Source organism: Trachemys scripta, chromosome 6, assembly GCF_013100865.1.
Source record: "Trachemys scripta elegans isolate TJP31775 chromosome 6, CAS_Tse_1.0, whole genome shotgun sequence".
In the NCBI taxonomy this organism is placed as follows: Eukaryota; Metazoa; Chordata; order Testudines; family Emydidae; genus Trachemys; species Trachemys scripta.
Window position 1 is genome coordinate 85,722,582 of NC_048303.1, and position 53,111 is coordinate 85,775,692.

Genomic DNA, 53,111 nt, shown 5'->3' on the forward strand with positions numbered 1-53,111 from the left:
ATCTTTGTGTGGAATATTGGTGTAGAGGGCTTCTACGTCCATAGTGGCCAGGATGGTGTTTTCTGGAAGATCACCGATGGATTGTGCTGGTAGCGTAGGGTCTGAGGAGAGAGTCTACATAACCAGACAAGCCTGATGTTAGGGTGCCAATGCCTGAGATGATGGGGCGTCCAGGATATCCAGGTTTATGGATCTTGGGTAGCAAATAGAATACCCCTGGTTGGGGTTCTAGGCATGTGTCTGTACAGATTTGTTCCTGTGCTTTGTCAGGGAGTTTTTTTAGCAGATGGTGTAGTTTCTTTAGGTAATCCTCAGTGGGATCACAGGATAATGGCCTGTAGAATGTGGTGTTAGAGAGCTGTCTAGCAGCCTCTTGGTCATATTCCAATTTATTCATGATGATGACAGCACCTCCTTTGTCAGCCTTTTTGATTATGATGTCAGGGTTGTTTCTGAGGCTGTAGATGGCGTTGTGTTCAGCATGGCTGAGGTTATATGGCAAGTGATGTTGCTTTTCCACAATTTCAGCCTTTGCATGGTGACGGAAGCAATCTATGTAGAAATCCAGTCTGTTGTTTCGACCGTCTGGAGCAGTCCACGCAGAATCCTTTTTTTTTGTAGTGCTGGTAGGGAGGATTCTGTGGGTTAGTATGCTGTTCAGAGGTATGTTGGAAATATTCTTTGAGTCGGAGACGTCGAAAGTAGGATAAAGTAGGAAAGTCCTAGGAAATGCTCCAGTTAGTCTGAAGACAGAGCGCCTTTGGAAGTTACAATTTCAATGACCCTCTAGCATCTTGTCTACACTCCAATGTTTACACTGATTAGTGGCACAGTAGGCTCTAAGCATGGTCCATGTCTGCACATCATATAGTTAATATTCGATTTGTAACCCTAGCAGTGTTTCCCCTTTGGCAATGGGAGAAACACTACATGGTTTATTTTCTGTAACTGGTTCGGCACTTTGTTTGCAATGTAGAGAGAACTGTGCCTGTGTAATACATTTGGCAGGATACTCCAGAATGCATTGCTCCTCGAGCTGCAGTGTCATTCCTTGTGCATGCCCTCTATGTATTCTGTCACCTACTGAGGTAGTATGGGCCAGCTACCCAAACTTTCCCAGAATACATTAATACAAACATGGTGAGGCAATGTGGTGGGTGTGGATGTACAAACACAGGTCAGCCAAGATTGTGAGGAAGATAGGCTATTGTGTGGATGCCACTCAAACCATGTTTGATGTAACTGTTATGCACTGGTTACAAAAATATTATTGTATTTGTAACGTGAACAGGGCTTGAAAGTGTGTGAACCATTTACTCCCTTAAATTCACCTGCACATCAGGAGTTTAAAAAAAAAGTTGCTGAAACCTAAGAGGACTCAGAATTAAGTCACCCAGAGTATAGACAGAAGCCTTAATGGGGAGCCAGATGAGCCTTTAGTGGTGTTTACTGACCAGTTAAATATTTTTCTGCTGACAATTAATCCTTCATGAAATGAAAGGGCATCTTAGTTCTAAAAGTTGAAAAATAGTTACATTGAGTTGTTACTGCTTTGTAGCATCTAATCTCCTTAACCATCAGTGTAATATTCTTTCACTTGTGCATCAAAATAACTTTCAGATTAAACCAGTACATTCAGTGAAAATTTGAGACAGCAGCCGGCAGTACACTTGTAGCTAATTAAGGGAACCTGGACGTAGCCCAGATGTGGATTATGAAAAGTGATTGTTCTTTAATAGCTGGTAATTTTGAAAGCATTTCCTTGTTTGTTCTCTTTTCCCACCATACCAGGAAAAATTAGCTTCTGAGATGACGAAAACTGGCTGCCAGGAAGCAAAACTGTCAATAGCAGTTATTCCCATCAGCTCAATCTGACAGGTAAGGTAGTTAACAGAGTGTGTGAGCGCCATCCTTTAAATCAATACTTGCCATTTAACCATAATCCAAAAGAGGTACAGCAAATAGTTGTCCACTATGGAATGAAATTAGAAGTTAGAAAACACAGCCCATTATGACTACAATGTGAATAATCTGTAAAATAGTGCTAGTTCATTTTTGCTGGCGGGGTGAGGAGTGGAATATACAGAGTGATGACAGTTAATTGTTAAGGGCCAGGTTATGCTACTTTTACTCTGCTTGAGTAGCCTCAAACTCTGTAAGTAGCCCCATTAAAGTCAATGGGGCTACTTATGGAGTCAGGTGCTACTCACAATGAGAAAGGGAGGTAGAATAAGACGTAGTAGTACAGTGCCAACAGTGTTCTAGGAACTTTGATACAAATTAATATTCAATAAAAGATCGGTCTCCTACATGAAAATTTATTTGCTAATCCCCTTTTTAAACATAACATGTTGACAATGAGGCTCAAGATTGTTTGGTATCATATCAAATTATGAATGGAACATTAATGAGAAACTGCCAACCCTTATTTTTTTATTTTTATTTAGGAATGAAATGGTGCTTAAGGAGATACTTATGCTGATTTTGCAGTGGGAAACATGCCCATATGTTTGACTTTACAAAGCTGAGAAGCTGTGGTTTGGGAGAACAGTAGATTCAACTCAATTCTTTTCTCTCTCACTCTTTTTTTTTTTTTTTTTTTTTTTTTTTGTAGAACAAGTAATCTCATTGTTAAACACTAGCAATTCAACATAAGTGCAGGCTCAGACATAGCTAGGGAACATTTTAAACAAAAAGGTTGACATTTTTGTGCTGCCCTCATTACAAATAAGTATGCTTTCCCCAAAATAATACACCCTCATGTGTTTTCTTTAAAAAAAAAATCACTTTTTGAATTGATCTTCTCTATTTGTTATAATTATGTTGATAAACCTTGCAAGATAAGCGAAGAAAAGTTTTTGGGATGAAGCAGAACAGATGTTCCACTTCCTCTCTGCTTACGTGAACTTAATTTGATACTTTCATATTTTCCATTTCTGCTAGTAAAGATAACTACACTGACCAAATTAATCTGAATTAAGGGGAATTTTCATTCCCTGCTGCTTTTGAAGGCCCCAATTAAGTAAGGTACTTTAAAGCATATGGACGTGCTTAAAGTTAGGCAATGTGCTTTAAAGTACCTTGCTGAATCAGGGCTTAAAAGATGTGATGTTTTACGCAGTGGGGGAAAAAATAATCATGATCGGTTTGTATTACCATTGCACTTCAGAGCCCTAGTCAAAGCCCAGGACCTTACTGTACAAATGCAGAACAAAAAGACTGTCCCTGCCCCCAAAGAACTTACAATCTAAGTTTAAGACAGATGCAGGCAGACAGGGAAGTACAAAGAAACAATATTGGTCAGCATGACAGGTGGTGGTCTCGGCACACTACCAATCTAACCATGGTCAAGTTTTTTGTAGGCATCACAGCAAAGGAGAGTTGTAAGGACAGTTTTGAAGGAGGATAATGAGGTAGCTTTGCGGACATTAATGGAGAGCTCCCCTCAAGCACGAGGGATACCATGGGAGAAAGCACAAAGGTGCTTGTTTGAAATGTTCTAAGGGAAGTGATACAAGTCCCATCAGCTGGGGAATTTACAATTAGACAGGACAAGGTATGTAAATGTGCTGTGGGGTTTGATCTTACAGAAGCAGGATAATAGATGGCTCTAGTTGGTCCCTTTCTTTTCTAATTTATTTGATTCTATGAAAGTAATAATAGGTATGAATTATGCATAGTAGGCATTTGTTAGCATTTGGAGCAAAATCATGTTGGATTAAACTTTTGTAAGCAAAAGACATGTTGTTTAAAGCCACAAACTGAAGGTTGGGAAGAAAAACAGTGGGAGGTGAGCAAACAGGGGGCAGAATCCTGCAAACATTCCACGTGCAGAACTGTTATTTAGGATCTCATACCTAATCAAAGTGAATCAAGGGTGGAGAATCAGAGCTTTGGAGGGATTAGCTGCCAAACGTGGCCATAACTGGTGCAACTGAAAACATGCATTGCACAACAAAATAGGGAAGTTGTATATGCCATTGGGTAGTTTGATATGTAGTTATCCAATTTACACTCACATAAGTATGCCAGTGTGCCCATGCACATTGGGCATATTTGCTCTGTTCTTCACTGAAATTTTGGCCCAATCTGAATAGAAGTGTTTTCATGGTGGTTGTTGTTGTTTTTTTACTTCAGTAAAAACAGCTTTTCACATTTCAGTATTCCCCAAACATTGCAGTATTGTGCCAGAGTAGGAGGAATAGAAATTGCACCAGGTTGTAAAGAGAATACTATATTCTGTTTACATTATTATAACCACAATTGTAAATGGGCTCACCAATTTTCATTGCTCGTGATGTGTGAAATGTTAAAAGCAAGCAAAAAGTATAGATTGTTAAAAGTAAGGTTGATTTTAAAACCTTTCAGTTTAAATAATCTGAAGTATTAAAAACATAATTAAGACACAGGGACAAATTGTACTGAATTACACCCAGACAACACCAGAATTTAGCCCATAATTTTTATCTTGACATCATCCCTATAGCTTTAGTTTTAGATCATGGAGTCTAAATAATAGTACCAATAATTGGCTTCTCTGTCTCTATTACATCTAAAAAAGTTTGCAAAATGTAATGATGTTTTCAAGTGTATTCCCTGTGTTATTGCTCAGAACTCCACCAGGACACACTGAAGCAGACATCCTGACTAATAATTAAATTTTTCAAACATTTTTGTTTGTATATTTTCATCAGAAGGAGTCTCTGACTACTCAGACATTTCCAGTATAACCTTTATGACTTTTCAGTTCTTAATCAGACAAAAACTTAAGTAAAATAAGGTTATTTTAACAAGAGGCTCCCTAAAAATATGCTACTTCATTTAGCAGGTGAAATGTGTGACGTTCCCTGAGTAAACTACTATTTCACTCCACCCCAAGAAAACCATCAATTCTATACTCATTCTCACTACTCAAAAATCCAACAATTTCATACTCTTTCTCACCTTCTGCCCAACAATCCTTCCACACTCCCACTTGTCCCCTCAACCCACCATACTTCCTTCCCCCTACCACCTCATGGAAACTTCTCTAGATGGTCCTGTGGCACCTTTAAGACTAACAGAAGTATTGGGAGCATAAGCTTTCGTGGGTAAGAACCTCACTTCTTCAGATGCACAGCTTATGCTCCCAATACTTCTGTTAGTCTTAAAGGTGCCACAGGACCCTCTGTTGCTTTTTACAGATTCAGACTAACACGGCTACCCCTCTGATACTTCTCTACATGGGTTTCTTCTATGACAGCTGTTCTTCACAGAAACAGCAATGGAGCAAGCGGATGTCCTGCTTCCCCTGTTACTAGCTATGGTAACAGGTCAATTTTCCTGTTGATGAGAAGGAGGTCCCCTTTTATGGTGGGCTGGGAGGTCGTGATGGGGTGTGCATATCCCGCACTGGACAAGAGAGGGTTAACCTCACACTATGGGCAGCGGCAGTCCCGCCCCTCAGACCATGCTGGGCATGCTCCAACTATTGCCTCAGTATAAAAGGGAGAAGCCCAGCTCATTCTAGGCTGATCACTGTAGGGGAAGGACCTTGGGTGGAGGTTCCAGCTGAAGAGCCATCATAGCCTTTGCCTGCAGGAACTGGAGACCCTGAGAGCTGGACTAGAGGGCTGGAGCCGATGGAGCCACAGGGAATCACCCACACTGATGAGCCTGGAAACCCTGATGCTCAACGGACTACAGCATCTGGAAGCATGGTAGGAAGTGACCCAGGGAGGGTGTGCGAGTGGTACCTCCCACCCGAGTGAGGTCAGTGTGTTTTGGTGGGAGTCCCCGATGACCCAGTGGTGGACCACTCTGCCACTGTCAGGGCCCTGGATTGAGGCCCAGTGGAGTTGGGTGGGCCTGGGCCTCCCTACCTGGGCTACCATCCCCCTAGTGGCGGCCCCTTCCTCCTCCCCGGGTACTAGACATTGGGCCACACTGCCCTGCGTCTAGGGGCTGTGATATTGAGTTTGGCCATTAGGCAGCAGTACCGTGTACCAAATGGCTGTTATATGGACCCTGGCCACTATGCCATATTGCCCTACACCTGAGGATGGTTATATTGACTCTGGCAGCTAGGCTGCGCTGTCCTGAACATGAGGGCTGCTGTAATTGACTCTGGCCATTGGGCTGCACTACCCTGACCCCAGTGGCTGCTATACTGTCTCCAGCCTCTGGGTTGCACTGCTTTTGGCCTAAAGACTGTCAGGGAGACTGTAATGGCAGTGGTATCACAACCCTGCCCCACCCTAAAAGGGGGATGGGGTGTACATATCCTATAACAGAGGTCAATTGGAAAATGGGTCCCCTTTGGTCCTTTAGGCGGGTAGGTCTCCTTTGATTGTTGGCAGCCTTTCTTACTTGGTGTGTGATAAATCAGGTAGGGAAGCAGGTAACCTAGGAGTGAGGCTCCAAATTCCCTTCCACAACTGGCTTTACAAATTCCATGAGCAGCCCAGGCAGGGAGGTCTGAGAAGGAAGCTGCACCAGCTGCAGGATTCTCACTTATTGCACAGAAGCATGATCTACCTCTTCCTTCTGGTGCCTTGGTGGGACACTTGTTGGTTTACTCCTCATGGCACTAGTCTGGGATGCAGGACAGATGTTCCTATTGTAGTAACTGTCATGGCTGTGACAAAAGCAATTGGCTAGAGCCCATGGCTCAGCAGGTGCCTGAGTGAGCAGCAGTTGCTCTTTACCAACCGCATAGTGAGCTGAAAATATTAATCAGGAGAGCTGGCCTTCCCTTTTGGATGGGAAAGGAGAGCACCTTCAAAATCACTTCCTTCCCCAAAATGTAGCTGATTCCAGTCTACCCTAATCACACGTTGCACACAGGACCAACCTGAAGATCTGGAGAAGGGTCAGCAAGATGATTTTGGGGATTTGCCCCAACGTAATTGATGCATAAATAATAATTGTGTGCATGAAGCTCATTTGAATTGCCAGTTTTCATCTCAGTCCCTGCCAAAGTGCACATTTTGCATGGTTTTAACATGAAACCATTAATCAGTTCAGATTTGCTTGAACCTGGGCCCTGACTTGGTTTTGATTTTCTTACACAACCTGAAACCACGTGTTACACATGCCTTGGGGTTTTGTTGTGAACATTTCATATGGCTCTTGAAGGATAACCTTTTCTTGTGGGTTTTAAGCATTTCCTATTCCAGCAAAAAGCAAAGGCTGGAAAAGATGAAAACTGCAGCTATGTGAAAAAAGTGGACTTCACTTTTTGAACCTCGGACAAAGTTTGGGTTCATTTGGGGGTTGGAGTCCATTCTTATTTTACCTTATGTAGGTGCACTAATGAGAAATCACTTCCCCTCTAATATAAAATCATGGAGCTTGCGAGTCATGGAAATTACAAACCCTTCAGAGTGACTTATGAGATGGGTATCGGCTTTTGCAGCAGCATAAGAGCAGATATTTACAGTACATCATGCTTCACTTAATTTCTAAATTATATTAGTTCTTTTTGGAATAATCTGTATTCCAGAAGCAGATCATTGCTAATGCCAATTCCATCCTCAGCAGTTCCCTTTTAGCATCTGAAGGCACTTTTTTTCTTCCCATTTTCCTGTACTCAGAATTTGTGGTTTGAGAATGGGTGCTCAGGAAATCCTTAGCTTTATACCAGATTTGCCACTGACTCAGTCTGGCCTTGGGCAATTTTATTTAACCTCTCTGTGCCTCAGTTTCCCTTTTGCAAAATTAGGATAACAATACCTACCTACCTCAAAGCAGTATTAATTAGTTCATATCTGTAAAGTGATTTGAAATATAAAGGGGTATATAAATGGTAATTAGTGGTATTATAATTGCTCGCTGGGAGCTTTAAAATGCCAAAGTATGCATTACTTGCAGAATACTTAACCTGATACTAAAATGTTCTTTCTCTGATCTCAGCAAGCAATACTATGATATGAACAAGGGGCAAATAATGACATATGCTATTATTTCCCTCTGATAAAAATCTGCAGTGCATGATTTGCCGTTAGGTTCTGCAGTAAAAGTACAGTAACCTAGCTTTGCATTTACAATAGCTAAAGCCATCTGCGTACATGTAGAACCTTTGTTGGCAGGTTTCCACGTGTGGTTCATGCATTCCTTTGCCTGTGCAATTTGAAGCTGTCAAAAACTAATTAAATAATTATGTGGTTGTTACTGCAGCTGTGTGTATTCTTCATTACGTTATAGGACTGCGGTTTGAAGAACGCTCCTGTTCTAGTTTCAAAATATCAGCAATGGAAGGTGTGCTGTTGGTGCATGTTTAACTGTTGCCAAAAAAAACCAAAAGGGAACTTCTTTAATTTCAGTTTGTCACTTGCTGCACTCTGTACTATATATTCCCTCTATACATCACAGATGTGCAGATACTAACATACTTCTTGCTGCCTTCTGCTGTTGGCCAGAGTCAAATACTGCCTACAAATAGAACCAATCCAAGTGTAGGGATACAGAAAATCCAATGGAGGTGATGTCTTGCAATGGGGATATGTTCTCCAAGGTGTAAACTCAGTTTTGTAGCACTTGTGATTTTGTGACAATACTTTGAGTCTAAACCGTAAAACAAAAAAGCAGCGATCCAGGTGTAAGAGAACTCTCTGCAGAGGCCATATGGTGTATTGTGGTTAAGACATTGAATGGGGAGTCAAGAGATTTGGTTGCTATTCCCAGCACTGCCAGTGACTCACCCTGTGACCTCAGGCACGTCACTTCATCGCTCTGTGCCTCAGTTTCTCTAAGTAGGATGTGGATAATAACATTTACCCATCTAGGGTGACTAGATAGCAAGTGTGAAAAATCGGGATGGGGGAGGGGGTAATAGGAGCCCTTATAAGAAAAAGGCCCAAATATTGGGACTGTCCCTATAAAAACAGGACATCTGGTCACCCTATACCCATCACACTGGGGTGTAATAGGATGATTCCAATAATGTCTGAAATGATCTTTTAGATCCTCAGACAAAAAGTGCTATACAAATGCAACATGTTGTTGAATCCCATGTTTGGCCAAATTATTAACTTTTGCCAGCATCGAAATTAGTTTATTTTTTTCAGTAGAAAAACAGAAAGATATCACTCCAGAAAATTTCCCACTCCTTCCTAGCAGGAATTTACAAAATTATAGTAAATACAGACAGAAAATATCATAATGCCACTATATAAATCCATGGTACACCCACATCTTGAATATTGCATGCAGTTCTTGTTGCCCAGTCTCAAAAAAACTATATTAGAATTGGAAAAGGTGAAGAGAAGGGCAACAAAAATGATTAGGGAACGGCATCCATATGAGGAGAGATTAAAAAGACTGGGATTAGTCATTTTAGAAAAGAGACAACTAAGGGGGGATATGATAGAGGTCTATAAAATCATGACTGGTATGGAGAAAGTGAATAAGGAAGTCTTATTTACCTCTTCACATAACAAGAACTAGAGGTCACTTGATGAAATTAATAGGTAGCAGGTTTAAAACAAACACAAGGAAGTACTTCTTCACACAACAAACAGTCAACCTGTGGAACTCATTGCCAGGATATGTGATGAAGGCCAAAAGTATGCATGGATTCAAAAAAGAATTAGATAAGTTAATGAAGGATAAGTCAATCAGTGGCTATTAGCCAAGATTTCAGAGATGCAGCCCCCTCTTCAGGGTGTCCTTAAACCTCTGACTGCCAGAAGCTGGGACTGGACAACATGGGATGGATCACTCAATAATTGCACTGTTCTGTTCATTCCCTGTGAAGCATTTGGCACTGGCCACAGCGAGAAGACAGAATGCTGTGCTAGATGGACCATTGGTCTGACCCAGTATGGCCGTTCTTGTGTTCATATAAAACCATAGGTGTTTCTTCACATTTTGTGCATCTTGCACATCACTGGGCTGAAGCAGGGACAGTGGGATAGGCCTGAACCAGCCAGGCCTGTTGAATAACAGGGTGAGATTCACCCCAGGAGGGTGAATGGCATTACTATCTGGGGTAGGGCATCTCTGATCTCTGCCAGGAAGTCCATAGGCGCCCCATTTGCTAAGGTTGCTTAATGAAGCCACTGAATAAGCACAGCTCTAGACATCATCAGAAAAAGATGGCAGAGTAGCTGATCTTGAAGATACTTCCCATTTAAACCACACTAAAACCTTGATTCCACATGGAGTCAGCATTTTACATGTGAAGCAGTTGATGGATGGAAAGGAAGCTATTACTGCAGCAAAGCTGTATGCCACATGACGTCTCCCACTTAATGAGCTTTATGGAGCAATTTCAATTTTAATAAAAATTTCCTCTAATTTATTAAACTCTTTTATCACATCTGCAGTTGCCCACTTGGCTAGCTGATCAAAAATGATAATAAATGAGAAATAGCAAATGCTAAATTTATTTTAGATTTCTACAGCAGGCTCACACTATAATGCAGTGCTGCAGGTGTTTTTCTCCTAAAGTCCCCATGTGATTTTTATGACCATCAGTCTATAGATGTTTAGCCACCTCTCAGAACACCGGGCACCCATGATACAGTAGTTTAAATTCATCTATTACCTAAAGTAGCCTTTTTGTTTAAGGCTTTTTTTGGGTATTGCCTTTTTTTTTCCCCCAGCAGAATTTACAAGTCATCATTGTTTAATTCCTAGCAAACTAAAATTGAAAAACAAACTACTTTTTAAAAAGCACACCCTGGGAAAACATATCTATACAGTACATAGGAGCCACTGAAAAGCAATGTCATGTATTTGCCTCTACTGGCTTTACGGCAACAAGCTAACATAACCACCATACATACACTCACACAGACATATAAATCCATCACAAAAAAACTTGGATAATTTGTATTTAAGCTTTTTCAAGTGCATTTCTCATTAATACAACCACCAAAAGTCTAGGGAATTATAATTCAGGGCCGGATTCTGATACCTTTATTCATGAGGAATAGTACTTCACTCGACAAAGAGTACCGCTAAAGTCAACATGACTAATGAGCAAGGTGCTACCCAACACGAGTAAAGATATCAGAACATGGCCCTTAATCTGTTGCTGCTTCACACAACTTCTGAGTGTCCAGCTGGGACTCCAGGGAATTTGGGAGCTCCACATTCTAAAAACAATCACCGGGATTGGAGCACAGTGGGCTTTGATTGTTTTGTTTGCTTGGGACATTATATTTCTGTTTTGGTTTCCCACGATGGACTCCAGGTTAATGGTTGAAGCATGATAAATATAGGTTTGATTGTAATTAAGAATCTCATGTCCTTTCTCTTTGCATTCAAGATGCTATCTATTTTTATTAAAGAATTCATATATCATGTTTGCTTATTCTTATAAATCACAAAAGATTTGCTAAAAGCAGAAAGGCTCTGCTCCAGGGCTGAGGCAAATATACTAGTTCTTATGTTGAATGAACCTGCAGGGTTGTGGCTAACAACTTGCACCTCCATTGTATTAGTTTCCGAGTCACCCACACACTTTCTTCACAACCACACTTAACAATACACATCCACATTTCCATCCTAAACCTCACCATAACATATTCCCTTCCAACATAAACCTGTTCTCACACGTAAGCCACATATCTAAAGAGCCAACATCAAACACACAGATTTAACTCAAAATTTTGGTTTAAGAGTTTACATTTTTGATATTCCCAACAGCCAATTTCTCCATCTCTGAAATATCTTTTCCCAAAATCTCATATATGCAGTTTTATACTTATAAATAGATAAATTAACATAACATTACTAACATTGGATATACAGTACTATGATGATCATTGTTTTAGACATACATGTTAAAATACAATCACTTGTTTGTCTGTTGTAAAACAGACTTTGGCTTTCTACTGGGTTGTGGTCCTTTAGTAGAGAGACAGTCAATTTTTCACAAAGGAATCATGCACATTCAACATTTGGAAAAAACATCAAATAATGGTGTTCACATTTTCTTAAAAACCAGTGCCATGTGTTTACTGCTCACTGGGGCTAAATCCAAATTTTCTGATGTCAACTGCTCTCCTGAGACTACATGGGCTAGAAAGGGAAAATTCTGCCAAAAATGACTTTGCTCACCAATGTTCCATACGCCTTTTTTTAATCTCTCATTCTCTGCTTCCAGGTGCCTCTCCCTCTCTCGATTTGGAGCATTGTCAGGATCCAACTCCCTGCTAAATTAAAAAGCCTTTAACTTTCAGAAATGTCTTCCCCATGATTAAGCCACCTCTTCCCTTGGATAAACTAAATAGACTGAGGTTCTTACATTTTTTAATCATGAAGCATGTTTTCCAGTCTGTAAAGCATTCTTATAGCTCTTTTCTGAACCCTGTCCATTTTGCAGCATCCTTTTTGAAATGTGGACACCAGAACTGGATACAATATTCATTAATGGTCTCACTAATCTGTATACAGAAATAATACCCCCTCTCTACCCCTACTTGATATTCTCCTGCTTATAGATTCAAGGATTTTGTTAGCTCTCTCAGCAACTGCATCACATGCAGTGTTCATGTTCAATTGGTTATCCATCATGCTCCCTAAGAAAAGACAGGACACACTGGGAGATCCAGTTGGCTACTTTTTCATTTTTAATGAAGCCAAAGATTCATACAGTATTTTGTAGGGCTGTGGTGAGTAAACCCACATGTCAGCCCCCACTTTGACTAGCTGGACAGGGAGGGGAGGATTCTTCCCCACAAGGTATAGAGGGGCTACAGAGCTGCTTGCCCCAGAGGAATCTCTTGCCCAATGGACTCGTGTCCTGAATTGTGCTCGGTAGTGCCTCTCCACCACTGACATCACCAGTTCCATCAGCTGAGGATCTGGCCCGTTGTATCTATCTCTAGATAGCTAGATACACACACACACAAATATATATATATATATATTTACATTTACATTTTGTTTTAACACTTAAGTTCTTTCTGAAAGCTAAAAATAAATCAGTCAATAGTAAAATTATATATACTCCTCCTACCACTGTTAAAGTGATTAGCTGTTATATTCTGCATTTCTAATTTAGGATGATGGTGTTTGAGAAATTAGATGACCTAGCAAATGGAGCACAAGTGGGGATTGTAAAACTATCTAATATAATCAAACAATAATAAAATGTTCCAGTTAGCTGGCTATTTAGGAATCAGTGCGATGCAGGAGATTACTTAATAATTTCCATAACATCAGCAACCTCATCAAAACCTTCTGGTTGCTGTAAGAGTAGGAGAGGTAGATTTTATGAGGTGAGCACATGTCCTGAATTGCTGCCCCGGAATACTGTCCCACCCAGAACTCACTATCCCATCACAGGGGAATACAGAGACTGGAGGCTGGTCTATGCTTAAAAGATTTGCTGGCATAGCTATGTCAGTTAGGAGCTAATTGACGTAGCTATGCTGGCAAAATCCTTAGTGTAGTTATACCAGCAAAAAAAAAAAAATCAGTATAGCTTTTTTCATTTGGTGAACTGGAATTAAGCTATACCAGCAAAAGCATTCTAAGCTGTGTCCCCACTGTGGGAGAGGAAGGTTTGCCACTATAACTCTAGCAATATAGACTAGACAAGGCCTGGGATGGAGACTGGGTGTGATGCTCCACTGCTTTGCACCTTGTGTGGTCATTTACTACACCTTGTGTGGTCATCTGAGCAAAATGAGTGCAAACAAAGTGGATGTAAAGAGTTGCAGCTCAGAACAGTAGCATTTCACACTCACTTTGCACAGCTGTAAATGTGCAACTGAAGGTGCAAGAAAGTAGAGAATCAGGCCCATAGTGTTCTGGTGCCTGAGTGTAGGATTTAGAGGGCCAGTTTTGTCCTCTTAAACCCAGCAGCAACCCAGGACACGTAACACCCATGTCTTTGTCACTGACAAGTGTAATGTCTCTGACTTTATTGGCGTTATCCCTGATTTACACTGATGAAAGTTTTTATCAGCCCACAGAAGCTTTGTTATCTTTATATGTGAAAAATAATCTGCCTGCCTCTGAACACAGCTACTCTCGTAGAAAGATTAAATGGGGAAAAGAAGAGTAAGAAAAGGTGAATTTTAGATACAAATAAAGGTACTTCAAAGTAGTTTTGGGGCCTGTTTCTAATCTCACTTACTCCAGTGTTATACCAGAGTAACTCCACAGATTTAGGGGGAGTTTGTCCTCTCTTATACCAGTAAGAGAGAGATTAGTGTGGGGCCACTTATTTCCAAAGTGATTTAACTCACAACGTTGCCGTAGATACAAGACATTTCGGGGTCCAACAGTTTTTCTAGTTCTAAAGAAAATATCAAATAATGAAGCTGCAGGGTTCTTTTTAAAGGAATGAAGGTAATCAGCTATGGTACTGCTAATTTCTCTGTCAAGAAAATACATCATGGCTTCTGTGTCTAGGATGTATGAAGAGGAAGAATAAACAGAAATTTTGCAAGACCTGAGCATTTCTATGTAAAGGGAAACTCTTATGCACCGCTCTGATGAACCAGTTCTTTGGGTAATTTTTTTTTTCAAATGTATTATTTTGAATCTGCTGCCATCTAGTGAGAATAACTAATTTCTCAAATTCAGTTATAAATACAGTATGAATCAAGATATAGTTCACGAGCAGCAGGCCCAGTGAACGTCTATGAAAAGTGAGAATTGCAAGGTACTATCCAGCTCTCTGCCCACCTGTAAATGGACCAGCGGTGCTGTAGCTGGTGGGTAAGGTGTGGGCAACTTTGGTACTTGTGTGGTGAACCCCTGGATATGTAGCCAGGATCAGCCTAAAGCCACCACTGGAAAACAGTTGTATCTTGACAATTATTATTCACAGCAATGCCAATTGCTGATTAAACTATTAGATATCACTTTGTTTCTAACATTTAGAGATGTGTAATTAGTTCAGATCTGTGGATAATGATCTAGCTACAGGCAGAAACCAAAAAAATTATTAGTCAAGATGAGTGAGGTAATGTCTTTTATAGGATCAACTTCTGTTGGGGAAAGACACAAGCTTTTGAGCTCACACAGAGTTCTTCTTGGTCTGGGAAAGGTACTCTGAGAGTCACAGCTAAATTCAAGGTGAAACAAATTGTTTAGCATAAGGAGTTAACGTGTTGTAACAGATAATTCGAGGTGAAGTGGGCAGTCCACAGCTCTGCAGTCGTAGGACACAGGAAGGTTAGTGGATTATAGACTGTTGTACTTGATACCAAATACTCATGCTTGTAGTTGTAGAGTTTACAGTCTAAAGTCAGTTTGTCTAATATCTATAATTTGTGTGTATCTGGTACACTCATTTGATCTAGTGCTGTTAGGCTACACAAAACATCCATGTCCTTCAGTATTTCTTGAATCTTGCAACGTCTCTTGCCTTCCTTTATTCTAGATCAAACCAGTTAAATTATATTACTTTAATTTCCTAATTCCCTTCAAAATAGTTGTGACCAGATGAACAAATTAATTTACAATTTCTCACAAAATGCTGAGTGAATCTCTTTCCAAGATACTGTACCTCCACCCCACCCACCCAGAGCAAATCCCAGCAAATCAATGTTTTGGTTTGCCATACAGCACTTTCACTTAGGTCATTTGGGGGGGGGGAGGAGTGTTAACCCTTTCGATATAGACTATAAGTCCTCTGAAGTATTTAAACACTAACATTTCTAATATCAGGGGGTAGCCGTGTTAGTCTGTATCTACAAAAACAACAAGGAGTCTGGTGGCACCTTAAAGACTAACAGATTTATTTGGGCATAAGCTTTCGTGAGTAAAAACCTCACTTCTTTGGATGCATAGAGTGAAAGCTACAGATGCATCTGTAGCTTTCACTCTATGCATCCGAAGAAGTGAGGTTTTTACTCACGAAAGCTTATGCCCAAATAAATCTGTTAGTCTTTAAGGTGCCACCAGACTCCTTAACATTTCTAAGAATGTCAAGCAAATAAACAGGTAAATAGTTTGCTCTACCACACAAATTTATAAATGAATTTATCAAGTTCTTTGAATCATAAAGAAAATGTGAACTTCAGAACTTGTATCGACATTCCAGAAAGCAACATCTTGAATAAACAATGCTTCAACACCATTGACTTTGAGATGACATGACAGATGTGTTAAGCCTGCATCAGTTAAAAATAAAACAGATGTGTACCCCTAAACAAGAGGGTGCCTGGGGGCCTTTGTATATTGTGCATCCTGTGCACATTTGCCTCTCTCAATGGCTAGATTGAACTAATATGATGATTTAAACCAGCTATGGAGGATGTTGACAGATTTGGCAACCACATGCCGTATCTTTGGGGACTATCCTATGAACTTTGTGTAGATTCTGTGTATTGTGGTGGGCTAGGGATTGCATATACTCCATGAGGGAGAGTTACCACAGCTCCTCCAGGAGCTACAAACAATGAAGTGGGGGTAATTTCTGCAGTTCCTAGAACTCTAAACAGCCCTAGAGAATTACAGCCCCATGGGGTGGTTGGCATATACTGGTTCAGGCTGTGTTTCAAGAGATGCAGGGATAAAGAGAACTGGAAGTATAAAGGTCCACCATGAACTGACATGAGCCTTCTTTTTGATTCAACAAATGAACAAGGACTGAGAGATTGGGCCAAAAGAAATCTGAGGTTCAACAAGGACAAGTGCAGAGTCCTGCACTTAGGACAGAAGAATCCCATGCACTGCTACAGGCTGGGGACCGACTGGCTAAGCAGCAGTTCTGCAGAAAAGGACCTGGAGATTACTGTGGACGAGAAGCTGGAGAAGAGTCAACGGTGTGCCCTCACTGCCAAGAAGGTTAACAGAATATTGGGCTGCATTAGTGGAGCATTACCAGCAGATCGAGGGAAGTGATTATTCCCCTCTATTTGGCACTGGTGAGGCCACATCTGGACTACTGTGTCCAGTTTTTGGCCTCCCCACTACAAAAAGGATGTGGACATACTGGAGAGAGTCCAGCAGAGGACAACAAAAATTATTAGGGGGCTAGGGCATATGAGGAGAGGCTGAGGGAACTGGGTTTATTTAGTCTGCAGAAGAGATGAGAGGGGGGGAATTTGATAGCAGTCTTCAACCATCTGAAGGGGGGTTCCAAAGAGCATGGAGCTAGGCTGTTCTCAGTGGTGGCAGATGACAGAACAAGGCGCAATGGTCTCAAGTTGCAGTGGGGGAGGTCTAGGTTAGATAATAGGAAAAAGTAGTTCACTAGGAGGGTGGTGAAGCACTGGAATGGGTTACCTACGGAGGTGGTAGAATCTCCATTCTTAGAGGTTTTTAAGGCCCGGCTTGACAAAGCCCTAGCTGGGATGATTTAGTTGGGGTTGGTCCTGCTTTGTGCAGGGAGTTGGACTAGATGACCTCCTGAGGTCTCTTCCAACCCTAATCTTCTAGGATTCTAAGGCCTTTTATCCCAGGGGCAGACCCAACTCTGCTGATGGATTGGAAGGACTGGAACCTGCTAGGTCTCCATAGGACTGATGGGGGAAGCTACCGCTAAAGTGTTCAGATCCTTTTATTGGTTTATGTTTCTCAGTGTTGCTTTTATCCTCCAATAAATGTAGGTTTTTTTGAAAAAGCAGAACGGTCACTTGTAACTGCTGGCGCTCATTCCTCGTAGGCCTTGGAGAGAAGCAAACTGCAGGGGCTGGACTGTGGGTCAGACTTGCTGGGAGAACAGGGAATTGCAGGGGAGCTGTAGCCTAAACCCCTAATCAAAAGGTAGTGGGACGTGGGTCCTTGCCCACAGCAAGGCAACAGCTAAGGCTTTCTTTGACCCAGACCACGGAGGGGTATCTGGATTTCTGTACCATCTCTTACCTTTCAAGACCTGGCAAACTTACAGAAAGAAATGTGTATATATACAAAAACATGAACAGTATTGCTTAAGATAGTAGCCATCACCAATACACAATATACAGTTATTTAAATACATGTAATACACCATAAGCCAGTTTAAAAGGACTTGAGGAGAAACGAGTCGTGTTGAAAAATAGGGTTTGGAAGCTTGCTGCCACCCTGTGGCAGGCAGCTGTACATGCTTGTAATATGAAAGAACTAAAACTTTGAACCAGTGAAGAAGAGAATAGTTCTGTGAGGTAAAGGAAAATCTCCACAGTAGTATAATATGGTACAAGACTTTTGTATACTTGAGATCTATATTTCAAACATAGGCACTTAAAAAGGGAGCCTAAAATCTCATACTATATAACTATACATTTCAAGAGAGGAGTTTGGCAGCCTTATAGATTGGTATATGGACAAGTCACATTTGGTTGATACCTGTTAACAACTATCCATTTGAACTTCAATTAGGAGAGGGTTTTTGTTGGAGTTATTTCAAATTTACTCCCAAATATCAAATGGAGGATTCTTTAATTCCCTTTTATCTGAGATAAAACAAAGGGTGAAATTCATCCTGGTGTGGAAAGCCAGTTCAAGAACCTCAAACTCATAACCCCATGACACAGTTGTGTGTGTGCGCATGATGGATGGGCTACTTTACACCATGCTCATTTGCAAGGTGGCTTCATGTCAGCTCATGCTCTCCTCTAATCTATATATTTGATATAGTGAATTCCCTCTCCTCTATTACTTTTAACTAGGCATTCAAAGTTCCTAGCATTTGGGGAACTCAGTATCTCGGTCTATAATTTTTTATTTTATTAGGGAAACCAAACTCAAACAAAAGTAATTGCCAAACATTCTGTGTTTGGCAACTGATTTCAGACACTGCAAAAAGTAAATTGAAAATACTGTGTTCTTAAATGAGAGTGTGTATATATATATTTGCTCTAGCAAGATCTCTAAGGTGTTCTCTTATATAATAAATACAAACACTGCAATAAAATAAAAATGTTTTATGTTGTCATTGTCATTTCAGCTTCTCTGTTCTGTAATAGTGGAAACATTTCTATCTTATGATAGTTGAAACATTTTGACTGTTGATGGAGTCAATAAAATAAAAATGAAATTTCAACCTTATTAAAACAAGATACCAATTCTGATTTCCTGAGATGATGAGCACCACCAAGTCAAAGTTAAGTCAGTATCACCCTACTTTTCCTGTTAAGATATAAAAGTAACTTCAATGTATGTATATTCTGAGACTAGCAAAATATTTTCATTTTATACTTAAAACAATGGTATTCTTATTACATACCTACCGTATTTTTCCAGTGTTATTAGTACTTAGAAAACATGAAGTGAATATTCCTCGGTGAACATCAGTTTACAAGCCATTCAGTGTTATGCTATAACGGAGTTACTTGTATGAGCCTGAAGTGCTCATTTGTTACAGCTGTGCAAAACAAGAGTATTTAATGTTTACCAACAGGTTATTTATTACAGCTGAGAACTCTACATACAGTATTGCACACATTATAGGTGGACTGATTAACAAAACTATATTCATACATAAGTTATTAGCATTTACATAAATGTTCTTTAATACATTGTGCGTTAGGTGCTTTAGTAAATATGACAACTCTCTTCAGAGACTATTTCACAGAATATAAAAGCATAAACTTTCACAGAGCATATACACGAACCCATGAATATGCAAAAGCCCTCAAGAACTCAAAAACAGAGTTAGAGTGAATACAGGGATAGCACTTTTACCAACCCCCTGTTACTGGAAAATTTAAAAAAAAAATGTAAGGAATAGATTTACAAATGAGAAAATTAGTCTATCATTGGGACTATTTTAGACATTAGCTCTACAATACCACACAGACTTGATTTTTTTGACAGGAATGGAGGACTGTGGCATTAGAAATTCAAATCTACTGAGCCTGTTGTCATGTTTTCCCCATATACTTTATTACTGTTCTATAACTACTATATATAATAAAGCAACTATTTGTGTATGACAGTTGATAAAGGAAAACTCCAGTGTTTTTACATCAAAATTGCATACATTACAAAATAATTAAAATTCAAGTATGAATATTAATTAAGCAATACACGTGGAAGCTTCAACTTTCTATTCTTGTGGGCTATGCTGACTACTGCAGGGAGGATGCCATAGATTTATCTCCTCCTCCCTCAGCCAGTTCTAGCTGCATTTCCACTCCCTCAACCGGTAACAGCCCACAGTTCTCCCTCTCAAGTACCAACAAACAGCACCCCAGAATAAATTCACCCTTGGACAGTCAATCTCCAGGCTTTAGGACTGAATAAGGCATATCTCCTTGCCCCACTCCAACTCCTTCCTTATTTAAAGCCAGCATTCAGGTATTCCTTGTGAGCTCCCTTCCACCTCCGTCTCCTCCCCTGCCCCCCAACTTTCAGCTCAACTACTCTAGTAACAATATCTTCTTCCCCTCTCTACTCCTCCTGCAAGCTGCACAAGTGAGTGGCTTGGTGCATTTGTGGCCACTTAAATTACCCTGGCTTTCCGGAGGGATCTTAATGAGTGAGAGGGGGATTAAACTAGTTTCTATCAAAGCAAATGGCTTCTTCCATGCAATAAGTTTTATCTTCCTTTAACTTAATACCAGTATCAGTTTAACAAAAAAGCTAATTTCATTGATTTTTATACAGCTCAAAGATTCTAAAGTGTTTTTTAAACTACAGTGAAATTTTCCTTTTACAAAGTTACCTTCACCCCAAACAATTGTTGAACAGAATTTGGAGTCAACCTTACCAGGGAAAACTTAACATCTACTCAAGTTACCAATGAGGTTTGAGCTCTGACAGAAAGTCAGTCATGAGTATGATCACAGGAAGTGACAAAATTCCTTCCACCATCATTAAACAATTTCCTTGGGTGACCAGACAGCATAGGGGGGAACACATACATGTACTGCAAAAAGTGAGGGCCTGGGTTGGAAGCAGTTTAGGAATTTTGCTGTCTTGGTCAACTGGGGGCAAAGATAGATACATGGGATGTGGGAAAAGGAGGCCTGTGCACATTCTGCCTTAACATTCAAATTGTTGAAGATGTTGCATTATTCTGGAACACCACACTACTTGTCTTCCTGCCTGCAGCAAGGAGATTGTGCTTGCTACAAAGAAAGGAAAACATTTACATAGGCACTAAGATAACTCACAATGAAAGGGTGAGCATAACTTTAGAGACTTGAATTAGCTCATTCCAAGATGTAGCCACAGTTGGTGACATGTGTGAAAATTTTCACACTAGAAGGCAGGATATCCTCCCTCTTAGAGCTTATTAATTTTTCTTTGAGAACAGATCACCAGTAAATCCATACTCAACTATCAAGGGGTGAAGACATTGGAAACCTCTGTCAGATACATACCTTCTTTTGAGTGTGTGTTCTTTTTAAATGAGTAAGTTAATTCTGAAGCCTATTCGTACATATACAGTCCTACCATTTTCTTCTAATTAAAGCAGAATGCATGCAGAGTGTGTTCTTACAAACACTTTTTGGAGGGCTGGTAGCGGTGAAGGAGAGGGAAATGACAAGAAAGGGAGGAATATTGAGATTTATTTCCCTTCACACATGAAAACATAGAAGTGCTACTGCACCTTGCTGTTCTTACTGTCTAGAGCCCAATTCACCCCAAATTACTGCATAGATAACACCAGTGCTGAAATTTAACACACAGGTTACATTTCCAAAATGCATTCGCTTTATTTTCCTTGAAATGCAGCAACACTTTACAAAGCCTAAAAACCTGAAAAATGTGACAGCTTTAGAAAGTCACACTGATGAAGAAGTGTTTCATGGTGTTAAAAGCCAAGATAATAATCCTGAGATTTCAGATGTTAAAGCTTTCTCCACAGCCACATGTTCCTTTGATGTTTGGGTTATTGAAAACAAATTCACTGGATAGTTTGTCTTCTACATAGTCCATTTCAGTTCCTAGAAGTGTCAGCTGTGCTTTCTTTTCAATAAACACTCTGACTCCTTGAATGGGACAAAAACAAAACAACTGTTATGTAATCTGACACAGATCTTGTGTTACAGTACAATCTGGTAGATAACGGATATAAAATAAAGCTAAAAACTGAGGTCTGTCAGTGAAATTATTGCTGCATTTTCTTACTACTTTCAGGATATTCATCCTTTTCTTGCCTCTGCTAAAGAACTCAAGTTGAGATTACTATCACTTGCTATCTGTAATATACCATGGTATATTTATTTTATTATGGTATATTTATTTACACTTCATGAGGGGTCATGCCAATGTAATTGTGTAACTGTGCGATCAAGTGCAGCTTTCACACTCCCACAGACTGGAATAAGATGTAAATTTTTAATACACCTCTACCCCGATATAACGCTGTCCTCGGGAGCCAAAAAAATCTTACTGCGTTATAGGTGAAACCGCGTTATAACAAACTTGCTTTGATTCGCCGGAGTGTGCAGCCCCACCCCCGAGGAGCGCTGCTTTACTGTGTTATATCTGAATTTATGTTATATCGGGTTGTGTTATATCGGGGTAGAGGTGCAGTGAGAGTAATTAACCCTTGGAAGAATTTAAAGGTCCATGGTGGATTCACCATCACTGACAATTGTTAAATCAAGATTGCATTTTTTTTTTTAAGACATATGATATAGGAATTATTTTTGGGAAGTCCTATGGCCTGTGTTACACAGGAGGTCAGACTAGATGATCACAATGAACCCCCTCTGACCTTGGTGTCTATGAATTATGTTCATTAATCCATTTCTACTGGTATTACTAACATTCCAAAGCTCTACACTGCTTTCAAGCAGCTGATTTTTTAAAGAAAATCTGCCTCAAAAATATTTTCTTATTTCCTTCTCAAATGGATTATCCTTCCCCTTGCCAAAGTTATATGGCTGAAGCTGAGTTACTAGCAATATTTAGTTCTGTACTAGAGGGAGGTGCAAGGTCCATCCAATATACTAGAAAGTAAAACTATCAGGGCTAGGAATTAGTCCTTCTCAAGTCTTAATAGCTGGAAATCCTGCCTGTTCCAATAACATACAGAAGTTTCACAGGCTGCAGGATGCTGAACATTAAGACTGCAGTTTTGATTTATAGACTATTTATGATTTCTCATTTTAATAAGCCAATTTGGCTTTGTAGATGAAAAAATAAAAAATACCAATGATAAACCCAAGAAGGGAATCCATTAGTTTATATAAAAGCAGTGTGTTTGGAAGGTCCTTTGTTTCATCTGAGTATATTCAGTGCCAGTGTATATCAACGTAACCCACGGATGCAGCAACCCCAGGGGCCTGGAGCCACCAAGGTTAGCCAAAAGACGTAGGCTGTGCTGACAAAGAAGTGCTTGTGACAAAGTCTGCTGGAGGATGTGCTCCACCAAGCAACCTGCACAAGGAGGATTCTATGATACTCAAGCATTAACTTAAAGCTGCCACCCCACCACCAGATGTAAACATAGCCTCCCAGGCCCTGGAGAACTCCAACCCATGGTACAGCCTGGACATATGGTGGGGATGGAAAAGGATGCAATTTGTACCCTCTGGGCTAGCAGTATTTAATTTAATCCAGGAAGTTTTAACAAGTGGGTACTTTTACAATGGAATCTAAAGTCACAGCAACAGCAATTCCTACTAGGGTATCCAAGGATTTCTCCCAGTAATTTCATGCAGCTAGTAAATTCTAGCCTGTCTCTCTTCTACATTACAGTTTGGAAGTTTAGTAATCAAGTTATTCTGCATCTACCTTCCCCCCCTATTTACTGCTTCAAATAGATAAAAACAAATAAACACTCACCATCTTGAACTACTTCTTCATCGGAGTCGCCTTTTGTTTTTGTATATTCTAACATGTATGAAAGTCCATTACACCCCCTCGTACGGACTCCAACTTTCACACCTACCTGAAATATAAGAGTTTTATTCACTTTTATTTAAATGTACAGTGTGCCAGCAGAGAGTTGGAAACTCAGTGCTCGAATCAACTCGATAGCTACCACTCAATGTTTTCCCCCTGTCATCTAGGGTTAAAATTAGGATGAATTCATTTTAGGAATGAAGAGCCAAAATGTCTTGGGTTTCTTTTTTTTTTTTTTTGGGGGGGGGGGGGCGGAGGTACAGACTGACTAGAAGAGTGAGTCGGAACTTTTAAGTTATAAATGCATAATATATACTCAAACTGAAGCCTAACTCCTATGCACTACACTAGTACAATTTATACCTATAATTCTACACTAGTGGTAGTAATAGTGGTGAAAATGTCAATGGAGCAGAGGCACTTCTACCATCATATTGTCAGGGTTAGCCTGAGCCCTGCTTCTACTACAACTTCCATTCTACTTTTGCTATCTCATGCAGTGTTGCAATGGTGGAAAGCTACACATATACGTTTTCCTGTTGTGGACAAAGACCTACAGTGTGTAAAAATAGCATTCTAATGTTATTCACTAGTAAAACTGCTGGCACCCTTGTAGGTGTTTCGTCTTATTCGCAGTGGATGAGAAAATCTTGCTTCAAAGCCAAATGGTTTTATGACTTCAAATGAGACAGTTTGTTTATATAGTACTGTCAGTCCACAACACTTTACAAACTTGAACACTCACCATAGAAAGGAAGCCAGTTCTAGGGCTTAATGGGATGCATTCCAAATTCTCTCACCCGGCTCTCATCCGCCCCAGTAAAAATCACAGTACAGATCTTCTGCATGCCTGTTGCAATGAGTTGCAGGCTGGCGCTTACTTCTCCTCATTGTAGGAGCAATTGAAGCAATTTACGTAATGCTGGCAAGTTTGAGGGTGAGCCAAATACAGTTACATTTTCACAGCATAGTTATGCTGATTAGTATATTTCTATTTCACAGTATATTAAAAAGTTACATGGATTGCAATTTTCATTAACCATATTACCACTCAGTCTTCACAACTCAGCCTTCCCACTTTTAAGATCTGCTCAACATTGACCCAGCAAACCATTCTGACTCATAATTCAGTTAATCTATTCTAACTACTAACTACACATAGATCAGACCAAAAGAACATCTGCATAAACAACAGTTGAAGAGTAGCTGCCAGAGACACGTGGACCAGAAAACACTCTGCACAGTGACACTGTCTATTCCGAACAGCCATATTGTACCCTACACATGAAATCTTTACTACATAATTATGAGTAAAGGAGGAAGAGAAATAACCTGTATAATTATTGTGTTGGACAGTGTTAATGGCTGCCACCAACAAGATCTTTAATTTATGACAATCACAGACCTTGTAAAAACTGATGGGCATGTAACAATTAAATGCCCCTGTATGTAGTGATAACTGGAAACAAGCAAGCTACCACCCAAGGCAACAGCCACATGGCAATGTTGATCAGAAGCTAAACCACGTGGGCTAAGAGGGTTCCTTGGGACTAGTTACAAACACAGGGACAAGGGACTTGACTGGTTGTAGTTGTGTGTGTGATAAATAGAAAGCGAGAGAAGTAGTTGTGAGAGTGACCCTGGTAAGAAGATAAGAGACAGACTTTCTTTTGGGCATAGTAATTGCTGGAGCAGACTTGGATCTCTGAGTAAGGAAAACACCTGCTGTTTGTTTTTACTGTGTTCAGAGAAACAGAACTTTGTGTACATTCTTGTAAATAAACGGGATCACACCAAAGAAGTACCTGACTATTGGCATCAATGTCTTCTCCTAATGGAAACAAGCAAGGCCCCAAATACTGGCTAACCCTCAGGCCAGAAGGGGCAACATTATGTGGACATAACATACCTCACAACAAAATAACCTGCTTTGAGAAATTTAGAAGTTTCATTAAATTATTTGAAGAATACCTTCACATCAGCAGTTGGCGATCTCTTACCATACTAGGAAATCATTACCTTATTAGCATCAACAAATTAGATTAGTTTCATTAAAGTGGTAGTATGAACATACTTTAAAATTTTGTTAAACCTTTAAGGAAAGCACGCTGGAGTTTAATCTGTCTCAAAGATTATGACAGTTGACTTATTGTCATTATAGTCATTTTCCCCCACCTCATTTGATTTTTGCATATGAAAATAAAGTTTGTTGGATAAATGCATTTATTAAAAAATAAAGGAAGATCTCATGTCTCAATGGTGTCCACAATGATTGTTTCAAGCTGCATTGTTTTATACTGATTACAAGTACTTCACAGACAGCTGCTAGTATAATAATAAATAAGAGTGCTTTTCATAAGGTAAGCTAAAAAATATTAGAATAGCATACAAGAATGCCTTCCATTTGTACTTACATGCTCAGGTTTATCTTTAAGAAGCTGTTTTATCTTATGTACAGCTGACGGAGTCTGAAAAATAAAGAGATTTTATTAACTTTTTTCTGCTTTGAAAAATGTTAAAAGTTCTGAATAATATTCAGTCTTTTACTGCTTCTACTGTCCATTGCAAATAAAAACTCACTTTCATTCCAGCTTCACAGCTCTCAAGTTTTCAGTTCAGCCTCTCCTCCCCCATGTTAAAAGTTCACCTCTCGCATTGGTGTCACTAGCAAGAGTATAAACTAGCCATTCAACTTGTTGTGTTTTGCGATTTCAAACTACAATTAACATCCTAAATTGCATAATTTTAAGCTGTTTTTCAGACGTAAACTCAGAGCTTGTCTACACTTACCGGAGGATCGATGCTGCAGCGATTGATGCATCAGTGGTTAATTTAGTGAATATAGTGAAGACCCAGGAGAACTATCGATGGTCGCTCTCCCGTTGACTAATGTACTCCAACTGATTGAGAAAAGTAGGGGGAGGCAACGGGAGAGCATCTCCCGTCGACATCGCAAAGTGTGGACCCCACAGTAAGTAGATCTAAGCTACGTCAATTTGAGTTATGCTATTCACATAACTCAAATTGTGTAGCTCAGATCAACTTTTCCCTTTAGTGTAGACAAGGCCTCATAGAATTAATCTGGTTAATGCACATGAGGATTTACTGAAAAGAGCAGAGTTTATAAATTAACTTCACCATAAGCTGAAAACATAATATAAAGGTGATCAAATAACCCCCTGCTTTCCACCAGACAGACTACACATTTGTAGATAGTAAATGAACATCACAGGAAGTTTGGGACTAAAATTTAGATTCTCTTTTTGAAAATTACAGACTGAAAACTGAGAAACTTCTTGAGAAGCTCGCCACAAGATTTTTAATTTTTTTAAGTTTGCAACCATATACTGCAATATCGTGCTGAGTGAAATGTTAGAATAACTAAACATAGATCACGAGACTGAGAATTTTGAAATTCTTTCAGTTTAAGATATAACACAAGAAAATGTATTGTTAAACTATGATCTTTAATCTAACAGTTTCTATGAGAAGCTAGCCAGACTCTGGCTCTGCAGAAATCAGTCTTATCAAGGTCTAGGTGCCACAGAACTGGCTTCAGAAACAAATAAAGCCATCAAAAAAATCTACTTTATATACCTGCAAGTTGCCTGATGTTCAATCACCAGGGGAACACAAGGGTGCATCCGAAGAAGTGAGGTTTTTACTCACGAAAGCTTATGCCCAAATAAATCTGTTAGTCTTTAAGGTGCCACCAGACTCCTTGTTGTTTTTTTCAGGGGAACACAGGAATTGCAATACCAGAGACCAAACACATCTAGTTCAACAGCATGTCTCCCATAGTGAAAATTGGCAGCTAATGCAAATAAAAATATAAGCCTTCATAATGGTATAAATCTACCAAAAGAAACCCAAAATTGACAAATATATTCTCCCACTTATCAATGGTGAACAAGAAATTTCCATGGTGAATAGGGGGCAGTCTCTACAGAAGTTTAGTTTTCTTAAAAAAAAAAAAAAAAAAGTGCTTTTATAGTTGTGAAGATAACCTTCTCAAGTCGAAATAACTCTACTCTGATGCAGTTTTCCTTTTGAATCTGATAAGACCATCAACTAAGTCTCATGTCACGATTTCAGCACACAGTCAATCTCAGCACACAGCCCAAGTGAGCAGATCGGGCACTGAGGCGTTCTGAAGTTTAAACCATTGTGTGTCTTAGTTTTGAGGAGTAAAGCTTTACATCTGTAATTTGTAAATTTTTAATAAATTCCTTCCAAGCCTGTCCCCCAAATCCTATATGCATTTGGAGTGTTGGCAGCTATTCAGATAAGTCTTCTGGATAATTTTTCAAGGTTAATCTATATACTGAAGGGAAACTTCTTGACCCGAGCTGGAAATCAGTTTATGCCCAAATAGTCCTTTGGCTTCATATTGTATTCTTGCCAGTAACTGTCACAGATAATCACTAGAATTTTTTTTATTTTGTAGGTTTGTTTTTTTAAATTAAAAGAAATACGTAAGGTTATGAGTGCAAGATAATTAAAATAATGTTATGGTTGAAACCCCAAATCACTCACTACACAAAAGGCAAGCTTCCTTCAAGACAATATCAACTTCCTCCAGAAACTCTGCAACGTTGACAACCTCCCTCTGAACATCATTCTTGTCACCATGGTGGTCACCTCCGTACACGCCAACATCCCTCATCATAATGGCATTGCTGCCTACCTAAAATACCTACAAGAGAACTTACAACACTTGGATATCCATCCTAAACACATTGTCAAACTCACCCATTTCATCCTCACTCACAACTACACATTTAATACCACACACTTTGTCCAAACCATGGGAACAGAAATGGGTACTAGGATGGCTCCCCAATAAGTCAACCTCTGCATAGGCCACCTTGAGGAAGAATTTCTGGAAAAACTAATCATGAAATCAATGATATACCTGAGATAGACTGATAATATTTTCATTGTCTGGACAGAAGACCTAAACTCCTTCAGATTTTCACTACAACTTGAACCATCACCACCACCCATCCATCAAACTCTCTCTAGAACACTCCCACATCACTCCCCGCACCAGAATCAACTTCCTGTACACCAGGGGTGAAAGTAACTCAAATTTCTTACTGGTACAGTCATATCGCAACCTCTCTTCCCAACTCCACTCCTACATACTTAACTTCATGGATCCCTTTGCATAACTCTGATACAGCAGCTGTCTACTAGAGTATTAGTAGTAGCTTTAAAGGTATGTCTACACAGCTGATGTTAAAGCGCCGCGGCTCAAGTGCTGGGAAAGAGCTCTCCCCATGCAGTAATAAAACCACATCCACGAGGGGAATAGCTCCCAGCACTGTAGCACTGTCTACACTGCCACTTACAGCGCTGAAGCTTTTCTCACTCGTGTGTGAAAAACACCCCCTCTGAGATGCAAATTCAGCGCTGTAAAGTTGCACTGTAGACAGTGCTACAGCGTACCGAGCCATGCTCCCAGCGCTGGTAGCTATTCCCCTCGCGGAGGTGGTTTTATTAGTCTCGCAGTGCTGGAGCCACAACTACACGGCAGCACTTTAATGACGGCTAAGTAGACATACCCTTTTGTGGATGACTTTTAGCTTGTTCATTTGTTGAGGCCTGTGGGGTGTCACAGACCAGCAAACAGCAGCAAGCCCCTCCAGTGGGAAAGAGGTGCGAGATGGAGAAGTTTCACCCGGGGCGCCAGCTGCCTCAGAACCCAGCTTGCGTGCTGCCAAGCCCCACACCTTGCCCCCTCCTCCCCGCCTCTGGCACTCCACAGCTGCCTACAACAGGGACTGCTGCAGAGACTCCCCCAAAGAGCCCGGACACAGGAGAAGGAAGGAGCGTCCCTGGCTCTCGTTCTCCCCGATTGCAGCCAGGTGAGCTTTCCCTCCTGTAGCTGGCTAAAAAATGAACGAACCCAAGGGCTGGAAGCAGAGCGCAGCACCCTGGGCACAGAGCACAAAGCCACCCCTCCATCCTGCAGCGTGCACACAACCCTTGCTCCCCAAGCTGCCTCGTCCCCCAAGGGCACGCGTGTGTGGCTCTGCATGCTGGAGTGCAGGTGGCCCTCAGGAGAGCCAGCCCAAGAGCAAACCGGGTGGGTTACAATCACACTCCTAGGTCCTGCTCACATTGCGCTCCTTAGAGCGCTCCTTAGAACACCCCACCTGCTGCCTTTCAGCTCTCCTAATCTCCCAGGTCAACTCTGATTCCCTCTCCAACTACGCTTAGGGGTGGTCGGTTTGCTTACAGAGAGGGATGTTTCCTGCAAACAAGTGATAAATCAGATTTTTTGTTATTACTGCAGTTAAACCTAGCCTATTTTACCAACTGGTACTGAATGCTTCAGACACTTTCTTACTGGTATGCCGTACTGGCCTGTACCGGCTTACTTTCACCATGATTGGCTTCAACAATGGAACCCTACAAATGACATTACACAAGAAACCCACGGATTACCCCATTACCTCCGTAGATCCAGCAAACACCTCAGACACACCAGAAAAATCTGTTTTCTACAGCCAGATACTCAGATACCACAGAATATGCTTTGAAGAGAAAGTCTAGGATACACTCCTTAACACACTACCAGAGAAGTAGATTGCACCATGAAAAAAGCCACCCAAATGCCCTGGAAAAAACCTGCTTCGACAGAGAAGCAAACAAACAAGCGCATTGATGGCACACTGCTACCACCCCACACTGAAATCCATCTGGGGTATCAAATAATTATAACCCATATTTAATGGCCACCACATCCTGAAAGAAATCTTTCCCAACCACACACTTGGCCTTCAAACACCCCCCAGGCCTCGCCAAGCTGGGCATCAGAAGCAAGCTCCCCACAGACCAGGATACACCAGCTCGAAGTGGCACAAGAACTTTAGTAAAAGGCAAAAGATTTATACGATTTGAAGAGAAACCAGAGTAACAGATGCAAAACTTGCAGACATATCACCACTGCAGTGATGATCAATTACTCTCCCCATGAACACATGTTTCAAGATTCATGGTGTAACACATGCTTATCACAATATGTGCTGTACATCCTCTAGCACAGGGGCGGACAAACATTTTGGCCTGAGAGCCGCATCGGGTTTCGGAAATTGTATGGAGGGCCGGTTAGGGGAGGGGGTCGTGGCCTAGTCCCCACCGCCTATCCGCCCTCCCCGGGACTCCTGCCCCATCCAACCTCCCCCGTTCCCTGATGGCTTCCCAGGGACCCCTGCCCCATCCACACCCCCCCGCCGCTCCCTGGTCCCTGACCACCCCTAGAACCCCCGCCCCTGACTGCCCCCTGCCGCCCCACCCAACCCCTCCTCTCATTCCTGACGGCCCCCCGGGACCTCTGCCCCATCCAACCACCCCTTCTTCCTGTCCCGATTGCCCCAGGAACCCCTGCCCCGACTGCCCCCCACTGGCCCATCCAACCCCCACTCCTTCCTGACTGCCCCCCCACCCGGGACCCCTGTCCCCATTCAACCCCCCGTTTTCCCCTCTGACTGCCCCAACCCCTATCCACACCACTGCCCCCTGACCACCACCCTGAACTCCCCTGCCCTCTATCCAACCCCCCTGCTCCCTGCCCCCTTACCACACTGCCTGGAGCACCGGTGGCTGGTGGCGCTACAGCCACGCCGCCCGGCTGGAGCTGGGCCATGCCGCCGCCACCACCACGCAGCACAGAGACCGGGTCAGGCTGGGCTTTGCAGCTGCACTGCCCCAGGAACTCACAGCCCCGCTGCCCAGAGCACTGTGCCGGGCTGAGCTGAGGCTGCGGGGGAGGGAAGAACGGTAAGGGAGGGGCCGGGGGCTAGCCTCCCCGGACAGGAGCTCAGGGGCTGGGCAGGAGGGTCCCACGGGCCAGATGTGGCCTGTGGGCCGCAGTTTGCCCACCTCTGCTCTAGCACATCAAATGCCCCAACAACTTGGGAGAAACCAGACAATCACTACGCTGTCGAATGAACTTGCATAGAAAAATGATAAAAGACAAAAACACTTCATCACCCATGGGCAAACACTTTTCACTTTCAATATCTATCCACAAAGGAAATCTGCACATCTTCAAAAGGCGAGCCTGGGAACTTAAAATTCATAAGTTTGCCCACCTCTGCTAGACATCAAAAACCATGGACTCAACATGGACATTGTTGTAATGAGCCATAAAACCAATTTGTAACCCCCCTTCCCCGCCTGCTCAACCTTAACTGCCCACTTCAAATCCCTTATGCATACCAATCTAACCCTCAAATGACCACTTTAAGTGGCCTCTTGTGTTCTGCCATAAGTTTACCAATCTATCCCAACTTGTATTTAGCTCAGACACACTGATTTTCTTCCCCAGATCTGAAGGGCGCTGTGCAGCTCAAAAGCTTGTATGTTCCACCAACTGAAGTTAATCCAATAAAAAAAAATATTACCTCAACTACCTTCTCACTCTCATAGTTGAAATTTAACATGAAAAAATGTCAGGCAATTCAAAATTATGTTTTTGAAAGCACTTGTATCTCACCTCCTCTTTCTGTAAACTCTAATTTTTAGGACTGATGCGATTAACTAAAAAAAATTAATCACAATTAATTGCAGTTTTAAAATCGCACTGTTAAACAATAAAATACCAATTTTAAATTGAAATTTATTAAATATTTTTGGATGTTCTTCTATGTTTTCAAATAGATTGATTTCAATTACAACACAGAATACAAAAGTGTACAGTGCTCACTTACTATTTTTATTACAAATATTTGTACTGTAAAATGACAAACAAATAGTTTTTCAATGCACCTCATACAATACCATAATGTAATCTCATTATCCAGCAAGTACAACTTCCAAATGCAGATTTTTTTTTTTTGTTACCTAACTGCACTCAAAAACAAAACAAAGTAAAACTTTAGAGCCTACAAGTCCCATTCAGTCCTACTTCTTATTCAGCCAATCGCTAAGACAAACAAGTTTATTTACATTTACTGGAGATAATGCTGCCCGCTTCTTATTTACAATGTTACCTGAAAGTGAGAACAGGTGTTCGCATGGCACTGTTATAGCCATCATTGCAAGGTATTTACATGCCAGATATGCTAAATACTTGTATGCCCCATCATGCTTCAGCCACCATTCCAGAGGACATGCTTGCATGCTGATGACGCTCGATAAAAAAATAATGTATTAATTAAATTTGTGACTGAATTGCTTCGGGGAGAATAGTATGTCTCCTGCTCCATTTTACCCACATTCTGCTATATATTGAATGTTACAGCAGTCTCGGATGATGACTCAGCACATGTTACTCGTTTTAAGAACCCTTTCACTGCAGATTTGACAAAATGCAAAGAAGATACCAATGTGAGATTTCTAAAGATAGCTACAGCACTCGACCCAAGGTTTAAGAATCTGAAGTGCCTTCCAAAATATGAGAGAGATGAGGTGTGGAGCATGCTTTCAGAAGTCTTAAAAGAGCAATGTGCCGATCTGGAAACTACAGAACGCAAACCACCAAGAAAGAAAATCAATAATCTACTGGTGGCATCTGACTCAGATGATGAAAGTGAACATGCTTTGGATGGTTATTGAACAGAACCCCTCATTAGCATGGATGCATGTCTTTTGGAATGGTGACTGAAGCATGGAGGGACACATGAAGCTTTAACGCATCTGGCACATTGCAACACCGGCTACAACAGTGCCATGAGAACACCTGTTCTCACTTCAAGTGACACTGTAAACAAGAAGCTGGCAGCATTATCTCCTGCAAATGTAACCAAACTTGTTTGTCTGAGTGACTGACTGAATGGACTTGTAGGCTCCAAAGTTTTACATTGTTTTATTTTTGAATGCAGTTATTTTTTTGTACATAATTCTACATTTGTAAGTTCAACTTCCACGATAAAGAGATTGTATTACAGAACTGTACTTGTATGAGGGGAACTGAAAAATAATTATTTCTTTGTTTTTATACCACAAATATTTATAATAAAAAATAAATATAAAGTGAGCTCTGTACACTTTGTGTTCTGTGTTGTAATTGAAATCAATATATTTGAAAATGTAGAAAACATCCAAAATATTTAAATAAATGGTATTTTATTAACAGTGTGATTAATCATGCAATTTTTTTTAAATTGCACAATTAGTCGCAATCAAGTTTTTTAGTTGCTTGCCAGCCCTACTAATTTTCTATTTCTTTATTTTTGGAGACGCAACACTTCAGATGTTAATATATTTCCCCCCTTTAATTCACAAATATCCAATTATAAGTCTTACAGATCAAGTTCCCTCAATAATAATTTTGTCGATTTTGAAGGTCAACTTCCACACTCAATTTTCTCCATACAATCAGTTTTAGAATGAGCATTTTTTATTTTATTTTTTGCTTATTTTGTTGTTCTTTTGACGGGAAGTTGACAGTAAAAGTTCAATGGCTCATTTGAAGATGTTAGTCATGGTTTCTCACTTAACAGCGAGGACTGTGTGAAGGTCGTCATCTTTCAACTATTGATGGATCTACAATTATATTAATAGAATGTTGCTCTGCAGACACCATGCACGAGAGAGACAGAATGGGCAATGGAGAGCAGAATTAGGTCCTAACTTTGCTTTTAAAAAAAAAAAAAAAAAATCCATCAAGGGCCACCCTATATACTGTGGGGGGAAGGATATATAAGAACATCTCAGTAGGCCTCTGTCTCTTTCGTTTCTATCATTGGTCTTCTTACTATTGTCTTCTCTAGAGATAGTCGTCCTTGTATCAGAAGCCCCTTCATTCACAAGTGTGCCTGCAGGGCCACCCAGAGGATTCAGGGGGCCCGGGGCAAAGCAATTTTGGGGCTTTAAAAACTTTAAAAAAAAGTTGCAATACCATAGAATACTATATTCTCATAGGGACCCCTGTGGGGCCCGGGGCAAATTGCCCTACTTGCCCCCCCCCACCCCGGGCGGCCCTGTGTGCCTGGTCATTTCAGTGCCCTTCTCTGAGCCTTATTTCTGCATGTTTAGATGATGACATGCCGTTGAGATCTATTCTGACATGACATCAAAAGAAAAAAAAGCAAATTGGCGGTCATAAGCACAAATCTTATATATATAAAAATAGGTCATACACATACACACTTATATGTGTGTACGCAAACACATTACAGGCCGTTCAATGGGGGCCTTAGTAAGGAAAGTACCCTTAACGTAAAGTGCCATGTAAACCAGGGGCCACATGAGAGGTACATTTCTAAAGGGTAATCGCGGATTTAAAAAAATCTTGACTGTACTTTGTGCAGATGGGTAGAGAGAAATGCAGGGCTGACCTGTGCTAACATTGGTACAATTGACTTACCACCACCACAGCTTCTTCCCATGCCCCCTGCCCTTGTTAACATATTGTAATACCTTAGCCACAGCATAGGCGACAGCCCTGTATGGCTGAGTAGGTGGCATCATTTGCTAGAGATTCTTAAATTGTTACTGTAGGCAACAATTTTGCCAACTCCAAACATTCAAAATAGTGAGTCAGTCTCGTAAAAATCAGAAGACTGGTTTGAAATTTGAGGTTTAAAATATACACTTGTACATGTGTGTGTATTTCGTTACAGGGATCTTTTTGTGCATCTTCTGGTTCCCGAGCCCTTACCGTGCGTTTACTTGCCCCTTTCAAGCTTTCCTGCATAACCACGAGAGGTGACAGCTCCTTTAAAGGTAAGTGAAAGCCAAGAGTCTCGTGTAATCTCGTGATTCCAGGAGCAGGGGCTTTACGGGAAAACATCAAATATCGCCAACCTCGCAATGAAACCTTGACAGTCGGCGACCCAGGATTCATCCCAGCGCCCCCGCCACAGCTCTCGCCTGCGACCCAACCGAGAGCGCTGGCCAGGCCCGCAGGCGAACCGCCCGCCCGGAGCGGGGTCCGGTCATTCGCTCCCTCGTGTCAGGAGCCCCCCCGGACTGCTGCTCAATACAGGCCCTGGAACCGCCCTTCGCCGCGGCAGGGTCTGGACAGCCTCGCCCGGAGACGCGCCCCACACCCCGCCGGGCACCGGCTCCGCTCACCGCCACCCCGCGGCCCCGCAGACCTGGCCCTGGCCCTGGCCCTGGGGCTAACAGCCGCCGCGAGCGCGGCGCACCCCCCGCGATACTCACCAGAGTAAGGGCGGCCCGGGTGGCCTGTATCTTCCTCTTGCTCACGGCCCGGACCGTGGCTCTGACCACCGAGGAGGCCATTCCGCCCCTCAACCCCGTCCTCTCCTGCTGTCCATGGGCGCAGGGCAGTGCGTTCTACTTTGCCTCTAGTGTCATGGCGGCCGGAGTGTGATGTCATCGCTGCGCGCCGGGCAGGTTGAGGTGCGTGATGACGGAGGGGGAGCGTTTCCGGAAGGGCTGCCCGGACGGGTTTGTGCAGGACTTCAGGCGCTTCCGCCTCGAGTCGGCACAATGAAGAGGGAGCAATAACCGGAAGAGCCGAGGGTGAGCGTCGTTCCCGGGGCTGCAGCTCTGCTCGAGCCCTTCCCACGACCCCTCCGCGGCTGTTGGGCTCCCGAGCGCGCGAGCCTGACCCCCCCCCCCCCCCCCGGCGGTGACCGCGGAGCAGCTTCCCCGCCCCCTGGCCTTATGTCCCTACTCCCCCTCCCCCCTGCGGCCCGGCCTGTCTCGCTGCCCCGCGGCTCCTGGCACTCCCCGGGGAACCCCGTGCCGGGGCAGGCACGGGAGCAGGGGCTGGGCCCCTGAGTTCCTGCTAACCCCTCGTCCCCCGTTGCTGGCCCGGCCTCTCGACCCTAGCGGGCGGTAGTTGTGCGCTGCGGGGACCGGCTCCCCGGGGGCGGCGGGCTCCCCTCGCTGCCGGCCCGGTGAGGTGGCCTCACGGGTCGGCAGTTCGCAGCGCGAGTGTCTGGGCCAGGGCCGCCCGCTGCGAGCGGGGCTGGCGTATCCGCTGGCCTTGTTGGAGCCCGTCAGGTCCTGCGGGGGCGGGGAGGCTGGAGAGTGAACATGTTGCTAGATCACTAATATATAGTTGTATGGCTGATTGTTTGTTAATCTATGGAGTGTGTGGAAAGTTATTTTGAAGGGTGTAAATTCTCTCTTTAGCCAGTAGCCTGGAGCAATTGTGAAGCTCCACAACACTGTGTAATCATGGATTTAGTACCAGTACATCCATCTAGGTATTCACCTAATTTATTATGTCTTAATTTTAAGTGCAACGTCTGTGTGGTTTAGACCACTTCATTTGAAAATAACCTATTTTATTTATAGAAAATTTCATAAAATATATGAGAGAGAGAGAATTCAAGACTGTGTCGGATGTACACAGGTATTTAGGTACCTAAAGATGCAGGTGTAGGGCCTAGTAGGATTTATGAAAGCATTTCAACAGGTTAGTCACCGAAGTCCCAATTAGGAAGCTAACTCACTCAGGGTACATCTGCACTAGACATAAGGTTAGGTGCCACATTGGATATTTCAAAAGTGCCTGCCTGCATCTTTAAGTGTCTATATATACCTTTGTACATCTACCGTTTTCTTCCTCTACGTGTGTGCTGCTATATCTAAACCTAATGGTTTTCAGATGGGTGACATGTTTCATTTACTCATGCCTGGTTTTAGTCCTTCAAAATGTTGTCTTAAATTTGAGTTACAGCTTCCGGGGGGAGGGAGAGGGGAATGATGACAGGCACAGTTCAGTTTCAAATTAAATTAGTAGTATTGCTTTGATACAGAATAAAGAAATACAGTAAAAAGAAATGCAAATGCTTGACGTTTAGTGATATAGATCTTATTTGTGGATTTGTGGAGTTTTAGATGAAGAGAAATTGAAGAGGAACCCAACAGGACTACCACCCCATGGAGGATTATGGACATGGCAAAAAAAAAAAAAAATAGATATGGGCTTTCCGAAGAAAAAGGGAACACAAGGTCACTTGGAAACAGTCCCAGAAAAGGACCACATAGTATTCTGAATAGCTCAAATTCTTTTAAAAACATGGGTCAGAACCAAGGAGTAAGAATAAATGATACCTGAAAAGACCAGATTAAGAAATGGATATCCGATGACCATTGTGGCAATTCAGACAGCTGGAGAGAGTACAAATCTACAGTTTGGATTCCTGTGCTTAACAGGACAAGAAAAGACTCTTTTCATGAGGTTGAAGGTGCAGGAAGCAGAAATGTAAAAAGACAGTTTCTGAAAGACTTAAATGAAGAAATGTCAGACACACAGAAAGGAAACTGTGGTAATGAACACATTTTTTACATAGTTTTTTAAAGTAAAATCGATTACTGTGTGCTTGTCCAGAAAGTACAACTTTAAGGTTCAATGTTAATGCAAAAAGCTAAATAAAACCATTTCTGTTCCGTAACACTTCTGTCTTGCAATGTATCAACTGTACTCAATGGCAGCATTTTAAGCAATATTGTTACAATATATGATACAAAGATTGTTTTTATAAACTGGTCGTACTATGAAACCATCTTGTTGGTTTGATAAGTTAATCACTTTATAAACTTTAGACAAGTATATAATAATAAGTGTAATGTCCCAGTCTGCAACTTTAATATTCTGAATTTTTCCAACTTAATATAAATTAAATATACAACTTAATATAAATTTCTCCAGTATTTAGGCAGTGTTGAAGAAGTTGCACAAGTGATTGACATTACTTGCTCCAAGACCACATGGTAAACTTACACACAACTTGTTCAGTAAATTAGCTAAAAAAGGTGAAAAGGAAATGGGAATAAGACAACATGGAAAATAGCTAACTTAATATGTTATCTTCTCATGCAGGTAACTTCTGTACATGTTTCAATCTGTAACTTTAAAATAAAAGCCTTACACTATTGTGTAAAATGGGAAGTTGTTATGGGGGGGCGGGGTGGAAGGCTTATTCTGATTTGAATAGGAACTTTTCCTCTATAAGGAGAGACGAATAAGATCCACACTATAGAGACATCAAGTATCAGAGGGGTAGCCGTGTTAGTCTGAATCTGTAAAAAGCAACAGAGGGTCCTGTGGCACCTTTGAGACTAACATCTGAAGAAGTGTGAGGTTCTTACCCACGAAAGCTTATGCTCCCAATACTTCTGTTAGTCTCAAAGGTGCCACAGGACCCTCTGTTGCTTCTTACTATAGAGACATATTCACCAATCTTGGCATAAAATGTTATTCTGATAGCATAGTGACCTTCAAGTAGAGAAGCACTAAATTGGATGGTGAAACAGTGTAAACCACATGCTTAGAAAGGTTTTAGTTCATTAAAAAGAACAATGAATGACTTGTCTCTATTCTTCCCCTGCTGCCCCTCTTCGCCCCAAAAAGGGCGAGGAGTGTGTATTTTTTCCCTTGTGCTAAACCTTGTAAAGTTTAACTATCTAGATGTTGTCTTTTGTTAAACTTCCTTGATGTGAAGATTTGCAGTGCCATTGCGCAGTGCTAGTGAGTGAGAACTAGTATAGCTTGATAAAAGGGGAATTTCGTTAAACTGGTATATGATAGCATTTTGTCTCTGGAGATATAAATGAGGTGACTGACAATGTAAGAACAGCCTTACTGGGTCAAACCAATGGTCCATCTAGCCCAGTATCCTGTCTTCCAACAAGTGGCCGGTGCCAGGTGCTACAGAGGGAATGAACAGAACAGGGCTATTATCGAGTGATTCATCCCCTGTCCTCCAGTCCCAGCTTCTGGCAGTGAGAAGTTTATGGACACCCAGAGCCTGGAGTTGTGTCCCTGACAAATGTCTACTCCAGGGGTTAGGTCAGCATAGCCACATCTCCCAGGGGTATGGATTTTTCACACTCCTGAGAGACGTAGCTACGCCGATCTAAGTTTCCAGCATAGACCAGCCCTTAGTTGTCCTTAACAAGTTTTTATTACATCTTCCCATCCCTTCAACTCCTTCACTCAGTCAACTGCCATAGAACCTCTCGCTCCCATGTTCCATCTGGTAGCTGCTCAAGCACCGTCTCTGTCTTTTACTAGAAGCGCTGTTGTTTGCCTCATTGCGGTTGGTTAAGCAGAACTGAACTGAGGACAACCCTTAATGAATAAGTGAATCAGGTCCCAAGATTGAAGCTTAATCTAGGGCACTAAGGGTATGTCTGTACTGCCAAAGAAATCCTGCAGCAGCAAGTCTCAGAGCCCAGGTCAATTGATCCAAGCTGTTGCTACGAGGCTAAAAATAGCAGTGTAGATGTTCCCATTCAGGCTGGAGCCTGGGCTCTGAAACCCAGCAAGGCGGTGGATTACAGAACCCGGGTTCCAGGCCAAGCAAGAACATCTACACTGCTCTTTTTAGCCCCATAGTGTGAGCCTGTGTCAGTTAACCTGGGCTTTGAGACTGGCTGTTTTGGTGTGGTTTTTTGTTTTTCTTTTTCTTTTGCAGTGTAGATGTACCCTGAACCTTTTGTGGCCTCTTATGGAAATTCATAGCTTTCTTATTTCATTTTTAGGAACTAAAGGAAAGCTGATACAGTGAGGACATGGGATGAGTTGCTTCTTATGCTCTGTTTAAATACTTAGTTTACCATTTAGTTGGTCTCAACCAATATTATAGCTATCAACTAATGATAGGAGTTTTTACTCACTTTGCATATTGTTGTTTTATAAACAGCTATTTCAGTGCTCACAAAAATTAGTATTAACTTATGATGAGCAGCAGAATTCCACGCATTATCACTTATTTGATATGCAGATTTCATTAATCAGAGCATTTATATTGATCAAGGGGAGGTAGAGTTCTGTAAGAGCATAACGACAGGACTGCAGAGCTCAAATGTTTTACTGCCATTAGCTAGAGCAGGGGTGGGCAAACTACGGCCCATGGGCCAGATCCAGTCTGCTAGTCGTTTTATGCTGGCCCGCGAGCTCCTGCTGCGGAGCGGGATCTGGGGCTTGGCCCCACTCCGGCACTCCACCTGGGGGGCTGGGTCGGGGGCCCCACCATGCGGCTTGGCCCTGCTCCGGCACTCCAGCCGGTTCTGGGGCCACACCAGCTCCCGGAAACAGCCACCTGGCCCCACTCCGGCACTAGGAGGGTCGGGGGCCGCTCCATGCGTAGTAGCCAGAGAAGGGACATGCCACTGCTTCCGGGAGCCACTTGAGGTAAGCGCTGCTCGGAGCCTGCACCCAACCCCAATCCCCTGCCCCAGCCCTGATCTCCCTTCTGCTCTCCAAACCCCTCGATCCCAATACGGAGCACCCTCGTACACCCCAAACCTCTCATCCCCAGAGCCTCCACCCCCAGCTGGAACCTGCACCCCTTCCTGCACCCCTGCCCCAGCCCTGATCCCCCTCCCACCCTCTGAAGCCCTCAGTCCCAGCCCAGAGCACCCTCCTACACCACAACCCCAAACTCCTCATCCCCACCCCAGACCCCACACTCCCTCCTGCACCCCAACCCCAATTTTGTGAGCATTCATGGCCTGCCATACAATTTCTATTTCCCTTTGTGGCCCTCGGGCCAAAAAGGTGCCCACCCCTAAGCTAGAGAGTCAGTATGAAAGAATGGCAAGGAGGGGGTGACAGAGTCAAAATGGGGAAAACCCATTCAGACTTCCTTCTCTGCTAGAAGTCCTAGTAGCAAAAAGGTAGAGTACTATCCCTAGAGCCTGCTTGCTCATTCCTTGTTTACTATCAGCTTCTGGCTGGTAGGTACCAGATAAATTTGAAGGACACCTCACTAGCCTGCTGCTGGTAGAGAGAAAATGCACACTCTGGCCAGCCTTGTTGCAGCTATATGGAGATGGGGTCTCTGCTCCTCTAGCCTTACTCCAGCCTCTTGTCTGGTGCAAGAATGGTGGGTTGTGTGGGTCTCCTTTTGGGTGTTGTTATACTTGCAGCCTCTGGTCATAGCTTTCTCTAAATGGCAGCTGAGTGAAATTTACATTATTCTTGTCAGTTACACTGCTGCCCACAGGGTTCTGAACAGTAGCATTAAAGCTACATACATGGTGCTAAAGCAGGACTCCCAAAAGGATTAGAAATTTAAGATTTTATTTTTTAAAAGTTGAGCAGAAACTGATGGTTTAGACCAGGGTGGGCAAACTTTTTGGGCCGAGGGCCACATCTGGGTGGGAAAATTGTATGCAGGGCTGGGGTAGGGGGTTGGGGTGCACAGGAAGGGGCTCAGGGCAAGGGATTGGGGCAGAGGAGGGTGCGAGGTGTATGAGGGGGCTGAGGGCAGGGGGTTGGAGTGCAGGAAGGGGCTCAGGATAGGGGTGCAGGAGGGTTGTGGACTGCGGGAGGGGGTTGGGGTGCACAGAAGTGCAGGGTGCATCAGGGGCTCAGAGCAGGGGGTTGGGGTGCAGGAAGGGTGCGGGGTGTACAAGGGGGCTTAGGGCAGGGAGTTGGGGGGCGGGGTGCAGGAGGGGTTCGGGCTCCGGGGTGGCAGCGGCACGCATGGGACCAGGGCAGGCTTCCTGCATGCCTGCCCTGGCCCTGGACCTGGCTCCGCTCCAGGAAGCGCTGTGGCCCCTGGGGGAGGAAGCGCCGCATGTGCTGCCCTTGCCACACCTCCAGGTACCTTCCCTGAAGCTCCCATTGGCCGTGGTTCCCCGTTCTCGGCCAATGGGAGCTGCCGGGGGAGGTGCCTGGAGGTAAGGGGCCACAGGGACATTCGGCAGCCGGATCTGGCCCACGGGCCATAGTTTGCCCACCCCTGGTTTAGACCTCCTGCTTGCCAGGAATATTTCCTACTTGCTATTGGCATGTGGGTGGTTAGATTTTTCCAAGTTTTGACTTATTTATTGGCTGTTGAGAGGCTTCTAAACAAATCTCGCATTGGTGAATTCTTAGAGTAGCTGGAAACTATTGTTAATTTTGAAACTTCCACTGTGTGATTCACATGCTCTTCAACAATGTTGAAAAGTCTTCTGGCCCCTCTCCCATCACTTTCTGCAGGATTTTAAGTTTTTAAAAAAGTTTTTAGCCCATGATGTAAACAGATGCAGTATTATCTTCCTCAGTTTGCAGGGAGAGGGCTCTGTTGCTGGTAGCTTTGCCAAGCTATAGAAGAGTGACACTAACAAGGCTGTGATCAATTTCATGGCTGCCTGTCAGAACCCTGAGATCCAGAGTTTGAAAACTCCCTCGAACCGAATGAATAGATATTTTGACCAGGTGAGTGGACTGAGTCAAGCTAGAGAGCTACTGGCTTGTTTTCTTGAGAGGGAAGAGAAGAAAGGTGACCACTAAACTGCTGTTGAATTCACAGGCTCTGAAGCCTAAGGAGTGGAGTGGGTTTCAGAGCCCAAGCTCCAGCCTGAGACACAACTTCAAAGTGCTGTCTACACAGGTAGTTTTTAGAACACTAGTGTGAGTCCTGCTAGGCCAAGATTGTAAACGTGGGCTGGGAGCTTCACTTCTGCTTGATCCAAAATGCCGCGTAGACATATCCTTAGCCATTGGGCTAATTTGTCAAGCCAGTCTATGAGCATCAGTGAAATGAATGTTTTTATACTGCTGTTGGACGAAAGCTGTGAACAGCAGATGCAGGCACTGGAGTTATTGGGTGAGGAGGAATGTCTTTTTTTTTTAAAAAAAAAAGTTGAGAAATGAGTAAAATACCAGAGATTTGTCTTTCCCAGTTATTGCAGCAGACTGAAGGAAGGATGACGTTATTAGGGAGAGATGGAATTGCAGAGGACAGAGACCAGCATTTTTTCATTTTCAGGGGTTAAAAAGCATAAGACAATTCCTAGACAGAAGCTGATATGGCATTCCTTTCATCACCTTGAAATCTCGTTTGAATCATTTCAATTAAAAGTAGTTTGAGACACTATATATGCTGAATCTCCTTGCCATTTTTTGTGGTTTCACAATCAAATGTTTGGGTTTGTTTTAATTTTTCCTCTTGCTGGGGATGGCCTACACAAATGGGAAGCTAGCTAGACAAAGTGCTATCAAATGCCCAAATAAATTGGAAAAATAAATCCCAATTTTTTCAACGCTAGTAATTTTAAGCGTTCCTTATAGCAATGTTGTTTTTTAAAAAGTACAATATGAAAGTTGACAGTGCTTCTTGAAAGATGTGTGGTTCAAGGGCAACCTTCCTAAATATCAGAGCATGAATTCTCTTTCTGCTTGTTGGAGTTAGCTTCTAAAAATCAATACAGGAAAAAATCTGATGCCGGTGGAAGGATTCCAGAGTAAGAAAGATTTTTTCAAAAGCACTTGGAAGAGCCCACTACTAGGGTGCCTAAACTAGAGGTGAGCTGTAATCCTGGCTCTCATTTGAAAATCTGGCCTGTAGTTACTCATTCCTGCTGGAGCCAAAGATCACTTGTTTTTTTTATTTGTACACTTTAGACCAGTAACTACTGTTGCAAAAATGCTGATAAAGCTGCTCACAAAGCATAGATAGTATATTTACACCTAGACTTCTGCCACAAGCTTAGCTGTAAACACAACCAATTTATCATACAGTGTATTTTGCAAAACTTAATGCAACTAAGATAGTACATCCATTTTTACGTAAGTGGATTACTTTGAGGTGAAAAAGAGGCTTTCCTTCCCTTTTCTGAGTAACCAAAAGGGATCACTGTCTTGTTTTTAATTTGCTATTTTAATCGTTTCTAGACAATCGTAGCCAATATACTGGTACAGTTGAACAGTGGGTGATACCACAAGAGCAAGAAGCTTTCATTTCTGGGTATAAAACACATAGGTTTTAATCTGTGAATTGAAGATCAAAGGCTTGCACTTTTACTGAAGAATTGCACTTTATTAAGCTAAAGGGTCTGTTAGTGATCCAATCCATAACATTTTAACAAAATGGGGGTTCAGTGGCTGGAAATGAATAAAAAGAGGATTAGAGTACCTTTGCTTTTGACTACATTTAGTATTCGAATTTCCAAGTATCTCTCTATGTAATATTCAAATAGCTTGGCCCTAGGTTTAGAGTTAGGTAGGGTTGCCACCCGTCTCAGTCCGTTTTTTGGCGTCTGTGTCCGGGTGCCATTTAGGGTTGCCAAATGCCTGATTTTCAACCAGGAAGTCTGGTCGAAAAGGGGACCTGGCAACCCTAAATGGCACCCAAACCAAAAGTTTGGTTACCACAGGGCAGGGGGAGGTGCCATGTCACACTAGCCTCTGCTCAGCTGTGGCCACCTCCTACCTGCGGGCAGGCTCCTTGAGACGATCCAACAAATGATGGGGAGGAGGGGAGAGGAGTGAGCGATGCTGATAGAGTCTTGGGAAGAAGAGGCAGAGAAGGGGGCAGGCCTGGGGGAAGAGGCGGAGCAGGAGTGGGGCCTCGGGAGTCTGGTTACCAGAAATTATAAAGGCCGGGGAACCATGGCCAATGGGAGCTTCGGGGGAGGTACCCGCAGACGAGGGCAATGGCAGAGCCCTCTGTCCCCCTTCCCCGCCAAGGGGCTGCAGGGACGTGGTTCTGGATGCTTCCAGGAGTGGCGCGGGGCCAGGGCAGTCAGGGAGCCTGTCTTAGCCCCACTGCGTACCCCTGCCACCCCAGAGCCGCTCCAGGTAAGTGGCGCCGGGCCAGAGCCCACACCCAAACCCCTGCCCTGAGCCCCCTGCTGCACCCCGCACCCCTCCTGCGCCCCAACCCCCTGTCCTGAACCCTCTCCCACATTACTCACCCCCTCCTGTACCCCAATCCCCTGCCCTGAGCCCCCTCCTGCACCCCACACCCCTCCAGCGCCCCATCCCCTTGCCCTGAACCCCGCACCCCCTCCCACACCCCAACCCCCTGCCCCAGGCCTACATTCATGGCCCTGCATGCAATTTCCCCACCCAGATGTGGCCCTCTGGCCAAAAAGTTTGCCCACCCCTATCCTAGGACAATCTAACTGACCTTGCCAGATGTGTTAAATGAAGGTAACATCTTTCTATATCTTAGTTGATTGCCTATCTCAATTTTAGTGTCCTCGAAAGTACTCAACAGCCAAGTATACCTGCAAATTATGTGATGCTTTGATTGAGTCAGTGACATTTGCTTATAAACACATTAAAGAGAAGAATTACAAGAAAAACATAAAGGTGAGTTAATGACACTTTTACATATCCATGCTTTATATTTGTTTAAGTATTGTTATCCTGCTAATGATGATACAATTATATTAACCCTGAAGTCTTGCCTTGTTCTTACCATGCTTAATATTCTGCTAGTGTTGCATAGAGTGCTTCTCTATATACTGTCTACCAGCGTCCATTGACATTGGTAAAAGCAACAAATACGTAGTTTGAGACTTTTTTCCCCAGCATAGAGTGAACTCAGGACTGCCTCTAGGAGATTACTGATATCTCCTAATAACTATACATTAAATGAAAGCTCCCTTTAATGATGATTCAGTATTATTGTGTAGGTCATAACTTTTAAAGTTTTGTAATAAAAAGCTGTAACAATTTAACCTTATTTGTTGTTCACGAGTTGTGTAATAGTATAATTAAATGTGTCTGCTCTCTTCTTAATATGTCATTTACTGGAGTTCTGACAGCCATAATATACTTGATTTAGAATGAGTTGGTAAGAATGAATTTAAAAATTTTAATTGGCATTTTGAAAATAGCCTAGATAAAATGAAAAGGTTCTTGAATACTCCAGTATGAGAGAATATATAGCAAAATCAATAATTAAAATAACAGCTTTAGCTTTATATTTATTTAAAACTATTGCTAGCATAACTGCACTTGACATTTTATTATTACTGAAAGAAACTCCTGCTGTGCCTGCCCCTCTCCCTCGCCTTTGCCCCAGAAGACAAAAGGAATTGAAAGGCATGTACAGGGTTTCCTGTACCACTATCCCATACTATTATCCCATACCACTCCTTATAAGGAGAAAGGGATGTTTTTCTATACCTTTTATATAGGTGTATGGATTTTTGTAAATTATTGAAGCCTCGTGAAGTCTCTAACTCTTTATCTAGATAGAAGATATCCAATAATTCTTTCTACCTACCCTGGTTTCTCTAGACCTTAATGGTGTCTTAACACATCAACTGTTTGAAACTGGTTACTAGCTCCATAATATAGATGGGCAGACAGAAATGTTTATGGCGGTAGGTTGTGCATACCTACCCCTAGCCCATTAAAGCAATTGAAGAGAGTCATTTGGTTGTCCTTGAAGGAAGAGCAAGAAGAAGAACTGCTGACTACCTGACTACCAGCACCTTCCCAGATGCAAGCTATTGGTATTGCCATTGAAAACGTAGTGCAAGAGTTTGGCTTAAGTAATGAGGATTTGGAACAAAGGCTCAAAATTAAAACAGCGATGGAAGATTTATTGCACCAAAAATTGCCAGGTATAACTCTGCCATTTGGTTTGATTGTCAAATATACTAAAAAGAAAAAGCATCTTTCTCCACAAGAGTAACTTAATCTCTAAAATTTTGACAAGTTGTACCACTAATATAATTTGATTTTGTCAGTATGTTCTGCTTGGTGACGTAGTGCCAACATTTTGGCCTGAAGGTTGCTCTAAATTACATCAACTGTCACTGACTTAGTGGCTGGGAATCAGCAGGGTTTAGAGGAGGCCCAAGCCATGCCCTGTTGGGTGTGGATTAATCCCTTCACCAGCTGTAGGGATAAGGTGTAGGAACTGTTATGCTACTGAAAGATACTTCACAATTGGGGTGATCCTCTGATGGCTTTCTACATCAGTTCTAGGACTAGAATCTGATGGCAAGGCATTGCAAAATGGCTGCACTCCAACCCAAGATTTGTATTAAGACGTTGAGTAAATTAAAAAAATTCCTTTCTTTGCAGATTGCTCGCTAAGGCTGTACGGCTCCTCCTGTAGCAGATTTGGTTTCAAAACTTCTGATGTAAACATTGATGTCCAGTTTCCAGCCAATGTAAGTGAGCACATTTTTATTATAGATGTAAAATTGGCTTTAATTGACTTTTATAGTAACATTTAAGCAAGTAATAACAAAGGTGCCAAGTGATAATGTGATTTTTATTTACAAAAATGTATCGATCCAAGGGGAGTTATCGTTATCTGTTTCTTAACTAAAATCATTTTAATCCGTTGTTAAAGTAGTAGTAGTGGTGGTGGTATTACTCTGTGCTAATAGCATCTTCAGTCCAAGGGACTCAAAGCACTTCACAAACACTAATGAGTTAAACCTCAGCTCCCAGCAACCCTGTGAGGCAGATCAGGATATTTATAACCATTTTACATATGGGGAAACTGAGCGATAGATGTTGTGACTTGCCTTAGGTGTCACAGTGATCCTGCGCCAACCACAAGATCCTCCTCTGTCTTTTCAATATGAAAGTATTAAAAATCCATCATTAAAAATTACATTTTTTCAAAATTTTCAGTAGTTTAAATAATAAACTTCTGTTATTTTGATTCCATTTCACAGATGGCTCAACCAGATGTTCTCTTACTTGTACAAGAAAGTCTGAAGAATAGTGGTAAGAAATACTTGTTCACTGCTTTCAGTTTCATTTCATAATCACCCCTTGCCATTATCACAATATTCTTTCACTGAATGCAAAACTTTTATTAAATAGATGCATCAAATCAAATGCTTACTTCATTTTTCCAGAATAATGAAAATCTGTCTCCATATATAGTTTCATTCTTCTTATACACTAGTAAATTAACAGGTACAAGAGTAAAGGTATTAAGCTTATATAATTGGAGGAGGGAGCATTTTCTACATTGAATTCCAAAATGTCTTCACAGCTAAGGAAAACAGTTGGAGTTTTTATGTTGCTATATTTACTTAGTCAGTGATCTTGCAGAGACTTAGGCACCTGCTTAACTTCCTGCACTGTGTAGTCTCATTTACTTCACATGCTTAAGTCCTTGCAGGTGCCTTGGATAGAATTATATGATGGTAGCCTAAAATTCTGTGTACCACAACACTCTAAGGTGTAACATTCTATAATAATCCCCAAGCTCTTTCTGTGAGCACTGCTGATGGTATCACAGAAACAAAGGTTGATTGTAATATTCCTCTGCTAGCTCATAATGTAGTGCAAATCTCCCTAGGGTAAGGTGTGCTCCTTTACGTACCTTAGAGTCTCTCATCAACAGAAGCTGGTCCAATAAAAGAGATTACCTCACCTACCTTGTCTCTGGGACTGACACGGCTACAACAACACTACATGTGGATCACTCTCTGACTCCATCAGCTACTGGCAACACAAACTTTCCCTTCCAGGCTTCTACAGACCCCACTCACTCTTTCCAGGTTAGTGATAGGCACACTCCAACACCCGAGTCCTCCAAGCATGCCTGCAGTGTCCAGTCCCTAAACCATTGGACACTCACACAATTACCAGACTTGCTGTTCCCAAAGGGACAGTACACCGCAGCTTCCCAGTTACTCCTTAGACCACAGCTCAGCTTAACACACAACACTTACACTTGTTTTCACTATAAACAAATCTAAGTTTACTTAACAAAAAAAGAGCCAGGGCCTAACTAACACATTTTTCCTGTCTCATGAAGGTTGTCTCACCCAAAAAATCTTTGTCCCAGCTTTTAGCAGCAAGGTTGGCTGTGACCCTCTGTTCATAAGAGATGCATGCTGTCAGTTTGTCTCCTAGGTGAAGGATGCAGTTTGTATCTCTACAGTTACAATACAAAAATCCATTGTCTTAACTCGTGAACAGGATTCCCCTCCTCTCCTCCCATTAGTAGTTTTTTCCTCTGTGCTCCTTTCTTGTCAGTTTTTACAATCTCACGTGTAGCCTGGCGTGACTGACGACAAACATCGTTACTGACATATGTCCCAACGGTTGTAGGCATGTTCTGGCAGATGTTTGTGGACTGTCTGTCACTGTTGATATTAAGTTGATGAGTGTGATGAAGTGTTGATGAGGTAGGGTTGCTGTAGCTGTTGAACAGTCAAGACCAGCTCCAATGAATTCCATTTTCTGGATAGATATCAGTGTTGACTTTTGTGTGTTTATTTGTAATCATAAAAAAGGGTATCGTACTTTGTGTGGCATTTATTGCTTCATGTTGTGTTGGTGCCTTTATGAGGCAGTCATTCAGATATGGAAATATGCTGAATTTGAATATGGGGGAAAAAATGCTAAAACTTTGGAGAAAGGCCTTGGGACGGTCAATAAGCTGAAGCGTAGTACTTTGTATTGGAAGTGTTGTTTTCCTAGGGTGAACCTTAGGAATCTTCTGTGGGATGGATGGATGGTAACATGGAAATACGTGTCCTGTAGATTGAGGGCCGAGAGCCAGTCCCCCTTTTCTAATGCTAGAATTATAGTTGTTAGTGTCACCATTTTGAAACATTGGGTTTTACAAATTTGTTGTTTTCTTAAGTCCAGGATGGGCCTCCACCCGCCCGTCTTTTTCTGTGCTAGAAAATAGTGTGAGTAAAACCCTTTGCCTCTGTGCTGTGTGGGTACTGGTGCCACTGCGCCTAGGTGTATAATGTGGTTTTTTTCTTGTTGCAGCAGGTACTTGTGAGAGGGGTCCCTAAAGAGGGATGAGGAGGGAAGATGGGGTGGTGGGATGGAGATAAAAGGGATGAAATAACCAGTTTGGATAATTTCCAAAACCCCTTTGTCTGCAGTGATAGTGCGCCAGACTTGGTAAAACAGTGACAAGCAATATCCAAATGGTCAGGAAATAGTTCCAGCATTAGAATGAGTGATTGTCTTGTGCCCTTGACCACACCTCCAAGAGTGCTGTCTCGAGGTGAATTGTTGGGACATCGAAGATTGATTCTGGTTTTGTCGATGTCTGGTCTGCTTTGCTTGTGGTGTTGATCAAACTGCCTGTGCGGTTGTGTGTACGGTGGCAATGGGAATCTCTGTGTATAATACCTGACCTGTTTCTTTTTATTTGCAGGTGTGTAGATGCTCAGGGATTTTAATGTTACCCTAAAGTCCTTCAGAGAATGAAGGGACTCATCAGTTTTGGCCGCAAATAGTTTTGGGCCTTCAAAGGGCAGGTCCTCGACTGTTGACTGCACCTCTCTCAGGAACTGCAAGAGATGGAGCCTTGATGCACGGTGCACGATCGCTGATGTTGCAATGGAGCGTGCTGCTGTTTCCGCAGAGTCACGTGAGCCCTGCGACACTGTCCTAGCAATGAGATGGCCTTCGGCGATGTTGGCTTTAAATTGTTCTTTTTCGTCTTCCGGTAAGCTGCCAATGAATTCTGATATTCTCAAAATATTTGTGTGTGTATTTTGACAGTTGGGCTTCATAATTAGCTATGCGAAACTGCAGTGCTGCAGATGACTATGCCTTGTGACCAAAGAGGTCTAACTTCTTCATTCTCTATCATACGGGGTTGTTTAGTATGGTGTTGCTTTCCCCTTTGGTGTGTGTTAACAAGAACTCCACTCCTTTAGATGGCACATAGTATTTCTTATCCTATCTTTTGCATGATGGGGGTGATGTTGCTTGTGTCTGCCAGATGGTTTTGGCAGGCTCCATCATAGCATCGTTAATCAGCAACACTATCTTTGCTGAGGTAGATGTCTGAAGTATATCCAGTAGTTTGTGCTGCGATTCAAGTACCTCTTCTAGGAATATGTCCAGGGACTGCCACCCTTTTGAAGAGTTCCTGGAATTGCTTGAAGTCATCCACTGTGGTATGGGGTGGGGGCATTATAGTTTCATCTGGTGATGAAGATGACAGGTTCGCTGATGGTAAGGCTTCTTGGTCTGAGGTTTCCTCAGTTTCTTCAGTCACATCCTCCTGCGCTTCTGAGGATCCTGGTATAGGTGATGATAGAGATTGTGGTGCTCTAGAACTTGGTGGGCTGGGGGGCTTACGATGTTGGGCCCTGTATACTGCCCATGGGTCCCAGTAGGACCAATTTGGTGGGAATAACATGGGAGGTGGGAATTGGTGTGGTACTATGAATGCCAGTACCAATGTCAGCATTGCTGGCGGTATGGGAGTGTAAGTAGTAGCCGCCGGTGCTGTGGAGCTTGTGTTGTGCTGTGTAGGTACCACAGGTGGTGCCATTGTGCCGCTCAGTGCCAAGTGTCTTTTTGGCTCTCTGGGTACTGAGACAGAGGCAGCCCGTCCATATAAGCAAACTAGGTGGTTGCCTAGGGTGCCAAGTTAAATGGGGCACCAAATTCGAGGGAAAAAATAACATGTAAAAAAAATGAAATTTGTATTTTTTTTCATCTAAAATAACAAAAATGTCATTATTTCAATTCCCGTGTGCGTACGGAGGGAATATGAATTATTATTAATTTCTCTACATTTCTGAGAATTTATTAATATATCAAATCTTTTATTTACTGCAAAAATAAATAATATTTTAGCAAAAAAAAATTTAAATTTGAGACGTAGGGTCAAGATGACCCACTCTGCATTTTTGATAAGCAATAACTCCGCCACAGTGAAACACATCCGCCAGTGGCAAGAGCTGCAATGCTAGTGACACCTAAGTTGAATATACATCAAGGTCGCATAGCCGGAAATTCATGTACAGCGGAGATATTGTGGGTTGATACATGTCAAGCGGTCATTTTAACACACGTCGCAGGTAGATGGTTAAGAATCGAGTGAATACTGTGGAAAATTGTGTTTTGTTTGTTTTTTTTTTTGGTGCCGAAGAATAAAGAATAACATTTTACTCACATTTTGGATTTATAATGCTGAATCTTTGGCGTTATTAAACCTTAGCGTTATTATCGGGCTGTATAATTATGAACTTTTCTTTGTTATAACTGGTTCACATGTAGTAAATAAGGTCCATAAAAGAAAAGTAACAGCATTAACGCTTAATAAACGACAAAAGTGATGACGTCACACTCCAAGTGGGTAACCATGAGGAAGGGGATTACTTTCCAAACAACCGGTATCAGGTTATAATGTCGAAAAAGGTAATTTTGTTTCTGTGTAAATGCTGTAATTAACTGTTTTAATAGGTAAGTGAGTGTATGTTACTAATCACTGAACTTTTAAGCAGTGAACAGATGTGTTGGGATGGCTGCAATGTGGTTTAAATCGCCAACCATGTGATGAGTGTGTCAGCCATCCTTAACGCTATAATGCTTGCAGTCTGGAGCACAGTACATAACAATATTCAAATACCCCATGGCAGAAAGAGGAAAAAGAAAACCCTCAGGAGCTGAGTATCGTAAATAAAAGGCTGAGAAGGAAAAGTACCAAGCAAAACAGCAGGGATCCTTCCTGAAATATCTTCTCTTTAATCCAAATAAAGATGGAAGCAGTTCACAGCATCCAGATGAAGGAATTTTACTTGGAGAGGAGGTTAGCTCACATCCGCATGGAAGCAGTTTGGAACATCAAGATGAAGGTATATTACTTCGAGATGAGGGTAGCTCATATCCACAAAAAAGCAGTTTGGAAACTCAAGTTGATGGAAACTTACTTCTAGATGAAGGCAGCTCACAGCATCAGACTGATATGGAAGTGGAGGCAATTTATTCACCTTCAGAGACATATGCAGAAATTGAAGTAAATGAAGAAAGGATGAAGAAGTTACAAACAAGTTACAGTATGGGGACCCAGCTTCATGGCCCA

At 42.2% G+C, this 53,111-nt stretch overlaps 2 protein-coding genes and 1 long non-coding RNA gene across 4 annotated transcripts; 2 read left to right on the forward strand and 1 right to left on the reverse strand.

Annotated features, from left to right (window-relative positions):
• Positions 1–19,592: 19,592 nt before the first annotated feature.
• LOC117878908 (iron-sulfur cluster assembly 1 homolog, mitochondrial) lies at positions 19,593–35,930 on the reverse strand. Its single transcript, XM_034773635.1, has 4 exons — positions 35,797–35,930; positions 26,091–26,144; positions 23,617–23,722; positions 19,593–21,812 (listed from the first exon to the last, which is right to left on the reverse strand). Exons 1-4 carry the CDS (start codon positions 35,875–35,877, stop codon positions 21,664–21,666), a joined length of 390 nt encoding a protein of 129 aa, XP_034629526.1. The 5' UTR covers positions 35,878–35,930; the 3' UTR covers positions 19,593–21,663.
• Positions 35,931–36,197: 267 nt separating this feature from the next.
• Positions 36,198–38,006, forward strand: LOC117878910. The gene is made up of 2 exons (XR_004646128.1): positions 36,198–36,812; positions 37,450–38,006. It is a non-coding gene; the product is annotated as an uncharacterized LOC117878910 (long non-coding RNA).
• A 7,523-nt stretch (positions 38,007–45,529) lies between these two features.
• LOC117878909 (terminal uridylyltransferase 7-like) lies at positions 45,530–50,946 on the forward strand. Of its 2 annotated transcripts, XM_034773637.1 has the most exons (5): positions 45,530–45,646; positions 46,737–46,911; positions 47,378–47,466; positions 47,983–48,034; positions 50,445–50,946. In XM_034773637.1, exons 2-5 carry the CDS (start codon positions 46,788–46,790, stop codon positions 50,450–50,452), a joined length of 273 nt encoding a protein of 90 aa, XP_034629528.1. In that variant the 5' UTR covers positions 45,530–45,646; positions 46,737–46,787; the 3' UTR covers positions 50,453–50,946. The 2 variants fall into 2 exon arrangements, with proteins under 2 accessions (XP_034629528.1, XP_034629527.1); XM_034773636.1 differs by lacking the exon at positions 50,445–50,946 and having other exon boundaries at positions 47,983–48,102.
• Positions 50,947–53,111: the final 2,165 nt, after the last annotated feature.

What these genes read in the sequence shown, in the direction of transcription:
- LOC117878908 (XM_034773635.1), bottom strand. Translation starts at nt 35,877, where the DNA reads ATGGCCTCCTCGGTGGTCAGAGCCACGGTCCGGGCCGTGAGCAAGAGG. An exon ending in CCCGGGCCGCCCTTACTCTG is followed by an intron (nt 26,145 to 35,796) that starts GTGAGTATCGCG and finishes TTTATTTTTCAG; the next exon opens with ACTCCGTCAGCTGTACATAA. An exon ending in TTAAAGATAAACCTGAGCAT is followed by an intron (nt 23,723 to 26,090) that starts GTAAGTACAAAT and finishes CTTATATTTCAG; the next exon opens with GTAGGTGTGAAAGTTGGAGT.
- LOC117878909 (XM_034773636.1), top strand. Translation starts at nt 46,788, where the DNA reads ATGCAAGCTATTGGTATTGCCATTGAAAACGTAGTGCAAGAGTTTGGC. An exon ending in ATTGCACCAAAAATTGCCAG is followed by an intron (nt 46,912 to 47,377) that starts GTATAACTCTGC and finishes CTTTCTTTGCAG; the next exon opens with ATTGCTCGCTAAGGCTGTAC. An exon ending in ATGTCCAGTTTCCAGCCAAT is followed by an intron (nt 47,467 to 47,982) that starts GTAAGTGAGCAC and finishes TCCATTTCACAG; the next exon opens with ATGGCTCAACCAGATGTTCT.